Below are 72,089 nucleotides of genomic sequence, written 5' to 3' on the forward strand. Positions count from 1 at the left end.
GAAACGCAGTACTGAACATAAGTTGAGATCCCTACACTTCCTTAAGACTCTTCCAAAATCAGGAAGTAAACCACGGATCCCTATCTGAAACAATAGACACCGGCACCCCATCCAATCTGATAATCTCCTGAATATAAAGCTTTTCCAGCTTATCCATGGAATAATTGACTTTAACCGGGATGAAATGGGCCGTCTTTGTTAATTTGTCGACCACTACCCAAATCACATTATGTCTGTGAAGTGCTTATGGCAATCCCATGGCAAAATCCATGGAAATATGCTCCCACTTCCACTTAGGAATGAGAAGTGGTTGCAACAATCTCACTGGCCTCTAATGCTCGGTTTTCACCTGCTTACATGTCAGGCACTGCTCTACAAAATGGGCGATCTCTCTTTTTATGTTAGACCATCAAAAAGATTCCTGCAAATCCCTGTACATCTTCGTACTCCCTTGATGTACTGTGTAGAGCGAATGATGTGCCTCCTCTAGAATAACCCATTTGATCTTGGTGTCATTTGGTACGTAGATCTTGGTATGGAATCTCAACACCCCATCATCGGAGATATTGAAATCTAGCTTTAGACTATCCTGAACCCCTTTCATTACCTCTACCAGCTCTTGTCTTCCTTTTGAGCTGTTTTGATCCTTTTTTGTAAGGTCGGTTGCACAACCAGACTAGAAATGAACGCCTAGTGATTTCCTTCCACTAACTCTATGCCTAACCTCTCCAAGTCCATGCTACTCTAATGCTGAACACCCACTGCTGAGACTGACGCATCTACTGACTTCTGACTCAGAGCATCAGCTTCCACATTAGCTTTTCTTGAATGGTAACTAATGATACAGTTGTAGTCCTTTATTAGCTCCAACCATCTCCTCTGCCTCATGTTCAGCTCCTTCTGGGTGAAAAAGTACTTAAGACTTTTATGATCGATAAAAATCTCGCACATTTCATTATACAGGTAGTGCCTCTAGATCTTCAATGCATACACTGCCACAGCTAATTCCATATCGTGTGTAGGGTAGTTCTTCTCGTACTCCTTGAGTTGAGGAGAAGCATAAGCAATTACCTTTCCCTGTTGCATTAGAACACACCCAAGACCCTTCTTAGAGGCGTCACTGTAGATAAAAAATCCATCATCCCCTGACAGAATGGTCAGTTTTGGAGCAGTAACCAGCCATTGCTTTAGTTTCGGAAACTCTGCTCACACTCATCAGTCCATTCAAACTTTATGTTCTTCCTCGTGAGTCGCGTCAATGGACTTAATAGTCTGGAGAACCTTGCTACGAACTTTCGGTAGTATCCTGTAAGACCTAGAAAACTTCTGACCTCCTAAACATTCTTCGTTCTTGTCCAATCCACTACCGCTTCTATCTTACTTAGGTCCACTGATACCCCTTCCCTAGACACAACATGCCCTAGAAATGCCACCAGCTCTAACTAGAACTAACATTTCTTAAATTTTGCAAACAACTTCTTCTCCCTAAGCACACGTAGTACCAACCTCAAATGAACTGCATGCTCTTCGAGACTCCTCGAATAAACCAAGATGTTGTTAATGAAAACGACCACGAATTGATTTAGATACTCGTGGAACACCCTGTTCATCAAGTTCATAAATGTTGCAGGAGCATTGGTCAATCCAAAAGGCATAACCAGAAACTCATAGTGGTCATACCTAGTTTGGAATGCAGTCTTCGGTACGTCCTCTGATTTCACTTTTAGCTGATGATACCTAGATTACAGATCGATCTTAGAAAAGACCTGTGTGCCCTATAGCTGGTCAAATAGATCATCAATTCTAGGTAACAAGTATTTATTCTTCATTGTCACCTTGTTAATCTCTCTGTAGTCGATGCACATCCTCATCAACCCATCCTTCTTCTTCACAAACAGCACTGGTGCTCCCCAGGGTGAAATTCTCGGTCGGATATAACCTTTATCTAGTAGCTCTTATAGCTGCTCCTTCAATTCCCTTAGTTCTACAAGCCATACAATATGGAGCTTTCGAAATCGGTGTTGTACTTAGAGTCAACTCTATAGCAAACTCCACCTCACAATTAGGAGGCAATCCTGGCAAGTCCTCTAGAAACACATATGGGAACTCACTTACTATGGAAATCTCCTCTAGCTTAAGTTTTTCTCTCAGCATTTCTTTCACAAACTCCGAATACCCTTGGCATCCCTCTAGTAGTAACTTCTTAGCCTAAATAGATGAAAGGATATGTGGTGCAAAATGTACACATGACCCTACAAATTTGAATTCCTGCTCTCAGAAGGCCCAAATACTACCTATCTCCTGTGGCAATCGATGCTGGCATAACTGGCTGCTAACCAGTCCATCCCTAGAATGATATCGAAGTCGTGCATATCGAACACAATTAAACTAACTGGTAGTACTCTCCCCTAAATCTCTATTGGAAAATCCTAAATCACCCTACTACATATGACTACTGACCCTGACAGTGTAGCCACTGCTAACTCATCATCTAATAACTGTGCCTCTAACCCATATAGTTTAACGAATCCCTAGGAAATAAAGGAATGTGTCGCTCTCGAATCAAATAGTACCACAGTTTTATTTGAAAGCATATAAATATTACCTGTTGGCACATCTCTTCCGTTATCTGCGTCGCCTAAAGTTAGGGAATACACCCTCACCTGGGTTATACCCTTCTGATATCCACCACGTGGTCCCTAAGCACCTCCTCGATATGGCTACTGTGGGGGTGTATTGCTCCCTTGCGTGCCGTAATCATGTGACACATGCCCTGGTCTGCCACACCGGTAGTAAACACCTGATCCCCACATACACTTCCCTGAATGCTGCTTGCCACAAGTAGGACAAGTAGAGGAAGGTGAGGTTCCTTGAGATGTACCACCACCAATCTCTCGTCGCTGGCCTCCACCACCACCATATTTCTTCCAAGTGCCCTACTTCATACCTGAATAACAACTAGAAGGTTTTGACCTCTTCTTCGGAATCTAAACCTTTGAATGCCTCTGCAGGTTCTCCTCTGTCACGGTGGCCTTATCCACTAGTATAGCAAAATCCTGAATCTGCAGTATCGTCGTCTACTTTCAAATCTCCTTCTTCAGACCCCTCTCAAACTTTCAGGCTTTCCTTGCCTCATCCGGTACCATAAACGGAGCAAAATGCGATAACTCCATGAATCCAGCAGCGTACTGCTGAACTATCAGCTACCCTTGAGTCAGATTTATGAACTCCTCAATCTTTACATTCCCGACGGTGGCCGGAAAGTACCGCTCAAAGAACTCTTCTCTGAAACGGCTCCACATCGTCGCCACTAGTACTGGTCTCTGCTCCTCCAGCATCCTTACCGATTCCCACCACCTCTCGACTTCTCTAGTCAACTTAAAAGTCACGTAGAGCACTTTTTGCTCATCCGTACAACACAGAACAACCAAGATTTTCTCAATTTCCCAAATCCAGTTCTCCTCACGGATCAGGTTTGTACTCCTCGCGAAGGTTGGAGGTTTTAGTATGGTGAACTGATCAATAAAACCTCCTAGCTTAGCCGTGGGATGGCCCTGCCCCCTAGAATTCCATATGACCTCTGCCATAAACTATTGGGTGAAGTCACGAAGCACCACCGTAGTATCACTGCCAACCTTATGCCTAGCCCCCTCACTGCTACTACCACAAACGTTCCCAGTATTATCCTTGGACTCCATCCTGAAGAGACAATTGAGAAAATTTTTTAGAATCTTGGTACCTTACATATTTGCTACAACTACAATACTACGAGACTCATTTTGATAAACCAACATCCCTAATGACCTCATACTCTGCCAACCTAATACCCTTATTCTAACTCATGTTTTGCCCTCCACTCGGAAACAAAACCATCAATGGATTGTCATGATTTTCTGAACCCATCAACTGATCTAGAAAAACACAAAAGTCCACCGATGGAATTTTTGCCTCCAGGCTTACGAAGCAAAACCCAAAAGTCCTATCATACCCATTCCTATCCTTGTCATACTCTGACACCTATACTCTAGTAAGACCATCTGACTTAGTCTGCAGAACCAAACAACCTAGGCTTTGATACCACCTGTAGCGCCCCGTCCCTCTAGGGGGGCTTGGAGTGCCACTAAACATACATAACATATATCTCTCTGATACCATACATATACAACCCGCCCTAAACAACGGAAAAATAGGTGTTCCATATTGATTTGTATAAATATACACTGCAGAAAATATACATCCTCTAAAAAGTTACTAAAGTATCTAACTGTCTCACATATACATCCATACATAACTAAAACATAATCTACTATTACAATTTCCAATAGAGACAGACATTGTCTAACATCTCACCAGCTCTGGAAAGGACTGTCTATTGTATAAACTCAGCCTGATAAAATGCTAGGCCCGATCCCTCGGAGGACCTGAAACAACATATGTATGCTAGGGTGAGACACCTCTCAATAAGATGGATTATATTATCATCAGTGTGTGGTTAGTATGAGATTTTGTGTGTACATATACTGCTAACATTTAAATACATTTAATTGACATTTTAAAATATATATTACTCTATAAATCTGAAAATACATACTTTCATACTAACATACTACTGGCTCAATATAGCCCTCTCTATAGTAAATGTGTCCATATAAACCTAGAAGATACAACATGGTCTGTAGAACTAGCATCATCACGCACGTTCACATGCTCTGCTTTGACATGCTTTCCCCCATGACGGGTTGTGCGGCCCGAAGGTGAGACCTAGCATATAGTCAGCCGACTATAGCTAAGTCAATCTCTGTAGTAGTACGATGGTGCCTACCTTTACTTAGAGATGCTACCTGGGTAGAGTCATCCGAAATTACTGCATTCGATGGAGCCCCAGAATTACTACATTGGGGAGTACTTTACTCAGGTCACCAATCGCCTTTCCATATTTTAACACTCTAACTAAGACGTGTGATTGCACCTCTCTCCAGATATGGCCCTAGTACTGTGCTCATAACATATCTTTGATATACATAGGGCCTTAAAAGCATATATGACAATTTACATCATAATAAAACTGAAACATAATTCATTTTATAGAACTATATACCACACAATATGTATGTATTTCTGTAAAATATCTATCAGATACTGACTCGGTAAAAATCGGCGTATCATATCTGTCATAAATTGGCTCTGTAAAAATCGACATTTCATAAACTCGACATGTAGCCGTCATATCTCATCTCTCGGCATATAGCCATAAAATCTCATATCTCGACATATAGCCGTTACATTTCAGTATTACACAAAATTTGTTCATTTAATGTCAATTAAAAACTATACTCATGCCACACAATTTTCATCTAGTAATTCATAAATAAGTCATCTGCTTAAGAAAGTAAATACTACTGCTAAAACTGGAGTTTGAATATCTCTAGGTTGTTATTTTACTAAATATAGATATGTAACTAATTACGGGAGAAATGGAGACAATCGACCCTGCTGTCTTTGGTTGGTTTAAAACTAGCCTATAGTTTGAAATAACAACTTTCTAAACGGTGAAAACGTTCATAAAGTCCATTACTATACTTTAAAAATATCATACTTAAATTTAAACGGTTGGTTTCAAAAATAAAGTCGGTTAACCAAACCCTAAGTTCGGAAACCCTAGAAAAGTTGTAATTGTTTATCTAAAAACCATTTTAACATTTCATTCCATTAGAACTCATAAACATAGCTGAGATAATATGATCCCCTTACCTATTTCCTGAAAGCGACCTGAGACACTCAAAAACCGAACCCTACCTTTTTCCTGAGATCAAGAATCTACTTTACTAGACTTGTAGATATTCGCTCTCTGATCCTCGTGGTAACTTTTGATCGTCGAAATGGACAATGATCGGCTAAAGATTGAAGAGAGAGAGAGTGTGGGCGCTGGTTAGAGAGAGATATTTCCATTTCTTAATGAAGAAACAATTGAAAATCTATTTATAAACCCTTGACCCGGTTAGCTTCGTCAACAAAATGGCACCTTTGTTGATGAACTACAGAAGGTCGTTCATTGACAAAAGAAGGGCTTCGTTGACAAACCCTAAGCCTGATCTTTTCGATCGTTCTGGATCTCGTTGTTGATGATGCTTTGAATTTCGGCGACGAACCACATAAGGGCCTTTGTTGACGAGAAAATGGACTTCGTTGATGAAGCCTACTAAAATCCTTTTTTTTTTCATTTTCTTATTTAATTTCCTTATTTGCCTAGTTCGGGTCTCTACACTCTCCATCACTCGACCTGATATTACATATGCAGTTCATATTGTTAGTCAGTTTGTCTCCTCTCCCACTACGATCCATTGGGCTGTTGTTCTCTGTATCTTACGTTATGTTAGAGGGACATTATATCTGAGTATATTACTTCCTTCTACATCTACTTTGGAACTTCGTGCTTATTTTGATGTTGATTGGGTTGGAGATCTTATAGATTGCAAGTCCACAACTGGTTTTTGTGTTTTTCTTGGTGACTCTCATTTCCTGAAAAAACAAGAAGCAACCTGTAGTTTCTCGTTCTTCAACTAAGGCTGAGTATTGTGCCATGGCTTCAACTACTGCTGAAATAATTTGGTTGCGCTGGTTACTTGCTGACATGGGTGTCTTCCTTGCTGAACCCACTCCTATGTATTGTGACAACACCAGTGCTATTCAGATTGTTCATAACTCTATTTTTCATGAACACACTAAGCTTATTGAAATTGATTGTCATCTCACACGTCATCATTTTTGCCTTGGTACCATCTCTCTCCCATTTATTCCCTTTACCATGCCGTTGGTTGACTTCTTCATAAAGTCCCACACTACTAGTCGGTTCTAGTTTCTACGCGGAAAACTCTCGATGCTACTTGGTGCGTCATCGTGAGTTTGAGGGGGAATGTTAGATAATATGTATATTTGACCAGAGGTATTTTGGTCTATGCACATATATTAGGTTTAGGTTTATTTTTATTGTATATTTAATCTCTTTGTATTTGAGTTCTATAGGACGTATTGAATTCTGGCTTGCCTGTGAGCAACCCTCTCTCCCTCTTTGCAATCTCTATCTCTCTCTCTCTTCTCTTCTTTTTGCATTGTATTATACTCTAACAATGTCTATTTTTAAAATTATACATATATTTAAAATGAGTCTCCCCATTTACATGTTTGACATTGACAAATATAAGACTAATTTGTTACAAGTCTAACATGTAAAACACAACCATATGGACATTTGGAGGGGGGACCCCTGTATAATTTCTTGTTGACAACTATTGGCTAAACCCCATTCCAATAGTCAATTAAGTTGTCTCAAATTACCATATCTATCTTTTGAATCTTTCAATGAGACAAGGTTATTAATTGCTACAACATACAATAATTCATAAATCAAATTTTAATTTTTCTTGAATCAAAGGTGGACATATAATAATTTAAGAATAGGCTAGAAGAAGATTATAATTTAAAAAAATATTAAAAAACTCATTTTTATCCATTTTTTTAGTTTTTTTATTTTTGATTTTTAAAAGTAACCAATTTTAAGTATGGTTTGAAGTTGCCTTTTATAGCCCAAAATAAAGGTGGGTTAGATTGCTTCGAATAGTCATTAACAACTATTAGCTAAACCCTACCTTTTTCGAATCATCTATTAAGTTTTCTCAAATTATTATATATGTTGTTAATTGCTAATTCATCAATCAAATTTTAATTTTTCTTAAATCTAAGGTGGAGATATTTTAATTAAAGATTCGGTCCAAAGAAGATTACAATTTAAAATAATATTGAAAAACTCATTTCTACAATTTTTTTAATTTTGAAAAAAGTCTTAGTGACAAAACCAAATTCAAGTGTGGTTCGAAGCTGCCCTCCATAGCCCAAAGGCCAAAGCGGAGGTGGGTCAGACCGTAACACCTGGCTTTCCACAGTTACTACTTACCACGGCAGCATTTGACGGATTCATTCCATAAATAAAATCAAATAAAATAAATACCCCTCCCAAAACCACCCTCTTCCTCCTCCTCCTCATGGGTCGTTGCTGCACAATATCCACCAGACGCGAGCCATGGTACGTCGTCTCCCACCCTAAATCAAAAAAATCCTTACTCTGCAATTCCCTCGTTCTTCCATTCCATTGAATCTTTCATGGTATTGTAGCATTGGTGAATTTTCAACCTAAAGTTTATCGTGTGTTGGTGCATATTGACGAATTTGCTATCAAAATGAAGCTTTGCATCATATATAAATTTTTTGTGGTGGTGAGGAACAAGAAAACAAATGTATTTGTGGAAGTAATCCAGATCTCATGGTATTGTAGCATTGGTGAATAAAACGTAATAATGAATATCCTCTCCTTATCAAACCAGAGGTGGATTTATCTGGAATTTCTGCATTTGTCCCGTGCCTATTCATTCAACATGAAAAATGCAAGCTTGGTGATTCCTAAAGAGTTGCATATGAATGCTAGAGACTGGTCGTGAAAGTTATAGGGTGCTAGAGAAAATTCCCACTTAGATAAAATTTTTGATAGCTGTGTGTATGTTGATCCATTAACATTTTGATTCTTTTGAATCTACCGCACAATTTGCATTTTGACTTCATACATTTTGTTGGACATTGCACAAATTATTTGCTGGTTTCTGTCAAGCAGGTTAAAATTCAGCGTACACAAGTTCTTCTGTTAGCATATCAGAGTTTTGGCATAGTTTTTGGTGACTTAAGCATTTCCCCCATTTATGTTTATAAATGCACGTTTTCTGGACGATTACATCATTATCAAAGTGAGGATGTCATATTTGGGGCATTTTCGTTGATCTTTTGGACTTTCACACTTCTTCCATTGTTTAAGTATGTCTTTGTCATGCTGAGTGCTGATGATAATGGCGAAGGTAAGAGATGATTGTCTTTTTTGATGATTTACAAGTCATATCCTTTTCTCTAAGTGCCTCTTTGATGGGTTTCTGCTGATGCTATTGGGCTCAGGAGGAATTTTTGCTTTGTATTCTCTCCTCTGTAGACATGCAAGATTTGGTTTGCTTCCCAATCATCAAGCAGCTGATGAGGAGCTTTCCACATATCATAACTTGGGCTCAGGCAGACATAGAAACATACCACCCTCTCCATTCAAAAGATTTCTTCAGAAGCAGAAGAAGACGAGAATGAGTTTGCTCCTCTTTGTTTTGTTTGGTGCTTCCATGGTGATAGTTAATGGTGTCCTAACACCTGCAATTTCTGGTAACAATAGTTTCTTTCTTCTATTTTCATGCTTGGTTGTTTATGCAAGTCATCATTGACGTAATATCTTGTTGATATGTATTTGGTGTTTTTTCTTTTATTGCAGTTTTATCATCCATTGAGGGTCTGAGAGTTCAAGCCCAGAATTTGCATGAAAGTGAGTTTACTTTTCAAAATACAAAAAAAAAATAAAGATTTCATTGTTCTATAACATACAAGGGTCAGAGATCCATATATCTCTATGAAATTCAAAAATAAATGGTAACAAAGTTGAAGAAATAAATAAACGGTCATATTGTAGGCATCAACTTGTCAGATGCGTGTATGTTAGGAAATCTAATAAAATAAAAATAATAACACTTAAACACAAATAAAAATACAAATATAAACGCGATTCACAAATAGGCTGAGGCACGGTTATCTCACTCTCTTTAGGGAGATTTAAGCCCTCTACAGTTTTTGACTTAGCCCACGAACTGGTGCAGCAGAATTCCTAAAGACTTGTCTCCCGCAGGATACAACAGCCTAATTTGAATCATATGGCTCTCTCCAATTCTGCACAAATGGAGAAGTCCAAAGCTTCACAAAAAAAAACACTTTTCTTTGCTTGTTAAACTCTCTAAACATGAAATAAGGATGACATGATGAGAAGGATGTGAAGAGATTGGTGTGTAGTGTCAATGCCTTAAGGTTTTATTTATAGACACAAAATTACATTTCATTCTCCATGCACTTAATAAATAAGATATATATATATATATATATATATATATATATTAAATAGGTACACACCTAACTTTAAGATACATTCACATAATTAATCTTATGAATTTATGAGATACATGAATGAATGATCTAATTAAATATAGATACATAACCCATTCCAAGATACATGCTCTTTTCCAAGATAATAAATAAAATAATAATATTAAAATACTCTAATAATTCCCCCCTCATTTTAATATTATGTATGTACCATGCACGTAGAGAGTTTAATAATCAAAGATGAATGATTATGCATAATGAAGGTGTGCTCTGCATTGAACCTTCACTTAGTGAACAATAACCTTTACTCCAGAGTTAGTAATGGTCTCAGACTTGAACTATGACTGCTTAAGGGAAGTAAAATATTATTGCTCACACATAATCATTCAGGTGTTGACATGAGCTTTAATAGTCAGCACGCTTCGGCCTTGTGCCAATCCTGGTTTCATGAGCATATTTGAGAATAAGTCCAATTCTCATTGAGAGCGGCCCCACTCTCATGCTTACATAGATGAAATCTGACAAGGATGCGCTTGTAACTCTAACACTCCACTCATAAGAGATACAAATTATCAATAAAAGTTTTTAAAAAACTCAACCTCCTCCATTACAAGATAAATGCACATACACCACAGGGATGAGTTTAAAAATAACAGTGCATTTCTTATGACCACCATATGATTCGCTCTTCCCATTGAATCCAATTACAGGATCTCTGGTCCTTGGGTTGGGTATCCTCATACACGGTTCATGATTTTTCGGGCTTTAATCCCATCCCCCTCGATGTATTCTAGACATTTTCTCTTGCTAAGGCCTTAGTTAATGGATCCGTAAGATTTTCAGAAGATTTTATATAGCTCGTATTAATGATGTTACTACTCAAACATGATCTCATAATACTATGTTTTCTTCTTATGGGTTTAGATTTATTGTTATAATAACGGTTATTCACTCTACCAATTGAAGCAGTAATGTTGCAATTAATTAGGATAGGTGGTTCGTTTTTCCCAAAATGGAATTTCATACAACGTATCTCTCAACCAACTTGCTTCCTCGCTAGCTAATACTAAAGCAATGAGCTCAGCTTCTATAGTTGGGTTAATAATTATTTTTAGATTTCCAACCAATAGCACCACCACCTAAAGTAAAAATATAACCAATGGTAGAGAGAGAATCACCTAACAAAGTATTTCAATCAGCATCACAAAATCCTTCAAGTACAGTAGGATATTTAGTAAAAAACAAGTCATAATTTTTTGTACCAACTAAATTTTTCATTACATGCACAAGAGCATTCCAATGTTCTATACTTGGCTTGCTAAAAAAACTTCTAAGTATACCTACTACATATGCAATGTCTAATCTAGATCAGTTGCATATCTCAGGCTACCAATTATGCTATTATATTTCTTTTGATTAACCACCTTGTTTTCATTCTCAATAGGAAACAAGTGATTACTTGAATCAAAAGAAGTAGTAACATGCTTGCACTTATCATAGCCATATTTATTCAAAAAATTTTCAATGTAATGCGACTAATCAAGAAATATACCATCACATGATCATGCAATTTTCATGCCTAAAATAACATTAGCCTCACTTAAATCTTTCATCTCAAAATATATATTTTTTAGCATAGTTTTGGGTTCCTTAAAAGGAATATACACCTTGGACCAAGATTTATCATAACATACATGCCTATTAGCACCTGAGTCTGCCCACCACCCTTTAATACTGTAGACCATATTTATATTAGTAAACATTGCCACAAATGGTCCTCAACTATATTAATTTTAGGAATAGGTGTACGTTTTCAAAATTTGCAAATTCAAGCAATAAGCCCACTTTTGCCACAAACATTGTGATTTTTTTTTTTATTTTGATTGTAAGGGGCTTCTTGGTTCAAATTCTTTTGATTAGAGTTGCCCCTATTCATTTTGTGAGGTCTACCATTAATTTTCATATTTCTCCTCTTAGGCTTTAATTGAGGGTTTTTAGGAAAAAGACCATTTGGCAAAGTATTATGTTTGGAAGCAATTAAATTTACCTTTGTTGGTATTACCATTGTTGATATTAGCATTTTCTTGCATAATTGCATTTTGCCCTTTTGCCTCCTCGGTATCGTACTTATTGTGTAAAGCCTTTTAGTTTTTATTTGCAGAAGAGTAAGTAGTATCATAATAATCATAAAAGTGATCGGCTAGACAATTTAAAATGTAATACCGACATTTATACTCATCTTTTTCATATTGTTCCAATTTTTCATGGTGATCAACCAACTCATCTTTATTCATTTTTTTGGTATCGATTTTTTCCAGATCCTTTTCGGTGAGAACATATGAAACTTTGAGGAGACTAAGGTAGAAGAGTACCTTACCTTTCCATCTCTTGAAGTGGGCTCCTTTAAACCGAAAAAGCTTTTTGAGATCTCCAGCATTTTCATTCGGTTTCTCAACTATAAGCTCCATATAATGAATCTCCTTAAAATTGTTTGGAAATTTAATAAAATAAAAATAATAAAACTTTAACACAAATAGAACTACAAATATAAACATGATTAACAAATAGGCTTAGGCACGAATATCTCGCTCTCTTTAAGGATATTCAAGCTCTTTGCGGTTTTTGGCTTAGCCTACGAACCAGTGCAGTTGAACTCTTCAAGACTTGTCTCCCTTAGGATATAATAACCTTATTTGAATTGTATGACTCTCTTCAATTCTGCACAAATGGAGAAGTTCAAAGCTCCACAAAAAAAAAAAAACACCTTTCTTTGTGAAAGAAGGATGACAAGATGAGAATGATGTGAAGAGATTCGTATGTAGTGCCAATGCCTTAAGGTTTTATTTATAGGCACAAATGACCTTTCATTCTCCATGCGCTTAATAAATAAGATATATATATTAAATAGGTACACGCCTAATTTTAAGATACACTCACATGATTAATCTTATGAATTTATGAGATACATGAATGAATGATCTAATTAAGTATAGATATATAGCCCATTCCAAGATACATGCTCTTTTACAAGATAATAAATAAAATAATAATATTAAAATACAATAACAGTGTGTATATGTACAAAGAAAGAGGTAATTTTTTTACATTCTCTTCTGAATTTAAACCTTGTTAACTCAATTTCATACACAAAGTGACAAAGAAATCACAAAACTCTTCCACAGAACATGCGTAATAGGAGGAGGATACAAGAGCCCTTGTGTTTATGATGTGGACATTGATTTTCAATTTGAAACTGACAATGGAGTTAAAATAACAAGAGAAGCAGAAGTTGAAATCAGATTAATCCTTGTGAATCTCTCTCTCTCTCACACACATGGGGATTGTCTGTGTTTGTGAATAATGAACTTTTAACTAGATTTAAAAGAAATATTGCAAATGAGATATACCTCTTAAGGCTCAAACAAGGAGAAAGAATGAGTGGTTGCTGATCCTGTTACTTGCATATGTTCTGCTGTTACATTGAGGCTTCTAGCATCAATTTAAGCCAGTTAGCTTGTAGTTTATTCCAAAGTGTTGAATTCATATTTTGTTGTAATACAGTTTAATACACCAGTGTGCAATTTTGAGTCTTGAGAGTCAGCGTTTCATACAAAACAATGCTGAAGGTTAGCCCACAGCCCAAAGTAAACAAAGAATTATTTAATTGTCTGAAATACTTAAATAGGAAACAATTGTTAATGAGTAGACTGGAAAAACAATGAGAATGCAATTAAATACAAATGACAGAGGAAAAAGCTCTGGGAGATTTCTCCATCTCTTTTACAATTTCTTCCGAAGTCATTTGTTGTTTCAGATAAATACAAGTGTTCTTCCTTCCTAAAATTGTCATTTTACCAACCAAGTTACTGACAATTTGACAAAAAAAACAGGTATGGTGGTTGTTATTGCATGTGGTGTACTAGTAGGCCTCTTTGTTTTGCAGCACCGTGGCACCCACAGGGTAGCCTTCATATTTGCCCCAATTATAATAGTATGGTTGCTGTCTATTGCTTCCATTGGCATCTACAATATCATTGAGTGGAATCCAAGAGTTTACCAGGCTCTTTCTCCATACTACATTTACAAATTCTTCAGGAACACAGGAAGAGATGGTTGGATTTCTCTTGGAGGAATACTTCTGTGCATAACAGGTGAGTGTGGCAGTTGAAAAAAGCTGTTAGAATCTCATTCATTCAGCTTTGTAGTTTAATTGGGTCTACATGTTGCTGTTTGCAGGAAGTGAAGCTATGTTTGAAGAACGTGGTCACTTTTCAGCCGCATCTATAAGGGTGTGTTAACGAAGTTGTGATCCATTCTTATCCTATGGTGATACTTTGAAACATTTATCTGGGTGCACATTTTTTGACATAGATCTGATTAAGAATAATGGAATATTCCCATAGTTAAGTTACTGTTATCAGTTTTTCATCCCATGAGATATCTAAACGACATATTATTTGAATGCTCATTGTTTGGCCACTTACAGCTGTGATAATCAACGACTTCAGAATTCAGAAAGTCCCATTAAAACTTCAACATAATTGGGTGCTTCCAGACACTCAGCATGAATCCTATAGTAATGTAGCATCTCATCAGTTGTTCCAATATGCAGGTCCGTGAGCAGACCATATTTGCCACTTCCACTATAAGTGCATGAGTGTGCAAATGTACACTGACCCAAGAGGATCTGTGTAATCTTGTTTTATCTCTTGGTCATGGTTTTAAATAAAGGCCGCGACCATTACTTAATGCCGTTACATAACGGTTTTTTGGGTTATCGATACCATTACACACTGCGAAATCGGTGAGAAGAAAAATCACAGCTGTAGCGGCCGTTACGGACCGCAACTGTTACGTAAAGGCCACTACGGCTGTTACGTAACCGCTATAAGACTGTTACACCAAAAATTTTACTTTATTTTTTACTTTTTCTTCTCACTTTTTTCCTCTCTTTCATTAATCATTCTCAATATACCATGTGGCGAGAGGGGGAAAAGATTATAATGAGGATGACAATGATACAAAATTTACTATTTCTTTAAATACTCACAATAGATGCATTAATTAACAATTTGAAAATACTAGTTAAGAAAATATTTTATTTTGATATTGTAATGTGATATTTATGTTCTATATTTTTCAACTTCAACCATCTTTCTTTTCTAGCTATTTTATTTTTGTATTATTTGTATGTCTTATGTGTCTAATAGATTAATAGAGTGTATAATGTATTTTGTTCTATTATTTAATTTAGCGCACATAAGAATTTATCACAGATAAGAACGATGAGAAGTATAAATACACACACGCCCGTAATTTTTCTATCAATGGTGGTTTAAAACAAATGTAAACTTGTTGCCCTTACCAAATAACTTAGTTACTCGAACTAAAGGATCCAAAATACACTAAAACTCTTTCTAAGAAGGGCTAAAAGCTTAAAACATGCAAGTGCGCTAATATGCACAAGGTTGTGAGTGCGTCAAAAAAATTCACAGCCGTTACACCCGCTTCCCGTTATGTAACATCCGCTACTCCCACTTCCCATTACACCCGTTACCGTTACGTTATGCTACCCACAACTGCGATTTAAAACCATGCACTTGGTCATTTCATTTTTTTAGGAATAATCTGGATATCTGCCTGAGGATTATGATTGCAGTTGTTGCAGAGGGACAAGTGCAGTGAGACTCGCCATGTGTGATTGTGAATGTTTGCACTCTCAATATTTTTTCTGAAAAGGAAAGATTGGTAATTAGAATCAGGGAACATTAGTGTATAAAAGTACCAGCCCACAATCCTTGTCATACTTAACATAAATATAATGTGTATATTGCTTTTCTATTATTGTTTGTTTTTTTGTTTTCTATTTTGTTTGTTTGTTTGTTTTTTTTTTTTTTTTTGATGAAGTGAATTGGAATTTTTTTGGTTGTGAAATTTTCAAAATATTTTTTTTATATATTTTATCTTTTCAGCGGGGAAGTGTTCCAATTTTCTCAAGACCCAACATGTGTTAATTCAGTTCTATGTTAAAAATTACTACAAAGTGTATCTTGGGTGTTGTGATGCACCTCAACTATTTTTTAATTTAAAAAATTTCTTGTTCCTTTTGTAGCTTGCTCCAACAATTTTTGTTTAGTTCCAGTTGTGGTTTACCGAGCCTGATCCTACAAACTTGTTACTTTCTTCAGGTTGCATTTTCTTGTGTTACTTACCCTTGCCTTTTGCTTCAATACATGGGGCAAGCAGCATTCCTCTCAAAAAATTTCTCTTCTGTTCCTAGAAGCTTCTATGCATCCATTCCAGGTAAGCTTTCGCAAGAACTATGTGAAGCTGTGATTGTTCATTTCTTTAAGATGAAGGCACTAAATTTCGCTTGTGCACATTCAGAGGCCTGGAAACTTGCACCTGTTATCACTGCTCCTTAATCCACATTCCACCACAATATTATCCACTACAAGTTTTCCATCAGAAATGGCATTTCTACAACCATTTTAGATAAAAAGACAATTCACAACCATGCCATCACCACAACCACTCAGTTACAGCCCCAGTAGCACTTGCACAACATTTGCCATAACAAACACATTACCCTCTCCATGACGATATTGTAGTCAACCTGTACTGCCACTGATACAGTGCCACCTCTCACTGCCATTTCCTTTTGTTGCACAGCCAACACTATGTTGTGCATGATTGAAAAGAATTGCCACATTCTTAATTTCTAATTAAATATTTCCTGATGATTAAGGCTCCATTTGGTAATGCTGTAGCTGTCGGATGGAACAGCTGTGGCTTTCCCTTGAAAACCTGTTTGTAAATGTTTTGCAAAAGTTATTCTTAGTAGCGGTTGCACTTTATTGTTCATTTGGTGAATATTGCTGTGGAGAGTAATATTAGAAAGTAAATAGAAGTCATTAATTTATTAGGCCACTTTTGGAGAAGCAGAAGCAGAAACAGAAAGCAATCCCTAGCCTTCATCTTAAATTCTGACTTGAGGTAGAAGTTACTACCTGAGAAGTGAGAAGTACATTCATTTTTGTTACCAAAAATTCAAGACACTACTTTGGATGTTCCAAAGCAGCTGTTGAGCAGGAGAAGCATTACCAGATGGAGCCTAAATATCCTCACCTATGTGCCTGGCAACATTGCCCATGGGATGTTCATTAAGGGGATTTAAAGTTGTTCTACATCTATCCTTGTTTAGAAAATCGTGTTCTGCATCTATATAGATAGTGTTTGTTAACCACTTGTCATTCTTGTCCTACAACATGGTAAAAAATACATCCTATGGTGTTGCTCGGAGGCATGTACATTTTGTTTTACCTAGAAATCACGTGTTATCATTATTTTCAACAATCTTTTTGCCTTTTTGTAGATCCCTTATTCTGGCCAGTTTTTGTGATGTCAACTCTCGCTGCAATTGTAGCTAGTCAAGCTGTCATATCTGCAACATTCTCAATTGTTAAACAGTGCCATGCGTTAGGCTGTTTTCCTCGTGTCAAGGTGGCACCCACATCTAGATGGATCCAAGGGCGAATCTTCATCCCAGAAATAAACTGGATCCTTATGGTGTTAAGTCTAGCAGTTACTGTTGGTTTTCAGAACACAACTCTTATAGGAAATGCATACGGTAAGTCTTCTTTCACTAACTCATTTTTTAGGCATCAAAATCCAACTATATATTATCTTCAGTTATACTTATCTGTGCATGCATTCAATTGTTTTAAAGCCACGCAAAGACATCAATGCATCAATACATACGTGTACATTATTTTTGCAACTAAAGTATGACTGTAGGAGTATCATCCCTTAACTTCCACAGGAGTTTGTTAATCAGCTTATATTTATGGATTTGCAAGCACACTTTCAATGCACGCTTACAGTGGATGAAAAGTAAATGGAGTTCCTATCAATATATAAATAAATAGAAGATGAAAACAATAGTAGATGGAGTACATCTACATAGGTACAACAACTGATCATTGAAAAATATGTGCCTCACTTCATAGGCTGACCGTGTGTCTATTTGTTGGTACTGTAATTGTGCATCTGGTGCTTTGGTATTTGGAATTTCAGTATAATAATTCTGCTCTAATCATCCTTCTTATTATGTTAAAGGTGTTTTAACTTTCTTAGTGAGTACTTACATACGCCCAATTAACTCTCTTTGTATTCTTTGTGTTGTGCATGAATATTTTCTAATTATTGTATGTAAAGAAGAAGCCAGAATGATCTTATGAGAATGTAGTGCCTGGACTCCATATATAATAATACTCAGCTATATACCTGGTGTTCAGATGGTATCTACCATTGTACCTGTTCAAGCCTTGATGTTCCAACGTGTTTCTCCCAACATGAATTATCAATTTATCACGATCAGAGCAGGCAATCATGCTGCTAATTAGTGTTTAATGTATAAATCTGAAAAAAGTGAGATATAGATATAGTGTGGTGTGGGCCTTTTGGAATAATATTTGTATTCTGGTTTGACTGTTATGAATAAATCTACGGTATATATCAATATCAGAAGGAAAAAGTGTTGAAATCATGGATCACTAGTTTGTGATGAAAGCTGACATTTCTGTTTCATAATGTCAGGGATTGCTTGCATGACTGCAACATTTGCAACAACGTGGTTGATGTCATTAGTCATCTGCTTTGTATGGCATAAAAATCTTATACTTGCTCTTTTGTTCCTTCTAGTCTTTGGATCAGTTGAGGTATTCTATCTTTCATCTTCTTATATGAAAATTCCTTGGGGTGGATGGTTCCCATTGGGCCTTTCCATAGTCTTCACAGTTGTTATGTATGTCTGGCACTACGGTACCAGGCAGAAGTATTTGTATGACTTGCAGAATAAGGTGCCCATGAAATGGATCCTCACTCTAGGTCCCAGTCTTGGTATTGGTAGGGCCCCTGGGATTGGCATTATCTACACTGAGCTGGTAACTGGAGTCCCAGTCATGTTCTCCCATTTTGTGACCAACTTACCAGCTGTCCACCAGGTGATCATCTTCGTCTCTGCCAAGACTGTTTCAGTTCCTTATGTCCCACACAAAGAGAGATATCTTATTGGCCGGATTGGGCCTAAATCTTACAATCTGTATCGTTGCATCATTCGTTATGGTTACAAAGATGTCCATAAGGAAGGCGATGATTTTGAAAACACCCTTGTTATGAGCATAGCAGAGTTCATTCAATTGGAAGCAGAAGGTTCTGGAACTTCTGATGGGTTTGTAGATGGCAGGATGGCTGTAGTCAGAAAGTCTGAGGGATTTGGGACAAGACTAGTAACGTCGACTTCGAGATATGCTAACTCTGGTGAAAGCAGCAGTTCAAGTTCCACAACTGTGAGTAGCACCAAGTCAGCCACACTGCGGAACCTGCAATCCACATATGAACAGGAATCGCCTCAGCTGATCCAGCGGCAGCCAGTCCTGTTTAAATTGCCTGATTCAGGTTATAAGGATTCACGTGTCGAGAAAGAGCTTTTGGAACTTGTGGAGGCTAAGCATGCTGGAGTGGCATATATAATCGGTCACTCACGTGTAAAGGCTAAAAGGAATTCATCTTTCTTGAAGAAGTTTGTGGTTGATGTGCTCTACTCTTTCCTGCGAAAAAATTGTCGGGCTCCCGCTGTGACCTTGCACATCCCTCACATCAGTCTAATTGAGGTGGGTTTGAACTACCATGTGTAGTGCAGCAAGCTGAGGGGGATTTCCATTATCAAAAGTTGTGCTGCATTTTCAGGGTCACAAGCATTTTACAGTTATTCAATGCTATTTTAGTTCTTGAGGGATCCCTCTTTTTTCCAAAAAGAATGCATTAAATTTGGAAGAGCGGCGGAATGCATTAAATTTGGAAGAGTGGCACTTTATGGTCTGACTGAAACAAAGAGGGAAGATAGATAGTTGTTGAATACCAAGTTCAAATAGAGTGAGTTAAACATCTTCATTTTTTTTTTTGCTTGTACTGGGTCTATCAAATATGTTCATTCTTTTGCATTAGTAAAGGAGAGTTGTGTACTGATTGCCCAATTTCGATCTCACATCTTTTTTGTCTTTCCCAAGCAGCTTCATTGTTTTGCTTCGAAGTGTTAAAATGTATTTCCGGCATGATTTTGATTTTCTGTGGAAATTGAACTAGTTAATTTCTTATCGGAGACAACAGATCCTTACATTTAGGTTGTTAATTTATATTGGCGACTACACATCTATGCATTTATAGGGTTGTTTGGTTCATGGAACGTGAGCACCAGTAATGCAGTATTCCAGTAATGTAAAAACATACCCATGTTTGGTTCACAATGAAAATTAGCATCCCAGCCATCAAAGATTACGTTTTATATCTGTCGTTCACATTTTGTGGGAATGTCATTGCCACAATAAGAGGTGGTATTGTAACTTTTCAGGATTGAGATATTGCATCAAAAAACGAAAACACCAAAATACCTTCATTCTTTTTTGAAAATTTCAAGATTATGCCAAAATATCCCAAACCACCCCGACTATCTTTCCGCAGTGGCTCATTTCATCAAAATACAGGATATGGTCGCTGAGGTGAGAATTTCTCCCTTCCCCATTTCTAGTAATCTTCATCCAAATTTATAGAGTTTTGATTTCTAGATGTTCATTTAGCAGGGTATTTCAAAAATGGGAAGAAGATTAAGGTTCTCTTGCAAGATTCTGCTACTGAAGCTTCTATTTATAATTTGCTGGTGAGTTTTTGATTCAAGATTTTGGCCATCTTATCTCTACTTTTGATCCTTTTATCGGACCTTCTGTCAATGTTCATCACATGCAAGCTGGAATTGTTTTTTTTTTTTTTTTTGTCCCTTTTGTTTTTTATGCCTTTTGATCTTACTAGAGCTTTGGCTTCTATCAGAGCTATGATCTGCTGCTAAAGAGGCCAGAGAAAATGCCCTCATTTCCAATTGATCAAGTAACATTCACGATCTGCTGCCTTATTTATGCATTTGGATCATGACACTTTTTTTGCTGTTATATCTGCTGTGGATTTTTTAAATCATGCTTTTTTTATTCCATACCCAACTAATTATCATGATACATATTCTGGACCTGCTGCAAACACTTTTATTTTGGCCAAAAGCAATTTCCTCCATTTAGTAGTATTTGGCCATTCAAAATACATTCATTTATTCGAAATTTTTGATCACATAAGAGCAAAGACAATTGGTCATGAAACCAAAGAACAATTCTCACTGAATGAAACCTCTTATGGTTCACTTGGAATCCAACTCAAATTATGAAAGCCACTCATTCTCTGCTTCTCTTTCATTCAAAGATTTTTCATGGTTGAATGGCTAGCATAACAGAGAGGATAGTATAAGTTAAGATTTGTTGCAAGCTTATTTAGCTCATGATAATTTGCAGGTGAACGTTTCCTGTTTCCATTATAGCAACATTTAGATACATCTTCAAAAAAAAAAAATTATAACGACATTATATATGAAACATGAAGATGAGATGCCACCTGTTTCTTTGCATGATTCAGAACCACAGGACATTGTCACACAAAGTCTATATTTTCAAAATTATAATAGCATCAAATATTTCCCTGAAATGACAGTGCATTGTAACCACAGTTTTATATGCTCTTCAACTCTATGAAGCCTTAATAACTGTTAGAACAGAATGAAATTTCATCAAACTGTCCTGAAATGACAGTGCATTGTAACAACAGTTTTATATGCAATTCAATTCTACTGAGCCGAACTGTTAGAACGGAATAAAAAATCATCAAAACATATTTTAGGTGTTTTGGCCTCAATTCTTTAGAAGGAAACAAGTAAAGTTCATGACAAAAATACATTTATGTCATTAAGAAACTCGGAAGTCCCCAAAAACTACCCTCTCTCCTGTAAAGTTGCCTCGCTGACATCTTCCATGCTTGGTATCTTATATGCTCTTGGAAGAACCCTCAACAGGTAAGCCACTAGAAAATGGCTAGCCTCATGTTGCACAAAGATATTTTTGGAATTATTGAAGTGTTTCGTCATGAAAGAACTATTATTTTAAAAGGCAGCCAACATTTTTTACTGAAACAGCCAGCATTAGTTGGCAGCTATTCAAATGACTAGCATAAGAGCAAAGACAGATGAGGAGAGAATGTCAAAAAATTTACTGAAACAGCCAGCATTAGTTGGCAGCTATTCAGATGACTAGCTAAGAGCAAAGACAGATGAGGAGAGACTGTCAAAATATAACCATCCCTGATTCCAATTTTAAATCAGAGTCGGGTTGAGTCTTGTGTAGCCTTTAAAAACTTCTTCCAGTTTTCCTGTAAAACGAATTGGGAATTAACACGTATACATCTTAATCAAATATCCCAAGTTTATTTTTCCCCGATTTTGTTTTCTCTGATAGATATGAATGACTAGTATACACTTCCTTAACTGTTATTTGTGTCAGTCTGAATCTGCTTTGACATTCTAGGAACAAAAAGATATTACTTAGTCCATTTGTGTCAATTTTGATAAACAAAAAGGCGGGAGAGGTCCATATAATGGTCATTATTTTCCAAATATAAGCTTGCAACCTAACAAGAATCGACCTCCTGCAGGGTGTTAAAAGAGAAAGATATGCCCACGTGGGAATCCAGACATGCTGAAGCAATAAGGTCACTTAAAGGTATGGCTATGCAATTGCCACCTGACAAGGGAAAAAGATTCCTACAAACTAATGCAAGTGACAAATACTGGGGTGGAAAAAGAAGTTGGGACTTTGCGGATACAAGAGTGGAACATTTAAAGAATCTGAATTGCATTATCACTTCACGTTTAAAGAGATCTTGGCAGTAAAAAGGGGGGATTGAAAAATTGAGTTCTATCTAATCGGACATATTTTTATAGTATAAATGGATGACATCGTTTCCAAAGATAATACAATTCAAGTAAAAGATCCTTCCGCAAGGACAACTTCTTAGATGGGGTAACTGATTCTCACAATATAAATTTGAGGTAAAGCCCATTAAAGGAAAGCATAAAATCCTTATTGACTTCCTTTCGAGACCAACCAACCCCCAAGTTCTTTTCATCGTGACATCCTCATCTTCTTCAAGCTTATCCAGCTTCACAAAAAGAATCCAAAGTCTTCCCAGTGATAATCAGAACAATATTCTTTGTCATACCATTAATAAGGGAAACACCAAAATGATACAAGGGATCTAGTCTATTCTTCCTTCCAACTAAGGTCTGGTTGTTGCCCTACTTAAGTATCTTGACTTGCACCCACTTTGTCTCGACCTCAATGGTCTCTGGCTAGCCATCTTGTCCTATATTAATTTCATTAAAGATGCCTTATTTCACCTTTGGTATCTTGCTAGATCATACCGTATTGCTATGGTCCTGCATAAGCCATGGACATGTGTTTTCATCACAAACAGAACACAAAAGGCCCCAACAATACAACTATCTAAAAGATTAGTTCCTGTTTTTTAGAACTGAGGAAGAGTGGGTGAATTGACTTGATTTTATGACAGGATTTCCATATTTACTGGTCACTTTCCATCTCAAGGGCGAAGTCCAAACTCAAGGAGGGGAGAGATATGTCAACATCTACCCATATGTGAAAGGATAAGAAGTTTCAAGAAAATTTAGTTGCAAATCCTCACCTATCATCTTCCCACTAGGATAAAACAAGAAATAATATGTGTTATTTTAATAATGTTAATCCATAGAAGTTGCCACATGACCTGTTCAACTCAATGCATTACCAAGATGATGGAAGAGCCCAGACCACCCATTACTCAGTCATGTTCCCCCACTACTATAAAACCTATATAACAAACAGGTTGGCACTGTTATATGTGGACCAAACTAGAAATAATGGAACTATAGACAACCTTGAAGTCATAGCCCTCTATCTTGCAAGAAGAAAAGGAATACAAGGCAAGATATGATCTATAAGATACCACGACAGCACCACTTCAACTCATTATTCTTTTGTGTCTTGTTCATATGTTTTGAATGCTTCTGTCTTGTCGACCTCAACTTTATGTCGTTTGTCTTGTATTGTCAACTTCAGCTTTAAAAAGGTAGCTTTAGTCGCATGTATTGTAACAAAATATGCTACAACATTTTGTCCATTCTATATAAGGAGTCTTCTATCCCAAAAAGCGGCAGAGCAAGCGAGAACTAAAAGTCTCTTATAATAGTTCTCTTCCCTTCCCCTCTCATCTTGTATTCATTATGTTCAATTAATGAAATATCTCTAGTGTGTTTCTTGTTCTATTCTTCCTTGTTCTACTCTTTCTATACCACCACATGTCCCAAAGAATCACATCATCTTTTTCCATAGGCTTGACAAAAATGGTATCATACATTTTATGCTATGTTCTGATAATATTACACTACCCAATGCTATTATTACTGAAATCAAGTGTAAAGCACAAATCAACAATGCCATTCTAAACATTCCTAGTGAATTCACAATTATTAAGTATATGATTTATAGTTATCATATGATAACCAGTACCGCATAAAATACACTATGGAATTCTTCCAAAATCTACATATCTTGTCCTTGTAGCAAGTTCACCATTAATAAGTTTCCATAAAAAGTATGTAATCATAGGACTAATTTAAAGTGGCCAAATAGTATCAAAAGACTACTAATTAATACAGTATTAATGTGTATTTGGAGGTTTGTTCGTAATATCCATGTATTTTAAGAGTGTGTGTGTAATTAGTTTCATCTAGATTTTGGAGGTATTAGCATAAACTCATCGGTTGAAGGCTTTCTTATAAATAGTATGTGAAAGTCATGTAGGAGTTGATTGTTGAATTCAAATTTGAAAGTGAATTTGCGATTCCCTTTTGTATTTCCTCTCCTCTCTTCTTCTCTTCTTCCTAACTAGTTAGGATCTAGAAAGTCATCTAATTTGACAACATCCCACTATCTAACTCCTTTAATAAAGTCACCGACATCTATACCCTTGCTCAGCTAATCCTTAAAGAATAATGTATCTAATTCCCACAATACCCTTAAGCTTGACATTTGACTTGAACACTACAAAAAAATTGATTTTAGTAACTAATGAAAATCATCACTAAAAATCACAAACCATCACTACTACATAATAGTGATGACTTAGTGATAGTTCAAAATTAATTACCATATCAACCGTCTCAACTAGATATTAGTGACGCTTTTAGGAACTGTCACTTGAGCTGTTGATAGTTAAAAATTTGTGAAGTAGAAATTTGTCTCTACTACTGACTATTAGTGATGGATTTAGACTCATCACTACTACTGAACTTTTAATGACAATTTAGATTTACTTCTACTTTTGGACTTTTAGTGACAAATTTAGTTTCGTTACTATTACTGGACTTCTAATCACGAATGTATATTTATCACTATAAATGTACTTTTAGTGACTGATGTATATTCGTCACTACTATTGGACTTAGTGATGAATTTAAATGTATTATTACAAGTCAAGTAGCAGTGATAGATCTAAATTCGTCACTAAAAGTCTAGTAATAGTGATGAATTCTAAAAGGTCACTATTAGGTCATTATATAATTTAATAGTGTCGAATTTAGAACCATCACTACTAAGTTAGAAATTTTATTTAATTTTATTTTTTAAATTTAGGCGTTCCTATGAAAAGTTTGTTAATAAGTATTATTCATCAACATCCTTCAACTGTAATTCTTGATCCATTACTATGTTCATCTAGAAAATAAAAAATATGTACATAAAACACAAAAACTATTTAATGTCATTCTACAAGTATTTATACATATAATATATGTTTAATAGAAATATTAAAAGGTACATGATCACACCAACATACATGGCCTAATTAATCCACATAACAGAAAAAAAAAAAAACAAACAAACAAACAAAACAAAACAATTTGCATCATCATCATCATGTCACACAAGTGGCAAAACCTATAAATTTAATGATTATAAAATAAATTAGTATATAGTTTAACAAATAATGTATAAAGAATTTCAAAATAATATATATAAAAATGTTGGAAGTATAAAAAACTATTACTAGTGAATGGGTATTACAATTTAAATATCTAACTTTGGTTCTAAGTAACGAATTTAGATCCGTCACTATTACTGACCAGTGTAGAAATGACAAATTGTTTTTTTTGTCAAGTTAATCCGACTTCTTCATATTTTAATTATAAAAATTGGATCTTGAGTTTTCTAGTCAATCTAGACCAAGTTCATACTTAGGGATGTCGTAAATGATGAACTTGGAATTTTAAGGATTTAATTATTGCAATTAAATTTGCATAAAATACGAAATCTTTAATTTTTTTTTTAAATCTAAAACCATCATCTAGTTAAATTTTTTAGTTAATATGGTTGTTGAGGTACAACCACTATGTTGAATGGAAGTTAAATTTCTTTTCTTTAATAAAAGAAAATTTTATAAACGACAAAATGACACTTCAACTTGCTTAGTTTTTATAAAATTTATTCATGAAAAATATATATTTTAGGATTAGGTACGGGGTATGAAATAGAAATGAAAAGAGTTATTTCGCTTTGTGTGACCAAAATCAAGTGTAGGCTTTCAATTGTACAAGAAAAATGAATTAAGAAAGTAGTCTCGGGAGTGTATGACATTGAGTGGAAGGTTCCATCCCGTGTATTTGATAGTCCCACTTTATGCGACTTTCTAAAATGAGTCCTACTATTCGTCGTAGGCGCACAACAATCACATACTCACATGCCAAAAAATAGTGAACATGATGCATAGCTCATAGGTTAGGAGTGAGCATAATTCGAGTTTAAATGAATTAACCGACCGAATTCGGTCGGTTCGGTTTGATTAATATAGAGGTTTGGTTCAATTTGGTTATAAATTTGGATAATTTTGGGTATTCTGTTTTGACTCGGATATGAGAAATTTTAATTCGGTTAACCAAATTACCCAAATTACTAATTAATTAAAAATTAAATATAAATTAGTAATATTAAATATAACTGATATATTATATATTATATAACTGTTTGATTTTCTTAATTTATTTATTAAATCAATATCATTCTCCTAATTCAACTCTTACCATTAAAAGAAAGGGTAAACATTAATTTTATAATTAATTTTAAAATTTGCAATCATATTTTATTTTTATAATTAATTTTAATTTATTTCGGTCAAATTTCGTTAACCGAATTATCCGAAAAGTTTGTTCGGTCGGGGATGGTTCGATTACAATACCTAATTCAGTCGGTTTAGTTAGAGATTATTGTTAATTAAAAATTTCGGTTAATTAACCGAATTTGATCAAACTAACCGTTTGCACACCCCTACCACAGGCACCTCTCCTGCTCTCCCCTCTTGTCATATGAGTCATGGCATCAAGGGCTTCACAAGCCCATCATTTTTCTTTTAAAATATTTTAGAACAAGATCCTATCAATTTTTTTCTTTCTAAATACGGATCTATTTGGTACGCAAGAAAATGATAGAATAGGATGAAGTTGGTATTTATGTTTATATATTTGTCATATAATTTTTCATTTCATTCTATTTTATCCTTCCAAATATTTGGTTCACCTAACACGAGCCTACAATATAAAATTATTTTTTAGATACTTTCTAACATTTTGGTTAACAATTGACAATCTTAGGATCGGGTAGTTAAAGTGATTCTAAACTCAAATCACCTCTGACTTTACGACACATGGGCTGTAATTCTATCAAATTTAGTAGATTATGATTTTACAAACGGCGTGCTTAAAAGAACTTTTCAAGTAAAAAGAGTTTATAATATAAAATTATTTTTAGCTACTTTTTATTTAGAACTTTGACTAGTGTTAGTCTAAATTGGGTTGTTAAAAGTAATTGTCTGCATAAATATCTTTTGAAAGAAAGTTAAAATGACTCTAAAAATGCCCACCTTTAATTGAGAAAAAAAAATCGTGATAAAAAGTGATGTCTTTATAGCTGACGTCTTTTAAGTTGCATTTTAAAAGTTCGTATTTGAAATCTATATGCTAGAGTTTTCAAATTTAAATTTTTAAAAGAAGTGAAAAATAATAAAAGAACGGTCCTGAAATAAGTTATATAAACTTTTAATGAATAATAGATGAAATATATTTTAATACTACTTACGATTACTTTAAACGCATTTTCTAACAATTTAGTTAATTAATTACAGTATTTAAATTAAATGGTTAAAAAAGTAATTTAAAACTTAGGATGATTAAAAAAAATTCAAATTTACTCTATGTAAGATTTAAAATTCATCAATTACAAAATGTTAAGTTAGTATTTGAACTCGTAAAAATGAAAAGTGTGGTTCGACATGAACCCCAAAGGTATAGGCCCGATACCACTTTAGTCGTCTAAATATTAATATAACATTTTATAATGAACCCAAGAAAATCTCAATTCTAACATCAAACTAAATAAATCCTTTAGTAACAAATTAAATAAATAAAACGGAGGACAAAAACGAAAACGAAAAAAAAACAAAGATAAGGGTTCCAAAATCATATGACGTCCCGACGGAGAGTGCCAGCCAAGACGCGCCCCCCATTTCTCTAGAGCTCCTCTCAACTGTCAATAAGCTCAAAGCCAGAGTCTTGACAATTACAAAGCAGCCAAATGTACAGATTCATAAATTAGGGTTTTCAGGGGAGGAAGATGGTGCCCTCGTTTGTCTGATACCTGTATTTTTGGGTATCTGGTATCTTCTGAATCTCCCCTCATGTCGGCGGTCTCTTGCTCTTACTGTCTTCCCCAACGCCCTCTCCTCCGACCCGTCACTTCTCGAATTCGGTTCGCAAGCCTATCTCCCGTATCCCGCCGCTTCCGGATCCTCGAATCTTCTCCCAAGTTTCTAAAGAGCGTGAGCAATCCTAAGGTTTCCATCTTTTTCCATTTTGTGGGCTTTATTTTTTATTTTATAATTCGTTTCTGTTTGGCTTGCGAGAATCTGAAGATTTTGGATTACCCGCTTTTGTTGTTAATTATGGTTGTTAATCTCTCTTAGCTGGTATTATTTTGTGTTTCGTCTTGTTTACGCCGCGTTAGTGCCAATGAAGGGTGTTAATGTTATGCACTTATGTTCTCTCTCTCTACATGGGTAAGCTATCCCAAAGTTTTAATTCTTCTTTTTTTATTTTCTCAAAAATTCGTCTCTGTTTGGCTTCCTGGACTCAGAATGAGTTGGATGAGCGCTGGTTTTGTTAATTGTGGTTGTTAGTCATTTTGGCTTGAATGATTTTGTTGTTTCTTTTGTTTAAGCTGTGTTAATGTTTAAGAAATGGTATTATGTTCTCTGTATATGTGGTTTGAGCATTTCTTTTTGCTACTTAGCTTTATTTTGCTCTTTATTGCAGAAATCAAAATTTTGGTGTTTTAGGCATGAAGAATACTCTTCTGAAACTCCCAATTCTGAGTTCATCGAGCATATTCTGCCTGAGGAGTTGGTGAATCCTGAAGAATTGGCCAATCCTGACATTGATAAGTCCAGTGCTGTGAAAAAACTCTGGAATACAAGTTTGTTAGAGGTGAATCCCAGAAAAATAAAGGAGAATTCTGTACTCTCTTTTTGTATTGCAGCTTAGTCCTTTGCCTTTTAGCTTTGGTTTTCTTAAATATGTTATACTCATTGATCCTTTGGTTGCTTTCCCCTCACAAATTGTGCATACTGCTTTGTCTTGTTGATTATCATGTAGCATTATATTGCATTTGATATTGCGACTGTGCTGTGTAAAAATAGACAATGAAGGGGAGCTTAGGCACAACGGTAAGGTTGTCGCCGTGTGACCTAAAGGTCATGGGTTTGAGGCATGGAAACGGTCTCTTGTAAAAATACGAGGTAAGACTACATACTATAGACCCATTGTGGTCCGCCCTTCCCCGGACCCCACATATATGGAAACTTTGTGCACCGGACTGCCCTGTTTTGTTGTGCTGAGTAAAAGTAAACAATGATGAATAGACTTGTTTATTATGCATAGGTTTCTGCCCTATGACTCATCTCTTGGCCCCAGCAGTGGAGGCCAGGGTTCAGCACCGTTTTGGAAGTTTTTTTGCATGCATGTTCATGGTATGTGGGGTGCTTGGGGAGAGGAGAGAGAGAAGGGGATGTACTTAGCTGCAAAAAAAAGGCTTGTTTATTGGCAAACAGTTTCCATGGATAAGAGTGGGAATCAGAGATATAATATGATGCTCAAGAATAAAAGGTGTTGAGATAAGATGCAGTGAGGTAGAATATAAGAGACATATTTCAGTGAATCTGAGAGCAAAACAAGGAACTGATATCTAATTCATGGCCATGAGGGATGCAGTAGAGTGATGTTCAATACGCAATTAGTTGGTGTGGTATGCGACTTGTTGGTTTAAATGAAATTGGGCAACCAAGACAATTACTTGGCCTATCATTTTGTGAATTTAGAAAATTTTAGTTTGCCCATGATCACGAGTATGTTATCTTCTTCCGTATCCAAGTGCATGCACTTTTTGGATATAGATGGAATTTTGTTGCCAGTATATAATCCCAACTATAATGGGTGTCTGGGCATAATTTTCTGCATTGAGAGATCTAGAAAGTCAATTGTTGGGAAATCTTGGCAGATTGTTAACAATACAACTGTATGTTTGAAATTCTTTTGTTTTTTCCCTTTGAATCACAGGGTCCTTATTTGCTTCATATAGCTGTCATTCACTCATTCTAGAAGTAACAGTGTAATTGCTTTTAGGTATGATTGTTTAATGTCAAACTTTGTGTTGGATGATATGAACACTTTGTTGTGTTCTTTAGTCAATTGAGAAGGGAATTGTGTATGCGATAATCCATACTTCGACTTTTTATTTTAACATTGGGAAAATAAATGGAGAATTGCGGCCTTAAATAGACGACATGATAATTTACCATGAGGTTATTTTGGTGCTAATAATTAGTTTGTATATGCTCATATTGTGAACATGCTTTGTTTGGTTCTCAAAGGTGAATCTAAAGAGAATTTGAAATTTTGCAGCATCCATTCAGGGCGGCATTTCGCTCACATTATCTGAATGCCCTCTTAGAATCACTTTCTTGAGTATGGCTCACTATCTCATAGGAATATTTTTTGTCTATTTAAGAGTAAGTAGCTCACTCGTCTTCATTGGTATACTATTGGCCTATGTTATAGATGCCCAAATCATTTGAGCTGCCCCGTCCTTATCTTATCTTCTACAGGTTCTATGCCTAACTTGCCGCAAATATATTCATTCCTTAATTTGTCTTTTAATGTTATATCACCCATCCACCTTGGCATTCTCATTTCAAAAACTTTTACTTTGGTATGTCGTTTTTTAGTTGTCCAACATTTTAATCTATATGACATATATTCTTGTCATGTGCATATAATAATTATAATAACAGTAGTAATAGTAGTAGTAGTATGAGTGTTTTAGTGAAAGATGAATGAGGAAAGGACTAAATTTGAGATTTATATACAAAATAATTTAATGAAGTTAAGTATGGATAAAGAAGGTGAAAAACAGAAAAGCTGTAGGATTGAATGACAACTTGATCTAAGTTTGTAACTGTTTAGGTGATAAGTGAATAATATGATGGAAATAATGGATTTAACGAAATTATATGAATGAAGGAAAAGCACTTTACCACCTATATACAAAAAATAAAAAAGACATTCAACATTGTAATAGGGACCATGAAATTAAACTTATGAGTCATATAATGAAACTTCAGAGTAGGGTAATTGAACGGACACTGCATTAGAAATAAGGGTCTCAGAAAATCAGTTTTGTGGCTGGAGACCAACTACTGAAGTTATATATTTATTGAGAAGATTAATGAAAAATTTTAGGGCAAAGAAGAGGATCTCTTACATGATTTTTAACTTTTTTAAAATCAGAGCCTAAAATAGGGTACTTAGGGAAGCTCTTTGGTAGGTTCTAAAAGTTTTTTTTTGGGGGGGGGGGGGGGTCAATGTCATTGAGGATAAGCATAATAGAGTAATGATTAGTGTTAGTATTACAGTTGGAGAATTTAGGAAATTTTCAATTAGAAGAGATTTTATCTTGTGATTAATAACGACAAAATAGAATTATAATGTGATAATTCTCCACCTTAACTAATATAAAATATGTTATGTGGAAAATATTGAATTAAAATTTTGGTTGGAATAAAAATGTACTGCATTTTTTAGAGCGTTTGTTCCAATTCATGGTTCACTAGGGTGTTGCTTTTTGGTTAATATAGTCTTGATCTTTTTGCTTTACTGATAGATGAACTGTATTAGGAATATCCAAGATGAGGTTCTGTGGTATATTGTTTGCAGGCAACTGGATAAGAATCTGACTTGGAGTTATTTTTTAAAAACAATTTTATAAACAAAGAAATTTATGAGAGAGACGGCAACAAGAAAAAAAAAAAAAAAAACTAGAAAACCAGACAACAAGTATTACGAAACAGCTCTGCTCCAGCAAGGAACCCAGTCACACTGATCTGCCAGGGGTAAATGCTGAAAGAAACCATTCCCAAACCCACAGTGATGCGAGAAAGACTACTCCATTCTAAAGAAAGTTAAGAGGAGTATCCAAGTACACCAGAAGATGGCCACTGACAAAGCCTCCCTATCATTCTCCTTTCCAAACCCCTTATCAGTGAAGTGCAAAACGTCTCCAAGGAGGAAGGATATACCAAACTCTGTCCAGAAAATACCAAACAATTTACTCCAAAGGGTCCAAGAGTACTGACTGTGAAAGAATAAATGTGAACATTCCACCCTTAAACCATAAAACAAACACATCAGGCAATAAAACTTAATAACTTGTTATGGGTTTCTGAAGCAAGTCATTGGTATTAATTTTTTCCAAGTTCACTGTCCACAAAAAGACAGAAGCCCTAGAAAGAGTTTTGGCTTTCCAAATGAAAGAGAGACGGGCCAAAGGAGTAGAAAAAGCTTTGGAGTAGAAACAATGTTTTAGAAGACTCAATCAAGGCTCACCTCATGATGAGACATACCTAAAACACACTCAATCTAAAATACTAAATTCCCAAAAAGACTAACACATTACACGCCAAGGCTTAAGCATTTGTACCAAAGGCTCACCTTTTTCTCTTCAGTTGTCATTTTTGCATTTTGGTTGGATGGTTCTTGAGTTAGATTGGCCAGAAAATTTTAGCTACATATTTATATAAAAAGGAATGCCATAGATGGGTTGATTCCTAAAACTTTGTAACCTCAAGCTTGCCAAAATATTTCAGAATTGTATCTTAAATATTGAAAATATTTTGAACTTTGTATTGTTATGGCTATCTCTTGTCATCATTTACTTAATCAATTCAAGTTAATATTTCATGAGTGACCAACAAGTAGTTTATAAAGTATATTTCATGTTTCAAAATTTTTATTTGTGAATTTCTTAATTTTTCTTTATTTTTTGTAGTGCATGTAATTTATTTACATTTCTATCTGAAAAAAAATTCTCAAAAGGCTATGCTTCAACGCCATAAGTCTTACACCTCACCTCTCGAGGATTAAAACGCCTTGCCATATGTATTTGCATTTTAAAATGAGTAGAAATAAGACAAAATACAAGAAATATAAGTTTAGTTATTTTAGGAGGAATATTGACGAAAAGATTAAAACTTGATGAATTCTTGGCACTGGTATATTTTTCGATATCTTGGATTTTTTATGCAAGTTGAAGGAGAAATCTAGGATGTCACTCATAGAGTTAAATTGGGTTGGGTAAAATGGAGAAGTGCTTTTATGATCATATAATACCATTAAAATTAAAAGAGAAGTTCTATGGAATGGCCAAAATACTAGCTATACTATATGGATAAGAATGCTGGGCAACTGCAAACGACATATCTAAAGAGTAAAAGTTGTTGAAATGAGAATGGTAAGGTAGATGAGTAGTATAACTCCAAAAAATAAATTTAAGAATAAAAACATATCTGTTAGGGGCAAAGGCATATCCGTGAGGAGTGAACATATTGGTAAACTTTAGTAATGCTCATGAAACCCTCTATTCTAAGTTTATTGAATGTATTCAGCCCAAGGAATTTCTGAGTCCTGAAGAATTGGCAAATCCGAATATCAATAAGTGCTGTGAAAAAATGTTGGAAGACAAGTTTGCAAAAGGTGAACCCCGAAGTCAGTAAGTCAAGGAGAATTCTGCACTCTCCTTTTGTTTATTTATCTTAGCAATTTGTCTTATACTTTGGATTGTTTAATTATTTTCTATTCATCAATCCTTTGGTGCTCTTCCCTTACAAACTATGCATGTTCCTTTGTTTTGTCAGTGGTTGCATGGAATGTTGTTGGCAAATGTTGTTGGAGCTGCAGTTTAAGCAGTCCAAGGATGAAAAGGCTTGGCTGTTGAGCACTGTGTGTGTGTGTTGTCTTTTTTTTTGGGGGGTGGGGGGTGGGGGGGTTTGTATTTAACCACAAAAAAAAGGTTTCCATGAAGTAGAGGAATATATATCTGCACAGCCAAGGGAAAAACAAGGAAGTGATGTTAGATTTATGGTGATGAGATGCATAAGAGTGATCATTTTTATTATGTTTGATTGTTTTCTTACAAGGAAGTGATGTTAGATTTATGGTGATGAAATGCATAAGAGTGATCATTTTTATTATGTTTGATTGTTTTCTTTTGGGTTAATTGGAAGCCCATACTGAGCCTGGGCTACACGACGGGAGTTAGCTTATTTACCATCTCATATCCCTTTCCACTCCTCCAAAGATTCAAACCCGAGATCATCAATAAGGATGTCTCAAGCTTTGACCACTGGGATGTTTCCTAGGAGACATTATGTTTGATTGTCCATGAGAGGGAGATTAAGAGATCGATGCTATTAGGATTTAGGATTGAAGTTGGGTGGATGGGGTGGATTGGCTTGTTTTGTATCTGTGTTTTGAAACTTATTTTGAAGTCCAAGGAGGTCTTGTGGTTTCTAGTTATTTTACAGAACTTGTGTGTGACCCCAAGGGCAATTACTGGTGCTATGAAAATTTATGGGTTTAACACAAGGTCAAGCGCATGTGCTTTTTAGATATCAGAGATAGAATATTGATGCAAATATTTGGCATCTGTAATGGGTCTTGCATTGAGAATCTTGGAAAATTCCTTGTCATTTTGCTTAAGGAGAAGTCATTGATTTGTTAAAAATAGAATTGTATGATTGAGATTTGAAATCTGGGAATTAATTGTCATTTTGCTATCCTTATTTGCTTTATAATTGGCAGTCTAGATTAGCATAATTGCTTTTGCTGTATGATTGTTTGATAAGTTAATGTTGGATGATATGAACACTTATTTGTGTAGTGAAGTTTCTTTTGAGCTTCTGGCATAAACAACACTGATTTCAAATGATGGTAAAATTCTGAAGTTATCCTTGAACTTGTGTTAAAGTTAGTTGATATGAGGATTAAGTTTGTGATAATACACACTTTTGTGTAGAGCATTTAATTTTGATAAAATAGATAAAGAATTGGGATCTTTCATGGCCAACCTGATATGTTCAGTTTGAGATGGGGAACCTGATATGTTCAGTTTGAGATGAGATTATGATGGTACTCAAAATTAATTTATAAACTCTTCATGGATATGCTTTGTTGGTTGCCCAAAGGTAAACCTAAAGAAAAGTGGAGTTCAAATTTTGTAGCATCCTTTCGAATGCTAAATGGTTGTTGGATTTTAGGTCTTCTTTCTTTATTGCCTCCACCTTTAATCTGATTCTCATTCTGTTTGGTGGAAAACTGGAAATACAATTCCAATTGTTAGATTTTAGAATAACAAGCTCAAACCACACTCTGCAACCTTTATGTAAGATTTAATAATATTGGAATTTGTCTTTATGCTTTGGCGTGTTGACACTGGGATTGATTCTGTTTCAGGCTGCAGATGCGTTGTTGAGAGTGGTTGGGAAGCCATGGACTGTACCATGGACAGCAGAGACCATACTGCAGGTAACAATATTCTTCCATCGCCTTCAACCACGCCTAATGATGATCTTTCGAAGAAGGAAAAGCCACCTGATGTCTAATAAATGACAGTGGGGAGTTTTTCCTTCGTAGCTGTTTTCAAACCTTTTTTTTCTGGCTGGCTTATTATTTTGTCCCTTTTCCAAATATAAATTTTGGTGCAGTGTCCTAAGTGGGTAGCTTTCTGGTTTGTTTGTGTAATGTTTGATTATCATCCCCACATGCTCCATGTTGCGACAGAGCACTCATTTTTTACTCCAGTTGCTTCGAGACTTTCTTTCAAGGACTTTTTGGAGGATTTAAAAGTCATAAAATTTTGTATTTTAACTCCTGAAATTCTCTTTTCCTAAATGTTTACTGCATGATATTTTAATGGAATTAAGCATTGATGATGAACCACAGAAAACTGTTTTGTGGTGATTCAGGTTATGCTCCTCTGGATTGCTTCATTCTGGTTCATAGGATCTTGGATGGTTCCATTTTCAGCTCACATGATGGGTTTCAACCGTGAATCTCTAACATATAGAGGCCAAGCATTATTCAGCCTCTTGACTGACGTAACCGAAGGCCTTGCTGGAATTGCGATCCTCTATCGCTGCCTGTCCCGATTTTTCCCACTTCCATCTGATTGGTTTAGATTTAGCCTGAGAGGGAGCTGGAAATTGGATGTTGCTCTGGGATGCCTCATGTTCCCCCTTGTCAACCACCTCTCACAGTTTAACCTTAATCTATTGGCGCCCCTGCCTTCTCCAAGTGTCACTCTCACTGGTGTCGAGCAGTCAATTGTAGCACGGGATCCCGTGGCCATGGCTCTGTATGCAACAGTAGTTTCTGTGTGCGCTCCCGTGTGGGAGGAGATCGTTTTCCGGGGGTTCCTTCTCCCTTCACTGACAAAATACATGCCCGTGTGGTGCTCCATTTTGGTGAGCTCCTTAGCATTTGCGCTTGCCCATTTCAATGTACAGAGAATTCTACCTCTCGTTCTTCTTGGGGTGGTGATGGGTGTTGTTTTTGCCCGGTCAAGGAATCTTCTGCCCTCCATCCTCTTGCACAGTCTCTGGAACGGATTCGTCTTCTTGGATTTGATGAAGTAGTGTTCTGGTGGCTTCTCAGCTAACATTGTAGATCAGTGGGCATCTGATGATAGCAATTTCTTCAAAAAGCTTAGAACCTCACCAGTTATATGGGATTCGTCACCGTGGGAGGGTATTATATATATTGCATCTGGCTCTGCATCAGCTAAGCTGATTGATTGTGTACAGAATGTGCAATGGTCAACCCACTCCATGTATATGCAGTTAACACGGATAGACCAACCTTCTCTGAAAAATCCTATGTTGTTAAGTGAATCAATCAGCTTCTTAAGTTTTTTTCTTTTCTTTTTCGTTGTAATGTTGGGAAAAGAATGGGGAAAGAAATGAAATAACCAACACTGCATCTTCTGATGATCTTGCATGGCTGGCTTTGTGAATCTGTGATCCCATCTTTTGGTTCCCTTTTGCCATTCTATTTCCTTCCTGGATATCCTTCTTGTGTGAAAATGGCCTTGTGATGCCATTCTATTCTTAAAATGGAATTTATAATTTTGTAACCCTTCCAATAAACATATGCATGGGAGAACCCACTTTTGTTTTCCATTTGAAAAAAGAAAGAAGTATGTGTATGACAGTACTAAAAATAGACAAATTATAATTCGAATAATGAAATCGGATTATGAGATTATGCGTATATAATCCATTGAAGAAACAAATTAAGAATTTGCATTGGTGAATGTCTAGCTTAAATTTATTTAGTATGTAAAAATAAAATTTAATAAAATTGAATTGATCTTCGTAATTTTAAATATTTTTAATACACCTTTTACTTCCACTCTTCTATTTGACTCGATCAAAGTTGACTCAAATCTTATGTTGGGAATTGAAGCAACTCAACTTGTTAAAAAATCCAAGTAATTAAGTGTGTAACATTATATTTCTAAGCATGAGTTCAAGTTTTACATTTAAATTCATACATAAACGAACTTTAGGTAACCTTCGGTTCATAGTTGGAATCGAAAACGGAATATCGGATTTCTCTCTCGTTTGGTTCAATCATAAAATCAAAATCGAAATTGTATTGTAGTGTTGGGTATATATAAACATAAAAATCAGAAACGAGTCTAATTTTAATTTTTTTTTTGTATATCATATTATTAATAAAATTTTATATTATATATTTTTATTGACGATATTATTATCTTATTTTAAGGTTATACATAATAATATAGTAAATAAATAATCATACCACAATTATCACAGTATCTATAATTTAATACTTTTCTATTACTTTGTATTAGTTATAATATAATATAAATATTAATAATAATGGTTAAAATATTTTATATTAAAAAGATTATTATATATCCGTATTTAATGATGTCATAATATTAATATTGTTTTATAGATTTATGTAGTATATATTTTATTATATATATAATATTGTATTATAATATATGTGTTTGCGTATATTTAATATACAATAGTATTCCTTTTTTTTTTTTTCTATATTATAGCATTATCAAATTTCATTATAACATATTTATAATTGATGATAACAATAAATATTTTATTTTATTTTTAAGATTACAAATACTAATATAATAAATAATCATACGATTCATACCACAAGTAGTTCTATTAATTTTTACATGCTATAATATTATTATATATAATAAAAAGTATTAATAATAATAGTTTAATAATTATATTAAAATATATAATAATATTTTAAATATTAATAATGATATCATAATATTAATATTATTTTTAAAATTTATCTAATATATATTGTATTATATTAATATAAATTATCATATTATAATAAATACTATGTTTTCAGTAATTAGGATTTGATTCCAAAGTAAACGCAGGTAAAAAGGAAAATCTCATTCTTATATGAAATGAAAATTAGAATAAGATTATCATAAAACAAACGTTAAAAATAGGAATCAACCATTCCAATTTCGATTTCTAGAATTAATTCCCAATTGCTAAACACCGTTTTAATATAATTTTATATTATAATTTATTCTAAAACCCTAAATGCATATCCCAAGCAAAATGTTTTAGAGTTTGGAGATAGGGCATTGAATTTTAATTTATGTAAATCGGATAAAAGTAATAAAATTTTATTAAATTTTACTCAAATTTATTGGAAGTCCCCACCTATTGCCTCAAACACATCCTAATGTATTTCTTTGATCTCATGTTAAATTTCATGTTGTTATCGGATCAAGAATTTGATGCGAGAAAAGAAAAATAAAAAAAAAATATCATTATTTGTTTCTACACCAAATAATATCATAGATAAAAAAAATATCTCAAGATGATTAAATATTTAAAAATAAAAGTTTATTTATTAATTCATCATTTTTTTTCTTCCTCATCTTTTTATGAAAAAAAAAAATAAGTCCACAATTTTTTTCCTTCTTAATATTTCTCAAATTGTAAACGAAATTATAATTTATTAAACTGGAAATACATACATATATATATATATAAGATCATGGAGGTCGCATCTCCATAGACACCAAGCTGTGCTCAGAAAATGAATTGGAATGAATTATAGCAGAGCGGCAGACTGAGCCAGAGTCTCTGCTCTGCGTTGCTGCAAATTGCAATGCGCGAGGGTGAGGGCGATTTCCCAAGTTGGGCAAATCACGCGAGGGAGACAGAGAGTATACGTAATGCTCTGTTGTGATATAGGAAGAAAACAGAGTCCCCTGTTCTGCCATTGGGTTTCCCATTCGGTGGTTGTGCCACCAACCCCGCACTCTCCATCTTCATCCCAAACACAGCTGTCCAAACCTTTAATCAATTTCCCCATAAAAAACGAACATAGAGGATGGGATCATTTGCGTCATGATTTCAGAGCTCCCCCATTTATCATAATTAAATGGAATTTTTAATTTTTAAACTTGTAAACTTCAAAATCCATTTATTATTTTTTTTTAAAAAAAAATTCCTAATTTTATAAAAATATTAATGTTGTGAAAAATATGTATGTTACCCTTATCTTCCACTCATTCATCTTCCACAACTTCCATTTTTTCATCCCAATAATTTTTTTGTTATCAATATTATCTTATCTTCCACTCATTCATCTTTATTTAATTTTCTACATCTTTTATAATATAATATCAGCACGATTATCTAACCAGCTGAGATATTTCTTTAAATCATATTTAATTTATTTCTTATTACTTTTACCCCACAAAAGTATAATGTTCTCCAAAAGAGAATATCTCCTTCAAAATTTTAAAAAATATCAATTTTCAGAAAAGATGGTCAAATAGTCATCCTAAAGAGTATATATTCAAATCTTTTGTCTATATATTTAATTTCCCGAAAAGATAGGTCTCCTAAAGAGGATATGTATCTAATCAACATAAGATATGGTAAATATTTACCTCCTGAAGATGATATATTTTTAATCTCTCAAAGAGATGTTAAATTCGATCTCCTGAAGAGATGAAACGCTTATCCTCCATATGAGTTAGTATATTTAACTTTCAGAAGATGTAGTAAATTATTACCTAATTTAATATTGTAAATTAGAATCATATTTAAGTTCCTAAAAGGTGGAAATAATATTATATTATTATCTCGATTTTATTTTAGTTTTTATATTTTATGTAACACCCCGATCCAACTTACAGCCCGGGTGTTACGGTAGTGATGTCTGTGTGCCTAATATATTTCTCAACAGATATATATACGCAGCGGAAAACATAAACATTCATCAACCTATTATCAGAGTTGTAATTGTCTGATAGATACATACAACTATTCCAACATCCATATACAATACTGTATGATACTCGACACATCCTCGAGTCTTACAACATTTTACAAGTTCTGAAAACCTATAACATAACCTACAAAATCGAGCTCGTGGAGACGCTCACTCAAAAATAGATCGCTACCTTACCCCAGTCCTTGCTAATCTCAACCTCGATAAGGACCTGAAGAGACAGTTTGTATGATAAGGTGAGACACCTCTCAGTAAAGGACGATTAAGCTAATAACAGTGTGTGACCAGCATGCTTTAAGTGTTTAACAAAAACATAAACATATATAATCATCGTTTCCGTAATTGTAAAATACGTAGCCCATTTTCATCATATGAACAGCCTATAACAACAATTACATAAATGTACAAATATGCAGGGTAGGACACACCCTCAAACTCTATACCATGTATAAATCCCCACAATCAAGGTTGACTGCCCTACTGTTTCAATACAGCCTAGGTACCCGATCAAGAGGCAAACTCACACTAAGACCGCCCCTACTGTCTCAATACAGTTTGGGTTCATATAGATCAAAAGTATGGTGCCCTCACTGGCAACTGATCCGTACCTACACTATTAGTCCCCAGGGTTCCTAAAGCATATCGTGCAATTTAAGCAATTTAAACGTTCTTTTGAAATCATTTCACAAAAAACATCATTACGTGAAATTCGGCCCGTAGCCGTCAAATAAACTTCCTGCATTTTCACAATAATTCTAGTATTTCACAACATCAACACCTGCCACACAGTTTTCCACATTCGAAAACAACCCGAAAGTAAATATAAACAATTAATATCACAATACGAGTTTTAAACAATGAAAACAAAATTTCCAACCGGTGAAAAGGTCCAGAATGACAAGTACAATATTCTAAAAATATAACATTTGAATTTAATCAGTTGGTTTTGAAAATAAAGCCAATTTATCGAACCAAGGCCTGGAAACCCTAAAATCGTCGTAACTCGATATCTAAAACTTATTTCAACATTTCAATTGATACATATTGTATAAATCACTGTATTAACATAACCCCCTTACTTGCATGTGAATCGGAGTACGAAACGACCTGGAACTCAAGCCCTAATTTTCCAAACCCCGAACCTAAACTATTCAAAATAATGGCATGAAAACCTCGAAACCTAATACTCGAAGAACAACACTTCTGTATAATCTCGTATACTACAGATGTACAGGACCAAAAGCAAAAACTAACCCTTACCTCGATTTTCGAGAAGAACTCAGAATTCTCCGAAATGAAATTCTCATCCGTAGAACCTGTAGAGATTCCTTCTGTAATCCACGTAGCGATGTCGGATTGTTGATTCTGGAAAAACACGGCTCGAAAATCTTAGAGAGAGAGGGAGAGTGGAGTCCGTGTCTAAAGAGAGAGAGAGAGAAAAAAAAAAGAGTGTTTATAAAGAAAAACCTAACTTAGCCTTTAAGTAAGATTACGTGCTTAAATTGCGTAATTAGGTGCTTTAATTCATGCATTACGAATTATATTTTTTATTTAAATGCCTAATTACTCTCAATATTCTAACATTGTGTTCTATTTATAAAATTTGGGTTTTATTGAGTAATTTATGAAACTTTGGTATTTTTTATTGTAGGGCAACTATTGGAAGCTAAAAACTTATGGTACTTTATAATCTGTACGTAACTTTCTTATAAGACCTCCGATTCAGGTGATTCAGGATGTCATAGAAACATAAGAAAATTCTCTACAATTTTCATGTTTTGTGTTTTGTGAAATATTGGTTGCATCAAGATCGAAATCAGACGTGAAGTTACCATATGCTGTTTTATGGAATATTTCAATAATTCTCCGTAATCTGGGTGTAACTTTCTCGTCCGAGCTCCGATCGAGACGATTTAAAATTATGGGGAAAGCTGAGAAATATTTATACAACTTTCATGTTTCAAACTTTGATAGTTACATGCTGTAGGAGGGTCGAAATTGGGTTTGAAAGTGGAGGGCAGATCGTGTACCTTTGAAAAAAGAAAAGAAAAGAAAAATAATAATAATAAAAATATTAAGGATGATGTCTGGGTGAGGAACAAAAGAAAAGGAAAGAAAGAAAAGGAAATAAATAAAGAAAAAAAAAAGGAAAGAAAAGGGGAAAAAAGGTGAAAAGTAAGGAGACATATTTTTTTAGGTTTTCTTATTGGGGAGCTGGGCAGAAGGTTGGAAGAAGGGGGCATGTGCTAGGAGGATATTTTTTGAAGGAATAGTGGAGTTTCTTTGGGAGGCCGCATACGCACAGGAAATATTTGGGGGAGCACGCGGATTGGAAGAGAAAAAAAAAGCCATCTTTTTGGTATTTTTCTTGGAGTCTCTGAGAGTTGGTGCTGCAAAGACACACACTAGGCCAGCAAAGGAGAGTTGGTGACACGCAGAAATTTAAAATTTTTTCGAAATCGGAAGGCAGCGAATAATGACAGTGCTTGAGGTGTTCGCGGTGCACGACGGCAGTGTTGCGAGTGTTTATTTTTCCCATACGCTCCAAATAGAAGAAAATATGGTCAAATCTGTTATGTTGAATTTAATTTTCGGAATGAACTAAATTTTTGCATTCTAGGAAAACAAGGTAACCAGTTTCGAACTATGCTTGCTTTTTGATGTTAATCTGAAGTAGTTTTCATTAATGTTTGTTTGAGTTATTCTGCGCTTAATGCTTTTAATTAACTAGCCATTAATTAAATGATATTAGTCTTGTGATTTGCTACCGAAAGGGGGCATTATAGGATAGATCTTGAATAATTCAACGTAGGTAAATATAGAGATCGAAAGACTTGTATGAACCTACTTAACTTTAAAAATCGAGGGTCTTATTACGTTCTTGTGTTATTAATTTGTATAATCTTATGTTAAATAATAAACAAGAATAGGTTGTGATTGACTATCAAAAAAGGCTTTTGGAAAAATTAGAGATTTGCTAACAAACAAAGAATACGAATTCGAATTGACTAGATGAGTAAAGCATAGTGAGAAATTAGGTGAAATCGGTTTCTTAGAAGTTTTCACCTTGAGTAATTTGATACGCAGCATCCAGTTTTAAATTCTCTTGAATAGTTTATTTAAAGTAACTTTGTTTAAATTTCGCAGTCTAAAATTATTAATTTTTCTAAATAAAATCAAGGTTATTATAAATTCGGTACTTGGTAAAATTAAGACTCCATTCCCTGAGGACGATACTCTACACATTACTATATTATAAAATTACGATACTATGCACTTGCAGTTTTGCACCGGTCAAGTTTTTGGCGCCGTTGCTGGGGCCAATATCGATACAAAGTAATCTTGGTTTTAATTTAGAATTTTATTTTTATATTTTTATTTATTTCTTTTTATTTTATTTTATTTTATTATTTTTTTCTGTATTTTGGTGTGTTTTTTATGTTGGATGCGCAGTGCTAGAACACGTGTCATTATTCCTTTTGATCCGAAAATTGAAAGAACGCTCAGAGTACTAAGAAAAAAGAGGGTACTAGCCATGGAGAATGGACAAAATAATGTGCAACCACGCTCCTTGAAGGATTATGTACGGCTAGTTGTGAATGACAACTATTCGGGTATCAGATGCTAGCCTATTAATGTCAATAATTTTGAGCTCAAACCCGCATTAATCAGCATGGTGTAGCAGGCCCAATTTAGTGGATCACCACTTGATGATCCCAATATCCATCTAGCGATGTTTCTGGAGATTTGTGATACTGTGAAGATCAATGGAGTTACTGAAGACTCCATTAGACTGAGATTATTCCCTTTCTCCTTGAGGGAAAAAGCTAGAGGTTGGCTACAGTTTCTACAACCGGGGAGTATCACTAGTTGGCAGGACATGGTAGGAAAATTTCTAACTAAATTCTTTCCACCTGCAAAAATAGCTCAACTCAGGAGTGAGATTAGTCAATTCAAGCAACATGATTTTGAATCACTCTATGAGGCATGGGAAAGGTATAAGGATTTGATTCGATGCTGCCCACAACATGGATTGCCAGATTGGTTGTAAATTCAAATGTTTTATAATGGGTTAAATGGGCAAACACAGACTTTAGTTGATGCTGCATCTGGGGGGGAACTTTGATGTCAAAGACACCTAAGGGTGCTACTACTCTTTTGGAAGAAATGGCCTCAAATAACTATCAATGGCCAACTGAAAGAATTATGGCTAAGAAAGTTACTGGAATTCATGAATTGGAGCCGTTTGCTACACTTTCAACTCAAGTCGCTTCTCCATCCCATCAGATTTCAACTTTGACAACTCAGAGGATACCACAAAGTGTAGAATATGTGGCAGCTACAAGTAGGATAGATCCGAGCAATGGAGCGAGTCAAGAACAGGTTCAATACATCAACAATCGGAGCTACAATTATCGTGGTGATCCTTTGCCACAATATTACCATCCAGGGCTTCGAAATCATGAGAATTTGTCTTATGGAAATACAAGGAATGTGTTGCAACCTCCTCCAGGATTTGATAGTCATCAAGGTGAGAAGAAGATGTCACTTGAGGATGCCATGATATCATTTGTTGAGGAGACAAAAACAAGGTTTAAAAATACAGATGCACGGCTGGATAACATTGAGACTCATTGTAACAACATGGAGCCGCCATAAAGAATCTTGAAACGCAAATTGGGCAACTAGCCACGACCATCAATACCCAACAGAGAGGAACTTTTTCTAACACAAAAGTGAATCCTAAGGAACAATGCAAGGCCATCACACTTAGGAGTGGAAGAGAAATTAAGAAGTCGCCAACAAAGGAAACCATGTCCACACCTACAAATGAAAATAATGGCCGAAGCAAGAATAAAGGGGAAGAAGAGGAGATTGTGGATGATACACCAGGAGAGACTGACACGCAACCAGCAATTTCATTTCCTGAAAATCCTCATATTCTCTCTACTCCACTTCCTTATCCTCAATGTTTTCAAAAGAAAAAAATTAGATAAGCAATTTTCTAACTTTTTGGATATTTTTAAGGAAATTCACATAAATATTCCTTTTGCAGATGCCTTGGAACAAATGCCAAATTATGTCAAATTCTTGAAGGACATCATTTCCAAGAAAAGAAGGTTGGAGGAGTTCGAAACAGTGAAGCTTACTGAGGAGTGTAGTGCTATTCTCGAAAAGAAATTGCCTCAAAAATTAAAAGATCCAGGGAGTTTTACTTTGCCTTACACTATTGGAAATTCATTTTTTGATAAAATTTTATATGATCTTGGTGCTAGCATTAATCTTATGCCACTTTCTGTTTGCAGGAAAATGGGACTTGGAGAGATGAAACAAATAATCATTTCTTTGCAACTAGCAAACCGATCCATCAAGTATCCACATGGAATCACAGAAGACGTATTGGTAAAGGTGTACAGATTCATTTTTCCTGCTTATTTTGTGGTGTTAGATATCGAGGAAAACTAATAAGTTCCACTAATTCTTGGCCACTAGAAGGGCTTTATTTGATGTTCAAAAGGGTGAGTTAACATTAAGAGTGGACACGGAAGAGGTTAGGTTCAACATCTACCAAGACATAAGATTCCCAGAAGATCCAAGTACTTGCTTTCGAGTAGATGTCATTCGGCAAGGTGTAGAAAAAGTCTTTCACAAAGATGTACCAACTGATCACCTAGAACGATCCTTGCAGCAAATTACAACACAGCAGCGTGTGGGGAGGCTAGAACCTTTGGTAGCAAAGATGGATTCTATAATCTCTAAAGAAAAGATGCAGCAACCTATATCTCCAGAGTTGAAACAATTCCCTGAGCATCTTCGCTATGCGTTCTTAGGTGATGCGTATGAAAATGCAAAAATCTACAAAGAGACGAAGAAGTGGCATGAAAAACAAATTCTTAGGCGTGAGTTTGCTCCAAGACAACAGGTTATACTCTTCAACTCACGATTAAAACTCTTTCCAAGTAAGTTAAGGTCAATATGGATAGGTCCTTATACAATTAACAAAGTTTTCCCTTTTGGAGCAATAGACTTGAAGGACAAGATAGGGAAAATATTCAAAGTTAATGGTCAGAAACTGAAGCACTACTGTGGAGAACAAATGGAGAGGAACTGTGCATTTATTCCTCTTGGAGATCCTGGTTGATGAAGATTGAAACATCTAGCTGGAGACGTTAAAACAAGCGCTTATGGGAGGCAACCCAAAGAGTTTTTATTTTTTTTATTTCTCTTATCTCTATTACTTTGCTTATTTATCTATTCACTTTTGAATAATTTAGATTTTTTATGCAGGTTTATTTGACACGAGTACAGAGCTGAAAATTTAATTCCTCAACGGATTCACCAAGAAGTTAGGGAAGTTTCTTTCTTTTCTTCAATCTTCCTTATCTTTGAATAACATTGAAAAAAAAAATGTGAATATGGAAGATTAGGCCAAGAGTGACACTACTTATGCTCTTCACATACTTGCATATAACCTAGGAGTACACACTTGGGTCATTTATGTGTAGTTTGTCTTTATATGGCTAAACTAGGAACTATAACTAATTGAAGGTTGATTGGTAGTTTAATTGTGTTAATCTGACTATGTAAACTCTTGTACATGGTATCTCTTGAGGCTAAAAAATACACGTTCACGTGACTTGTAGCACTTAGGGTTCCTTATGAACACTAAGAGAGTGCCCGTGGCGACTTTGACACCTTGTGAGGTAGTGTTAAGCCATTTATCATTTTTTTGAGTTTTTTATGTCAACTCAGAGTTCATGAAACTCAACTTTCCCTATTTTTTTCTGGATATTCTTTACACACTAGTCTTGGGTTTTGACTTGCTAGCCTAGAGGTGACATCTAGTGGGGAGATAGAAAACCTAGGTCTTGTAGCCTACTTAAGATGTGAAGGCTGAGTCACCCCTAGAAATAAACTTATTTCATGGACTCTTGTTCGATCTTAATGCACATGGGTGGTATGAAAACAACAAAAGAAGTGTTATGATTGTCCTAATTGACCATGAAAAGAAAGAAATTGAAAAATGAGCAGAAGAAAGAAAAAGAGAAATAGGAATACCCCAGAAGAGGTGAAAGATTAATACCTGCTCTACATAACTACAACAAAAGTCAGGGACATGACACATGTTCTCCACATATGAAAACTCTTCACTCGCCTAATGCCTCAGATGTATTCACGCCTGGTTTGTCAATAAGTTGATCTAGGGTGGTCTTGGTTGGATATGGCGAGTAGGTGAGAATATGCTAGGGTGAAGGACCTAACACCTCGTAAATAGGTTGGATCATTTTCAGACTAGTCCACTTTGTACATTTAGCATTTGTTCCTTGTAATATGTGCGATGTTTGATCATGACACTCCCCCTCACATACGACGAGTGAAACCATCATTTTTGAGTGTTTTTTGAGGGTATATCAGTTAGACCGAGTCAAAGCGACAGTTCTATAGGTGACCACGAATCTCCTGGGTGTAACGAGTGATACACATTAGACATGCTTCAAGATTTCACCTATTTATACTCGAGTTTATATGACTACATTAACTCTTAATTGTGATTGCTGGTTAATCTTATATGAGTATAATGTGCTTAATGACTATATAATGATGAAACTTACATGAATGACTTATTTCGGAGTTGCGTGAATTGGGTATGAATAAGTTTGTGTATAATTTGGTGATAATCCTGTATGTGAAAGGGTATGGTTGTGTTGCATGTACATTCATTCAATGAAATTGGTATGACACCACCCTGAATTGCATTCACGTTATTTGTTAGGGGCTAGCAAAACTTTAGTTGGGGGGTGTGATTACGCGCTTAAATTGTGTAATTAGGTGCTTTAATTCATGCATTACGAATTATATTTTTTATTTAAATGCCTAATTACTCTCAATATTCTAACATTGTATTCTATTTATAAAATTTGGGTTTTATTGAGTAATTTATGAAATTTTGGTATTTTTTATTGCAGGACAACTATTGGAAGCTAAAAACCAACGGTACTTTGTAATATGTGCGCAACTCTCTCATCCAACCTCCGATTCAAATGATTCATAATGCCATAGAAAGATAATAAAACTCTCTACAATTTTCATGTTTTACATTTTGTGAAATATTGGCTGCATCAAGGTCGAAATTAGATGTGAGTTTATCATATGCTGTTTTATGGACTATTTTGACAATTCTCCGTAATTTGGGTGTAACTTTCTCATTTGAGATCCAAGAGATGATTCAAAATTCTGGGGAAATCTAAGAAAGAGTTATACAACTTTCATGTTTCGAGTTTTGATAGTTACATGCTATAGGAGGGTCGAAATTGGACTTGAAAGTGGAGGGCAGACCGTGTACCTTTGAAAAAAGAAAAGAAAAAAAAATATTAAGGATGATGTCTGGGTGAGGAACAAAAGAAAGGAAAGAAAGAAAAGGAAAGAAAGAAATGAAAAGAAAGGAAAGAAAAGGGAAAAAAAAAAGTGAAAAGTAAAGAGACATATTTTTTTAGGTTTTCTTATTGGGGAGCCGAGCAAAAGGTTGGAAGAGGGGGGCATGCGCTAGGAGGATATTTTTTGAAGGAACAAAGGGGTTTTTTTGGGAGGCCGCATATGCACAGGAAATCTTTGCCGGAGCACACAGATTGGAAGAGAAAAAAAAAAGCCATTTTTTGGTATTTTTCTTGGAGTCTCTAAGAGTTGGTGCTGCGAAGACACACACTAGGCCAGCAAAGGAGAGATGGCGACATGCAAAAATTTAAAATCTTTTCGAAATTGGAAAGCGGCAAATAACGGCAGTGCTCGGGGTGTTCGCGGTGCGCGACGGCGGTGCTGCGAGTATTGATTTTTGCCATACGCTCCAAATAGAAGAAAATATGGTCAAATCTGTTATGTTGAATTTAATTTTCGGAATGAACTAAATTTTTGTATTCTAAGAAAATGATGTAACCAGTTTTGAACTATGCTTGCTCTTTGATGCTAATTTGAAGTAGTTTTCATTAATGTTTGTTTGAGTTATTTTGCGCTTAATACTTTTAATTAACTAGCCATTAATTAAATGATATTAGTCTTGTGATTTGCTACCGAAAGGGGGGATTATAGGATAGATCTTGGATAATTCAGCATAGGTAAATATAAAGATCGAAAGACTTGTACGAACCTACGTAGCATTAAAAATCGAGGGTCTTATTACGTTCATGCGTTATTAATTTGTATAATCGTATGTTAAATAATAAACAAGAATAGGTTCTAATTAACTATCGAAAGAGGCTTTTGGAAAAATTAGAGATTTGCTAACAAACAGAGAATATGAATTCGAATTGGCTAGATGAGTAAAGCATAGTGAGAAATTAGGTGAAATCGGTTTCCTAGAAGTTTTCACCATCAGTAATTTGTTACGCGGCATCCAGTTTTAAACTCTCTTGAATAGTTTATTTAAAGTAGCTTTGTTTAAGACTCCATTTTGCTGAGGACGATACTCTACACATCATTATATTATAAAATTACGATACTGTGCACTTACAGTTTCGCATCGATCAAAGTAATCAAAATAAATATCTCCTCCAAGATATTTATATATAAATATCCCAAAATATCTCCTTTCAATATATCTTCTCCAAAATATCTCTTTATTTATTTTATATATATATATATATATATATATATTTGATCGGGTTACTACAGTCTCTCCTCCTTATAAAATTTCGTTCTCGAAATTTGCTAACTGTTCCTATCACATCGTCTGAACTCTAACTGCTCTGTCTCTAGGAAGAGCCGGCGGCCACCCATATTGCAGCCATGTCCCAAATTTATTACCTACCCTCACTTATGGCATAGGAATACCGTGGTTACATACAATAGTCTCGGAAGCTCACATTACATATACAAACTCTCCTAGAGACAATCCACATACCCTTACCATAAGCAAAATGGGATACACTCACATATCTACATTACCTGTCTAACTCTGAACATCTCTGAATAGTTAAGGATACTTCTGACGTATCTTGGCCTCTAATTCCCAAGAAACCTCCTCAACCGCGTGGTTACGCCATAGCACATTCACCAATGGTATCTACTTGGTACACAGCTTTTGTATCTTCTGATCCAAAATCTGAACTGGTACCTTACCATAAGCTAGCACTTCACTGATCTCTAAGGACTCATAACTGATCACGTGCAACAGATTTGGCACGTACTTCCTCAACACCGAAACGTGAAACTCATCATGCACCCTAGATAAGGTCGGGGGTAAGGCTACCCGATAAGTAACTGGACCTATCCTCTCCAGGATCTCGAACAGCCCAATGTACTGAGGACTCAACTTGCCTTTCCTCCTAAACCTCATCACTCCTTTCGTAGGAGCAATTTTCAGAAATACCATATCTCCGATATCAAATTTCAATTCTCGTCGGTGAGTATCGGCATAACTTTTATGCCGACTCTGAGCTGATCTAATCCTTTTTTTTGTAAGCTCGACCTTCACATAGGTCTGCTGAACCTCCCAAAATCTTCCGCTCACCTACCTCATCCCAGTACAATGGAAATCGACACCTACGATCATACAAAACCTCATTTAGTGCCATCTCAATACTAGACTGGTAGTTGTTGTTATAAGTCAATTCTACAAGCGGTAGATATCAGATCCAACTGTTACCAAAATCCAACACGCATTCTCGCAGCATATCCTCCAAAATCTAAATCGTCCTTTCAGACTGCCCATCCGTTTGCGAGTGAAATACTGTGTTGAACGTGAGTTGTGACCCCAAGGCATCTTGCAACCCCTTCTAGAACCGATGTAAGAACTCGAACTGAGAATTTTGAATTAAATAAATAAGAAAAGGGAAGGAATTTAAAAGGGGAAAATCAGCAGGGCTTGTCGACGAGGCTCCTTTTCTCGTCAATGAAGTCCCTTGTCTAGCTCGGTGACGAAATTCATAGGTTCGTCAACGAGTGGATGCCAAGAGATTTTGGGAATTCTGAAATCTCAGGCTCGTCAACGAGGCCAACTCCATCATCAATGAACTCCCTTCTTATGCTCGTCGACAAGGACGCCATCTCATCAACGAGTCTGACCAGGTCAAAGGGGTTATAAATATCTATTCATTTCTTTATTGCTAGGTAAACTAAAATCCTCTCTCTCTCTCTCTCTCTCTCTCTCTCTAGAACTCGAACCACTCTCTCTCTCCCTCTCTAGGGTTTCGAGTCTTCTGTTACCCGAATCAATGATCTGACGTTACCATGTGGATTAGGAGGGGAATCTCTACATTTATAGCGAATCGAAATTTTGTTTCGAGGATTTTCGAGTTTTATCGCAAAATCGAGGTAAGAGTCCGATTTCGTTTTTTATTTGGTAGATCTATAGTAGTTGTGAATATATTGAAGTATTGTTCTTTAATTTTTAAGTTTTGGGGATCCCGTGTCGTTGTTTGGACCAATTAGTTTCGTGTTTCGTTTTTTGGGGAAAGGTAAGGGGTTTCTGTTTATATCAGTTGTTTTCGTAATCTGAATCGGTAAAATTGTAGTTTACGATTCTATGGATATTTTGGTTACTTATTTGGAAATATCTATTGAGTGAAATTACGAAATTTTTGGTTTACAATTTTTAGGAAAATTGAGGGTTCGGGTATCATCTCTGTTTCGGTTGGAAAACTTTATATTGGTATAGAATGTGATATGGAGATGATCGTACCTTTGATTGTTTTAAATTGTATTTCTGGAATACCTGATATGTGATTATGTGTTTACCCAAATAAGTGTGGAATGAGATAATGAATTTGAGTGATGTATTTTATGGAAAAGTGTGTCAGTTAACTACCATAGGTTGTATGTATTTGAAATGATATATAGGAATGTGAGTTCCAAAATGTTCCAGGTTTTGTGAAAATGCCGAGTCGGGATAATACCGATGGAGATATATCGAAGTGGGTTGGATTAAAATGCCATAGGCTGAGATATTGAACCGAGTCAGAACAAGACCGTAGGCTCTGATGTTCAGCTTTTTCCGAAGAGTGTGCAATACCACTAGATCGGCCAAATTTTACCGAAGGGTGTGAAAACACCAAATCTGCACTGGTTCAACAATGTGGGGGATTATGCTATGCCAAGTTACCGGGGGCACCGACTTTTGCCGAAGGGTGTGAAATACCACCAGAAATTCTGGCTTTTGTTAAAGGGTGTGAAATACCACTAGACAGTCTGGCTTAAGTCGAAGGGTGTGACGACACTAGATCATATTGCTTTGTATCGTATGTATACTAGAACTATATTTGTGAAAATACTGGTATTGTGAAACGTATGTTTACTGTTGAAATAACACTTATGTATCCACAAACTGATATAACTTGTTTCTCCCTTACTGAGAGGTGTCTCACCCCTATAATGCAAATATTTTTTAGGTCCTTTGAGTAGCTGACACTAGCGTCCAAGCGGTTCAGGAGCGTGGTGGTTGGTTAGCTATGTTAAGGTACTTGTGTAAGTACTGGTCCTTTGCCGGGTAGTCATTTTGGGTTATGTAGACACCTGGGGTATGTTATGTATTTTGGGGAACTAGATCCTGTTTTGTATAGACTCTAGTATGGTTTTATAAATGTATTAGGTTGAATTTTTCACTGCGTATATACCGTGTATGTGATGATGGATAGGATATACGTGAACCCTATGGGATCGGACCCTTATATTGCATAATATCATGGATGATGTATGATACAAGGACAGGTTAGGTTACTAAATCACACCCTGGAACCCATTTTCGGGTTCGAGGCATGACAACTTGGTATCAGAGTTAACCAGATTATTAGGTCTTGTAGACTTGGTTATGCATGATTTTGTGAACATGGCAGAGTATAAGATGTAGGGAATGGGTAGAGTAGGTCGAGGGTTGTCTTGTATCAAAGCAGGCTGGATTAAAACGCCATAGGCTGAGATATTGAACCAAGTCAGAATAAGACCATAGGCTTTGATGTCTAGCTTTTGCAGAAGAGTGCGCAATACCACTAGATCGATCATTTTTTACTGAAGGGTGTGAAAACACTAGATCAGCACTGGTTCAACGTTGTGGGGGCTTATGCTATGCTAGGTTACCGGAGGCACCGGCTTTTGCCGAAGGGTGTGAAATACCACGAGAAAGTCCGGCTTTTGTTGAAGGGTGTGAAATACCACTAGACAGTCCAGCTTAAGCCAAAGGGTGTGATGACACCAGATCGTATTGCTTTGTATCGTATGTATACTAGAACTATATTTGTGAAAATAATGGTATTGTGAAATGTATGTTTACTGTTGAAATAACACTCATGTATCCACACACTAATATAAATTTTTTCTCCCTTATTAAGAGATGTCTCACCCCCTATCATACAAATATTTTCCAAGTCCTTTGAGTAGCCGACACTAGCGTCCTAGTAGTTCAAGAACGTGGTGGTTGGTTAGCTGTGTTGAAGTACTTGTGTAAGTACTGGTCCTTTGTCGGGTAGTCATTTTAGGTTATGTAAACACCCGAGTATGTTATGTATTTTGGGGAACTAGATCCTGTTTTGTATAGACTCTGGTATGGTTTTATAAATGTATTAGGATGAATTTTTCGCTGCGTATATACTGTATATGTGATGATGGATAGGGTATACGTGAACCCTATGGGGTCGGACCCTTATATTGCATAGTATCATGGATTTTGTATGATAGAGGGACAAGTTAGGTTACTAAATCACACCTTGGAGTTCATTTCCGAGTTCGGGGCATGACAACTTGGTGTCAGAGCTAACCAAATTGTTAAGTTTTGTAGACTTGGTTAGGCATGATTTTGTGAACATGTCAGAGTATAAGATGTAGGGAATGGGTAGAGTAGGTCGAGGGTTGTCTTGCATCAAAGCGGGCCATATAAAAACACCGTAGGCTGAGATATTTAACCAAGTCAGAATAAAATTGTAGGCTTTGATGTTCGGCTTTTGCCAAAGAGTGGCAATACCACTAGATCGCCTAGTTTTTTACCGAAGGGTGTGAAAACACCATATCTGCACCGGTTCAACGATGTGGGGGATTATGCTATGCCAGGTTACCGAGGGCACCGACTTTTACCAAAGGGTGTGAAATACCACCAGAAAGTCCAGCTTTTGCCAAAGGGTGTGAAATACCACTAAACAATCCAGCTTAAGTCGAAGGGTGTAATGACACCAGATCGTATTGCTTTGTATCGTATGTATACTGGAAATAACACTCATGTATCAACACACTGATATAACCTGTTTCTCCCTTACTAAGAGGTGTCTCGCCCCTATTATACAAATATTTTTCAGGTCCTTTGAGTAGCCGACACTAGCGTCCTAACGGTTCAAGAGCATGGTGGTTGGTTAGCTGTGTTGAGGTACTTATGTAAGTACTGGTCCTTTTCCAGGTAGTCATTTTGGGTTGTGTAGACACTCAAGGTATGTTATGTATTTTGGGGAACTAGATCCTGTTTTGTATAGACTCTGGTATGGTTTTATAAATGTATTAGGTTGAATTTTTTGCTGCGTATATACCGTGTATGTGATGATGGATAGGGTATACATGAACCCTACGGGGTCAGACCCTTATATTGCATAGTATCATGGATGTTGTATGATACAGGGATAGGTTAGGTTATTAAATCACACCTTGGAGCCCATTCGGGTTCGGGGCATGACAACTTGGTATCAGAACTAACCAAATTGTTAGGTCTTGTAGACTTGGTTAGGCATGATTTTGTGAACATGGTAGAGTATATGTTAGCTTTAGCGTGATCCCAAGAGGGGGGGTGAATTGGTATTTTTAAATTTTATCTTCTAGGTATTCCTCCTAACAGCAGTATGTTCACAAGCCTAGGGTCAATCTAGTGCAAATAATGTAAATATACCAGAAATTAAATAAAGCAGTTTAAACAATCATACACGCACCAGAAAGCAGTAAAGAGAAGATGACACGCAGATATGTTATCGAGGTTCGGCCAACTGCCTGCGTCCCTGCCTTGGCTAACCAGCACAAGGATTATCACAATACCTTGCTCACTTAAACGGGTGGAGCGGCACCTATACAAACCAAGTCAAATTACCACAGGACTGACCTCAACCTTTACACCAATCCTTACCGGGCTGGATTACCACCCCCTCAGGCCACGCCTGAAATCTCTCAGATATACAATCAAAGGTACAATACAAGAGTGCTTTCACGTAAAGCAGATTTGTACCAAAAATGCGCACAAACACAAAGCACCACAGATGATTTAATAATGTAAGCTCTATGTGGTCTAAATATGTCAACTCTCAACAATGTTTTCTATTAGTGTAGTACGCACGTAAGAGTGTCAATAATAATCTGTGTATTCTAGAATGTCCAAACAAACGTGTTCACACAAAGTATTAAACAAGCCTCAATAATATCACTCAATAGAATGTGTCAATCCCGTGAATATATATATATATATATATATATATATATATATATATATATGCTTGGTCTACAAGATATAAGTAATCTTTGTATTTCAGCAAATGATATAAATTTGAATGGATATTGCTACAAAGATTAATATAACACACACAAATACCTTTTCACAAATATATCAATATGAACACCACAAGATATTCGAATAAGTTTGAAAGTATTTTTGCAAGCCCCAAACAAATACGAACTTCCTAAGTTATTGCAATGAGAATGCAATACTTGGGAAGTCACCACAAGTCTTTCTTAGGGTAGGCTTATTGGCAAAGCCTCCTAAGAAAACTTAGGTTATGCTCTCAAAAAGGATCGATTCAAATATGCAACAAATAAGAGAGCAAACCTCTAAGCAATAATACTCAATACACTTACAAATGATTTAGATAGATGAAGAAGGTAAGCTTGAGTAGGTTTCAAAAGGAGTATGAGTAATGAGAAGCAAAAATAAGTATTTTGGCTTGAGAGAGATTTTCTTAATCTTTTTGCTAATCAGTGCTTAATCCACCAAATGAAGGAGTATATATAGACATACTGAAAATTTTGACCGTTGGGGACTTATTAGGGATTATTGGAAAAGTTTAATGACACTCAAGAAAATTTAACCCTGTTTAAAAAATTATTAACCGCGATAAAAATATGAGCAACCCGAGAGGTCCGGTCAACCAAAAATGGTTCAGTCGACCAGGACTCAAATGGCTCGGTCGACCAGGGGCATTTTGAACTGAGTGGTCGGTCGACCGAGGAAGGGCGATTTTCCAAAATTTAGAGGTTCGGTTGACCGGGGCATTTTGAACTACATGGTTCGGTCAACCAGACTGCTGGAAATCTTCCCGAGACCCTTCAGTCGACCAGGTAGTTGGAGTACAAATTTGGTCGATTGATCGGGAGGCCAAAATGTTGACTCCCAGGTGGTTCGGTCGACCGGGGTCAAATGAACTATAAGGGCTCGGTCGATCGGGCCTTGGTCAAACTGTTGACCCAGGGCCAGTTTGGTCGACCAGGACCTTTTGAACTACAGGTTTCGGTCAACCGAAAGTGCACCAAGTGTGCATTTTGGTCCCGTATTGAGCCAAACAATTCCTATTCAAGTGCCTAACAAAGGTACACCCTAAGGTCTTTCTAAGATCCTGTCTCATTCATGGTTTGGTGTGAGCTTACAAAATAAATCATGCATGTGATGTGTGTGCTTATTACAAACCGAAAACCTTAATTACTATTACAGACAAATTTCACTGAAAATTATTACAATTAAGAGTATGAAATTGTCTTCAAGCTTTGAGCTTTCACGTGCCACTGAAGATATGCTAATATGAATCTGCACATGAACTAGATATTTATTAAATACAATTGTATTTGTCATTATCAAAACCAGGGTGTGACCTATAAGGTCAACAGTATAAGATGTAGGAAATGGGTAAAGTAGGTCGAGGGTTGTCTTGTAGCTAGACAGGGACTCATTGGCGGTGTTTTGTGTTTTTCCTAAAATGACAATTTCAGTAAAATCACGGCAAACCATTAATGGTTTCGTGTTTGTACGGTAGGTCAGACCTAGGCCTAAGAGTCTAGAGTTTAACATGATTATTCTGCAATGTTTGTGTTAATTGTGCTTTGATATAGGAATGCTAATCTATTCCTATACTATTTTCAATATAGAGCCTAAAGATAGCAACTGAGATAGTAGTTTGGAGGGGACAGCGAGTGAAGGGTCACCTTTCGTGCCTCAGGATTTGATTAGGCATATTATGTGAGAGATTGGGTGAAGTGTTAGGGGACGGGAGCGTCCACCTATAGCTATGAATTGCACCATTGAGAAGTTCACCCGCAGGTATCCTCCGACGTTTACTAAAGGGTCTAACCCGATTGTAGTAGAGAACTGGGTGCAAAAGATAGAAAAGATACTAAAAGTTCTACATTGCACCAATGAGCAGAAAGTTCTCTATACTACATTTCAGCTAGCAGGAGAATCTAAGAGGTGGTGGGTGGCTATGAATCTGCTTGAGGAGTAGAGAGTCGATTCACTTAGGATAACGTGGGACCATTTTAAGGAGGTGTTCTTCGAGAGATACTTCCCGGCTTTCGTCTATGACACAAAGGCAGATGAGTTCTCAAGTCTGACTTAGGGGATCCTGACAATGCAGAGTTACGCAGCTAAATACATCGAGCTATCTCGCTTTGCGCCATGTATGATTTTGATTGAGTACGAAAAGGCTCAAAGTTTCGAGAAAGGTCTGAGGAAAGACATTCGTAGATTGATAGGAATGTTGCAAATTCGGGAGTTTTCTGTTCTAGTGGAGAAATCTGCTGTAGTTGAGGCTGGTCTCTGGGAGAATGAGGTGGCACAGGATCAGAAGAAAAGGTCGATATCTTCTGGTTCTCAGACTGGTTCCAGACAGGGACAGTGGAAGAAGAAGAACTATGGTTCAGGAAATCGCTAGAATACGAAATGTCAAGGTCCGCAGGGGGATCCATCTCGTGTGGGTTGTGCCAAGTTTCGCAAGCAGCATGATGGGGAGTGCCAGCCATTCATGGGTAACTGTTACCGCTATGGCAAACCGAGCCATGCATCCAGAAACTGTCCTACACTGATGACTAGTACTGCAGCACCAAGTCAGAACCAGGGACAGAACCAGGTGCCACGCACAGCTCAGGTGAGAGTGTACTCACTTACTTCAGCGAATGCTGAACATGCTGGTAATGTGGTGACAGGTACCATGTTAATACTTTCAAATAAAGTTGTTGCTTTATTCGATTCAGGAGCAACCCACTCCTTTATATCTGCGAATTTTTGTGAAAATATATGGGGCAAGAACCCAAGTAATGGATAAGGGGTTGCCTGTGGCTACACCTTTTAGAAGTGTATTTATCTATAGGAAGATGTTAGAGAACTGCCTAGTGGTAATTCAGGGAAAGTTGCTGCCGGGAATCTGGTAGTATACAACATATACGGGTTTGATGTTATACAAGGGACGGATTGATTGTCTTCCAGTTTTGCAGTGATTGACTGTCGTAGGAAAGTGGTGGTGTTCAGACCTCCTGAGGCGCAAGAATATGAGTTTGTAGGATCGTGTGTGCATTTGACGCTACAGATTTCGTCGGCTATGTAGGCGAGAAGGTTACTCTTAGACGACTGTTAGGGGTACCTAGCTTGTGTAAAGGAACCACCTTGAGATGATCTGAAACTCGAAGATATCTGAGTGGTTAACGAATTTTTGGATGTATTCTTAGACGACTTACCCAGTTTACCTCTTGATCGTGAGGTGGAGTTCTCTATTGAATTGCTGCCAGGAAAGGCACCGATTTTTAAAGCTCCATACTGGATGGCTTCAACTGAACTTAGAGATTTGAAGGAGCAGTTGCAGGAATTACTGGATAAGGGCTTTATTCGACCTAGTGTTTCATCCTGGGGAGCTCTAGTATTGTTCGTGAAGAAGAAGGACGGGTCAATGAAATGTGCATTAATTACCGTGAGATCAACAGGGTAACAGTGAAGAACCGATACCCATTACCTCGTATAGATGATCTGTTTGACTAGTTGTAGGGAACGCAAGTCTTCTCGAAGAACGATCTACGGTCAGGGTATCATCAAGTGAGAGTTAGGACTAAGGATGTTGCAAATATTGCTTTTCGAACCAGATATGGTCACTACGAGTTTCTAGTCGTGTATTTTGGGTTGACTAACGCTCCAGCAGTATTTATGGACCTAATGAACAGGTTTTTCCATGAGTACCTAGATCAGTTCATAGTGGTATTCATCGACAATATTTTGGTATATTCTAAGAGTTTGGAAAAGCACGAAAATCATTTAAGGTTGATACTTTAGGTACTATGGGAAAAGAAGTTGTATGCCAAGTTAAAGAAATGTGAGTTCTGGTTGAAGCAGGTCGCATTTCTTGGCCATGTCATGTCGGGAGGTGGTATCTCAGTTAATCCAGGTAAGATAGAAGTAGTGGTTGACTGGGTGAAACTGAAGAGCGTGCAGGAAGTTCAGAGTTTCCTAGGACTAGCTGGGTACTACCGGCGGTTCGTGGAGGGATTCTTTAAGTTATCTGGCCCTTTGACACGGTTGACGAGGAAGGGTGTGAGATTTGATTGGAACGATGAGTGCGAGCAGAGTTTCCAGGAATTGAAAATCTGATTGGTCACTGCTCCGATTTTAACCATCCCATCTAGGGATGGTAGTTTTGTGATTTATAGCATCGCATCGCTGAAGGGTTTAGGACGTGTGCTGATGCAACAGGGGAAAGTAATTTCTTATGCTTCTTGACAACTCAAGGAGTACGAGAAGAATTACCCCACGCATGATCTGGAGTTGGTGGCAGTAGTATATGCATTGAAAATCTAGAGACATAACTTATACGGTGAACAGTGTGAGATCTTCATAGACCACAAGAGCCTTAATACTTTTTCGTGCAGAAGGAGTTGAACATGAGGTAGATAAGGCGGTTGGAACTAATTAAGGACTATGATTGCACCATTAGCTTTCATCCAGGGAAAGCTAACATGGTAGCTGATGCATTGAGTCAGAAGTCAGAGCATGCAACAGTATCGACAATGATAGCTCAACATCATATCAGACGGGATTTTGAAAATCTTGACGTGGAGTTGGTGGATGGTAATCATCAGACTTTCATTGCTAGCTTGGTGATCCAATTGACATTATTAAAGAGGATTAAAGCCGCACTGGCTAATGATGAGGAGTTAGTCGGGGTTGTAGAGAAAGTGCAGCAGGGGCTGGCTGTAGATTTTAACATCTTCGAGGGAGGTGTATTGAGGTTTGGAAACAGACTATGTGTTCCAAACGATGAGGGGATAAGGAGGACGATTCTAAGGGAGGCGTATTGTTCCTTGTATACGGTACATCTGGGCAACATGAAGATGTATCGAGATTTGCGAGAATCATTCTGGTGGAGTGGCATGAAAAGGGAGATTGCTCGATTTTTGGAGCAATGCCTGACGTGTCAGCAAGTAAAGGTTGAACATCAGAGGCCAACAGGGCCATTTCACTCATTAATCATTTTAAAGTGGAAATGGGAGCACATCTCCATGGACTTCATCACCGAGTTACCACTAGCAGTTCATGGGCAGAACGCAATCTAGTTGATCGTGGACAGGTTGACTAATTCTGCTCACTTTGTACTAATGAAGGTTAGTTACTCATTGAGTAGGCTAGCAAGTCTATACGTGCAGGAGATAGTCAAAATGCATGGAGTACCAGTGTCCATTGTTTTAGATCAAGACCCGAGATTCACTTCTTGTTTCTAGAAGAGCTTATAGGGAGCGCTGGGGACGAAAATTACTTTTAGTACAGCGTTCGACCCCCAGATTGATGGATAGTCAGAGATGACAATATAGATCTTGGAGGATATGTTACGGGCTTGTGTATTAGATTTCGCCAGTAGTTGGATTCAGTTTCTACCATTGGTGGAATTTACCTATAACAATAGCTTCCAAGCTAGTATCGGTATGGCACCGTTCGAGGCATTGTATAGTCAGAGGTGTCGGTCTCCTCTGTACTGGAATGAGGTCGGTGAACAGCAAATATTGGGTCCCAAACTTGTACACCAGGCTTCTAAGAAGGTCCGGTTGATCAGGGATAGAATTAAATCAGCTCAGAGTTGGCAGAAGAGTTACGTGGATGTTCACCGTCGTGATTTGGATTTCGAGGTTGGGGGTAAGATATTCCTGAGAATCGCTCCGATAAAAAAGGTGATAAGATTAGGGAAGAAAGACAAGCTGAGCTTGAGATATATCGGATCATTTAAGGTACTTGAACGAGTAGGTCCAGTAGCCTACAGGATTGCACTACCCCCAGCTCTCTCTCAGATCCACGAGTATTCCACGTATCCATGTTGAGAAGGTACGTGTTGGATCCATCACATGTGATTAGTTACAAATCCTTAGAGATTGGGGATGCTTTGGCGTATAAGGAGATACCCATTCAGATTCTGGACCAGAAAGTTCAGAAGCTGCGTACCAAGGAGATACCGTTAGTGAGAGTACTGTGGCGAAATCACGTGGCTGAGGAGGCTTCTTGGGAATTGGAGATGGAAATATGCAAGAAATATCCACATTTTCTCTGAGGGTAATGTGTACGAGTATGATTTAGGTAAGTATTTGATGTATCTATTTAGAGTATTAATGTGTGGTTAGTCTCTGGGAGGGTTTTGTAATATTGTGAAAATCTATTTAGAGTATTAATGTGTGGTTAGTCTCTGGGAGGGTTTTGTAATATTGTGAACTCTCGAGATACTATGTATGTAACCACGGTATTCCTCCGCCATAAGTGATGGTATATTATATATTTGGGATGGGGCTGCTATGTGGGTGGCCGCTGGCCTTTCTAGAGTTGAGTATACATTTTGGTATGTGCAAGAGTTATCTAGTGAGAGATTACAAATTTCGAGGAAGAAATTTTTGTAAGGAGGGGAAGTTGTAAGAACTCGACCTAAGAATTTTGAATTAAATAAATAAGAAAAGGGAAGGAACTTAAAAAGGGAAAATCAGCAGGGCTCGTCGACGAGGCTCCTTTTCTCGTCGACGAAGTCCCTTCTCTAACTCGAAAACTTTAGAGGTTTGTTGACGAGTGGATGCTGAGAGATTTTAAGAATTCTGAAATCTCAGGCTCGTCGACGGGGCCAACTCCGTCATCGAAGAACTCCCTTCTTATGCTCGTTGATGAGAACATCGTCTCATCGACGAGTCTGGCTGGGTCAAAGGGGTTATAAATATCTATTCATTTCTTCATTGCTAAGTAAACTAAAATCCTCTCTCTCTCTCTCTCTCTCTCTCTAGAACTCGAACCACACTCTCTCTCTTTCTAGGGTTTTGGGCTGTATGTTGCCCGAATCAACGATCCAACTTTACCACGTGGATCAAGAGAGGAATCTCAATGTTTATAGAGGATCAAAATTTCATTTCGAGGATTTTTGAGTTTTATCCCAAAATCGAGGTAAGAGCCCAGTTTCATTTCTGATTCGGTAGATCTGTAGTAGTTTTGAATATATTGAAGTATTGTTCTTCAATTTTTAGGTTTTGGGGATCCCATGTCGTCATTTTAGATCAATTAGTTTCGTGTTTCAATTTTCAGGGAAAGGTAAGGGGTTTCTATTTATATCAGTTATTTTTGTAATCTGAATCGGTAAAACTGTAGTTTACGATTCTATGGATGTTTTGGTTACTTATTTGGAAAAATCAATCTAGTGAAATTACGAGATTTTTGGTTTATAGTTTTTGGGAAAATTAGGGGTTTCGGGTACCATCTCCGTTTCTGTTGGAAAACTTTATATTGGTATAAACTATGATATAAAGATGACCTTGCCTTTGATTATTTTAAATTGTATTTCTACAATACCTGATATGTGATTGTGTGTTTACCCAAATAAGTGTGGAATGAGATAATGAATTTGAGTGATGTCTTTTGTGGAAAAGTGTTCCGATTAACTACCGTAGGCTGTATGTATGTGAAATGATATATAAGAACGTGAATTTCAAAATGTTCCAGGTTTTGTGAAAATGCCGAGTCAGGATAATACCGATGGGGATATATTAAAGCGGGATGGATTAAAACACCGTAGGCTGAGATATTGAACCGAGTCGGAATAAGATCATAGGCTTTGATGTCTAAATTTTGCATAAGAGTGCGCAATATCACTAGATCGGCCGTTTTTTACCGAAGGGTGTGAAAACACTAGATCTGCACTGGTTCAACATTGTGGGGGCTTATGCTATGCCAGGTTACCAGGGGCACCGGCTTTTGCCGAAAGGTGTGAAATACCATTAAATAGTCCGGCTTTTGCCGAAGGTTGTGAAATACCACTAGACAATCCAGCTTAGGCCGAAGGGTATGATGATACCAGATCATATTGCTTTGTATCGTATGTATACTAGAACTATATTTGTAAAAAATACTGGTATTGTGAAACGTATGTTTGCTGTTGAAATAACACTCATGTATCCAAACATTAATATAACATGTTTCTCCCTTACTGAGAGGTGTCTCACCCCTATCATACGAATATTTTTCAGGTCCTTCAAGTAGCTGACACTAGCGTCCTAGCGGTTCAAAAGCATGGTGGTTGGTTAGCTATGTTGAGGTACTTGTGTAAGTACTGGTCCTTTGTTGAGTAGTCATTTTGGGTTATGTAGACACCAGGGGTATGTTATGTATGTTGGGGAACTAGATCCTATTTTGTATAAACTCTGGTATGGTTTTATAAATGTATTAGGTTGAATTTTTTGCTACGTATATATTGTGTATGTGATTATGGATAAGGTATATGTGAACCCTCCAGTGTCGGACCCTTATGTTGCGTAGTATCATGGATGTTGTATGATATAGGGATAGGTTAGGTTACTAAATCACACCCTGGGGTTCATTTTCGAGTTCAGGGCATGACAACCGAGACGTGAAATGTGGGTCTCGATCTAAAACGATAGACATCAGGACACCATGGAGCCGTACTACCTCTTGTACGTACAACTCTGCCAGCCTATTCATAGAATAGCTGACTCTGATTGGAATGAAGTGTGCTGTCTTAGTCAGCCGATCCACCACCACCCAGATAGCATTATGTTTGTGCACCACTGAAGGCAACCCCGAAACAAAATCCATCGAGATGTGTTCCCACTTCCACTTGGGAATGTCAAGTAGCTGTAGTGGTCCTACTGGTCTCTGATGCTCAGCTTTCACCTACTGACATGTCTGGCATTACCCAACATTACTCCACCAGAATGATTCTCGCAGATCTCTATACATTTTCGTGCTCCCTAGATGAACAGTATAGAGAGAGCGATGAGCCTCCCTCAGAATTATCCTCTTTATCTCTGTGTTGTCTGGTACACATAGCCTGGTGTGGAATCTGAGAACTCCATCCTCAGAGACATTAAATTTTGAATATGGTTCACTCTGCAGTTTCTTCACAATATTTACCAACTCCACGTTGTTCAATTGAGCAGCTTTGATTCGTTCTCATAAGGTCAGCTGAACCACCAACCTAGCAACGAAGGCCTGGGGATCCCCGTCCACCAGCTCTACCCTTAATCTCTCTAGATCCATCATGATCTGATGCTGCCCCACAACTGCTGAAACCGACACCTCCACTGACTTTTGACTCAACGCATCAGCTACCACATTAACTCTTTTAGGGTGATAGCTAATGGTACAGTCATAGTCTTTGATCAATTTGAGCCACCTGCGCTGCTTTGTATTCAACTCCTTCTGGGTGAAGAAGTATTTGATACTTTTATGATCGGTAGATCTCGCACTTCTCACCATACAGATAGTGTCGCCAGATCTTTAGACTAAACACAACTACTGCCAACTCCAAATCATGCGTAGGGTAATTCTTCTCGTACTCCTTGAGCTGACGAGAAGCGTAGGCAACCACTTTACCCTGTTGCATCAAAACACAACCTAGTCCCTTCAGGGACGCATCACTGTAGATCACGAAGCCACCATCCCCTGATGAAATGGTCAACACTGGAGTCGTGACCAAGCGTCGCTTCAACTCTTGGAAACTCTGCTCGCAGTCTCCAGTCCACGCAAACCTGCTACCCTTCTTGGTAAGCTGCGTCAAAGGGCCCAATAGCTTAGAAAAACCCTCAACGAACCGGCGATAATACCCGGCCAAACCTAAGAAACTACGAACCTTATGCACGTTCCTTGGTCTCGCCTAGTCAACTACCGCCTCAACTTTACCTGGGTCAACTGAAATCCTGTAAAGCCTCAAACCCTTAAACCCGGTCCGATGCGTTATACTTGATAAAATCCTGATAATCCATAAATCATTACGCAGCGAAAAACATAAATATAATCCTCAATAATATAATACCAAAATTTACTATTCATATCCATAATCCAAATTAACTATTCACCACCTGTAATCACATATATACATGTCTCCAAAACATAATCCTCAAATACCAGTATTCTCAACCATCCATATCTCAGAAAACCTAAAACATAGAACATAAAACATAAATGTATACATCTCAAAATTAACATAAAAATATACCCTTTTATCTTTCTATTTCCCAAAAATGCTACAAAACTTCGAGCTCTTTAAGCTCGATCTCGAGGAAATTCTGAAAAAGATAAATTCATATTCGGGTGAGATACATCTCAGTAAGGGAAGAAACAATATATTAAAATAGTGTGTGACTAACATTAGTTTATATAACAACATAATATTTAACATTTGAAAATCGTTAACATAATTTCTGAAATCATTCTCTAAACCTAATCAATCACATGCAAAAGATTTAACTCATGAGATTAACCAAGGATAGGGGTGATTACCCGCCCATACAAGTAGCACCTGTAACGACCTGCTTCTCTTAACATATAATAAAACACAATAAGTAAAATAGTCAACCCAAATCAGTGGGTAACGGGGACACCTGTCATACACATTGGAACCTAGGCAGTAGTAAATATAAAACATCATTCTGATAACCACAATATATATAATACCAGGGTTATCTATAAACCAAAACATTGTATTTATATACATCTCCCAAAAATAATACGAAATATATCTCTAGGATCCCACATCAAAACTTCTGATCCTAGTCCAAACTTACCCTCCTAGCGGGGTAACTTAATAGACTCAACGGCGGCCACACTCAACAGACTCAACGGCGGCCACAACCCGCCGGTCCTTCTGGGTTTCCTGAAAATTATTTAACGTTCGAGGGTGAGACACTTCTCAGTAAGGGAAAATAAACAAAATAAGGTTGTGTGGCAACATGAACATTTAATGCAATTATACATATACAGTACATTTCATATATTTGTAAACATTCATCATAACATACTGAATAATGATATACTTTCGTATTTTCTAATAAATCATACTATTCATAAAATGTCTGTTATAGCTGATAATACTGAAAACATACCCAGAATGAATAGTTAGCTAGTGTCATGTATTACCCCCCATGACAGGTTGTGTAGCCCGAAGGCGGGACCCAATAATGGCTGGCCGACCACTGTCGAGTCAAAAATGTCTGTAAGTACGATGGGCCCGCCACACCCTGGTCCGAACTTCTAGGTGGACGTCTACAACTCTACACTGAAAACCACATCAACTATCCATCTCCCGCCTCCTTGTGGGATGGTTAGCACAAGTCTGAACATAGATATCTGATCAGTATAGCTACGGTACCGTGCTATTGAAACTGAACTAAACTAACATTCGGGTTCTGATAACATATAGTACATGATAATATAGCATTTAACATAAATGGATTGATAGCATTTCTATACTTTCATAAATACGGCCTTGCACCGAACATTACGAAAATACGGCCTTCCGCCGAACGTTTCATAAACACAGCATTGCGCCGGAAACATATAACATACACGGCCTTGCGCCGACTATCAATCACTACCTTGCACCGAACATTTCATACATGTCATTCTGAATAAATAATTCATTTATCATGTACTTTAAAATCATAATGTACTACATTCTTTCATAATCTCTGAAAAACATGTTTTATTCATAAAATTTCCTTATCATAATATTTCACGCGTAAAGTAATATTCATGCCACACATTACTGTATAAAATCATACATTATATTCTAAAATCATAATTTCTGGCATCTTTTACATATATATGCATTTCAACATAATAGCAGTGTTTTCCTAAACATGCATTATTACCAATCTCTTCTTATATATTACACATGCTTCCTGAAAATAAATTTGTTGATAAATAATAATAATATAATTTGCACGAAAAAAAACTGCTTTAGTTTATTCCCTTACCTGACACTGGAAAGAAACCCCCTAAAAATTCCGGTCTTGCACTTGCAGGATTCCCCCTTCAACTCCATGAAAACAATAACTCTCGGAACTAAGCTTCAGTATTTTTCCGTGAATATCATTTCCTATTACTATGAAAAAACCAAATTTATCATAAAAAGTCTAACCTGAAACCAAGGATGAATTTCAACTCTGGCCCACAAACGATCCGCTCCGGTAGATTTGGAGAAAACTTCCCCAGAAGCGTCATGGTGGCCTCAGATCGTCAATCCAGCAAATGTTGGAGCTGAAATCGAAGAGAGAGGAGAGAGAAACCGTAGGGAGGAGAGAAAGAGTGAGAATTTCTTTTCTTTTCTTTTTTTATGTAAAACCGAGTTTTTACACTATTTATAGAGCCGGATTCGTCGACGAGACACGTCACCTCGTCGACGAGTCCCTAAAGAGTTTCGTTGACGAACCTTCACCCCTCGTCGATGAAATTCAGAATTGTTAAAACCCTCCTTGGTATTTTCTCGTCGATGAGACATACCCTTGTTGACAAGCCCATTTGTCGCATCGTGTTAAAGTCTACTGCACTCTCTTTCTATTCCCATTTTCTCCCTCTTAATTAATATTTAAGTGTCATTATACTTCGGGTCATTACATTCTCCCCTCCTTATAAAATTTCGCAAAACGGTCTACTTATTTTATTACTTACCCTCACTTATGACGGAGGAATACCGTGGTTACATCCGAGTTCTGGGAGATTACGTATACAAAGGAAAATTCCCCCAAAACTAAAATACCACTTACTAACTAAAGTATTACATGTACTTGCAAAAGAAATACTACACAATCACTTACATTTCTAGTTACATTTGATCTTCTTGGAACAATTGCAGGTACTTCTGTCTAATCTGTTCCTTGAGTTCCTAAGAAACCTCTTCTATTGCATGATTCCTCCATAGAACCTTTACCAAAGGAATCTTTTTATTACGTAGTTCCTGTTCTCTTTTATCTAGAATTTGCACTGGTACCTCTTCATAAGCTCGCGAATCACTGAGCTCTAACTCACCACAACTGATAATATGAGAAAGATCTGGGACATATTTCCTCAACATAGATACATGGAATACGTCATGCATCCTGGATAGTGTAGGTGGCAAAGCTAGCGTATAGGCCACCAGCCCCACTTTCTCTAAAATCTCAAACGAACCAGTAAACCTAGGGCTAAGTTTACCCTTCCTTCCAAATCTCAAAACTCCTTTTAACGGAGCTATCTTCAAAAATACATGATCACCAACATCGAACTCCAAATTCCTACGGCGATTATCAGCATAACTCTTCTGTCGGCTCTGAGCTGCACTGATTCTATCCCTGATGAGCTAAACCTTATCATACACCTGTTGTACAAGCTCTAGTCCCACAACTCGCCGCTCACCCATCTCATCCCAATATAACAAAGAAGGGCATTTTCTACCATAGAGAGCCTAAAATGGTGCCATGCTGATGCTGGACTGGTAACTGTTATTATACGCAAACTTTACCAGTGGCATGAACTGAGTCTAACTACCCCCAAATTCTAATACACATTCTCGGAGCATATCTTCTAGTATCTATATCGTCCTCTCATTCTTCCCATCTGACTGGGGATGGAATGTCATGCTAAATGATACCTGAGACCCTAGAGCTTCATGTAAGCTTCTCTAAAAATGTGACGTGAAACGTGGGTCTCGATCTGACACTATAGATACTGGCACCCCATGAGAACGAACTATCTCCTAGATATAGATCTCTGCCAAACGGTTAAGGAAATAGCTTATCTTGATAGGGAGAAAATGGGTGGTCTTAGTCAACTGGTCTACTATCACCCAAATAGCATTCTAGCCATGCGATGTTGACAGCAGCCCTGAGACAAAATCCATGGAAATATGATCCCACTTCTACTCTGGGATAAATAGCGACTACAACTGACCCACTGGCCTCTGGTGCTCAGCTTTTACCTGGTAGCACGTCAAACACTAGGCTACATACTCAGAAATTTCCTTCTTTATACCACTCCACCAGTAAAGCTCTCGTAGATCCCTGTACATTTTTGTACTTCCAAGATGAACTGTGTACAAAGATCTGTGAGCCTCTTCCAAAATAGTCTTCCTGATGTCAGTATCGGCAGGAACACATAACCTGAAACGGAACCGCAAAGCTCTGTCATCTGAGATGCAGAATTCCTCACCCTGACCAGTCTGCACTCTATCTATCACCTCTACTAATTTTGGGTCTTCCTTCTAAGCGGCTTTAATTCTTTCCTAAAGAGTAGGCTATACCACTAAACTGGCGATACATACTGGAGGATCACTCTCTACCAACTCTATGTCGAGTCTCTCCAGATCCATCATAATCGAATGCTATTTTTCATAGCCGTCAACACTAATTCCTCAAACTTCCTGCTCAGTGCATCAGCTACCACGTTTTCTTTCCCTGGGCGGTAACTGGTAGTACAATCAAAATATTTAATTAACTCTAACCACCTTCTCTGCCTCATATTCAGTTCCTTCTGGATGAAGAAATACTTTAAGCTCTTGTGGTCGGAAAAAATCTCACACAGCTCGTCGTACAGGTAATGCTTCCAAATCTTCAATGTGTGTACCACTGCAGCTAATTCAAGATCATTGGTAGGGTAGTTCTTCTCATATCCTTTCAACTGTCTAGACGCATATGCCACCACCCTGCCATGTTGCATCAATACATAGTCAAGTCCCTTCAAGGATGCATCACTGTAGATAGTATAACCCTCACCCCCTGACGGGATAATCAGTACAGGCACTATGACTAACCTCTGCTTCAATTCCTGCTCACAATTGTCATCCCATTCAAATATCGCATTCTTCCTAGTCAATCATTTCAGAGGCCTTGATAAAGTTGAAAACCCCTCGACAAAACGATGGTAATATCCAGCTAATCCCAAGAAACTCCTGATCTCCTTGACGTTCCTCGGTCTAGCCCAATTCATTATCGCCTCAATCTTACTGGGATCCATAGAAATTTTGTCGCCTGAGATAACATGCCCCAAAAACCCAACTTTCTCGGGCCAGAAGTCACATTTACTGAATTTGGCATACAACTTCTTCTCCCTGAGTATCTGCAAGACCTACCTCAAATGTATCTCGTGCCCCTCATAGCTCCTCGAATAGACCAGCACATCATCAATAAAAACAATAAAAAAATGGTCTAAATATGGATGGAAGATCCTATTCATCAAATCCATAAATATCGTAGGAGCATTCGTTAGACCAAATGGCATAACAAGGAACTCGTAATGCCCATACTTGGTCCTGAAAGCCGTCTTCGATACATCTTCTACTCTCACCTTTACTTGATGGTAGCCTGACCTGAGGTCGATCTTAGAATACACTTGTGTACCCTGGAGTTGGTTAAACAAATTATCTATACAGGGTAGAGGATACTTATTCTTGATGGTCACTTTATTAATCTCCCTGTAATCTATGCACATCCTCATAGACACATCCTTCTTATATACAAATAATAAGGAGCTCTCCACGGGGATACACTAGGGCGTATGAAACCCTTATCAAGTAAATCTTGTAACTGATTTTTTAATTCTGCCAACTCTACTAGCACCATTCGATATGGTGCTTTAGAGATCAGCGCTATACCTGAAAGTAGATCAATGGGGAAATATACCTCATGATCAAGTGGCAAACTCGGTAATTCATCTGGAAACACATCTATAAATTCTTTAACTACTGGCATGTTAATAAGCTTCAATTTATTCTCCGATATTTCTTTCATGAAGACTACAAATCCCTGACAACCACTCAGGAGCAGTCTCCTTGCCTAGATAGCTGAGATCATCTAAGGTAGAGATTGCAATCGTGACCCTGTAAATCTGAATTCTAGTCTTCCTAGCGGTCTAAAAATTACTTCTCTCGCATGGCAGTCTATACTGGCAAAATTAGCTACTAGCCAATCCATGCTGAAAATAATATCAAACCCATGCATGTCTTGCACTACCAAATTAGCAGATAGAATCCTCCTCTAAACATCAACTGGACAACCACGAAGCACCCTACTACATCTCATTGCTGACCCGGTCGGTGTAGCTACTAAGAATTCAACATCTAGTGAT

At 36.8% G+C, this 72,089-nt stretch overlaps 3 protein-coding genes and 1 non-coding gene across 5 annotated transcripts; 3 read left to right on the top strand and 1 right to left on the bottom strand.

Moving 5' to 3' along the window:
• Positions 1 to 7,978: 7,978 nt before the first annotated feature.
• LOC131157409 (probable potassium transporter 2) lies at positions 7,979 to 20,048 on the top strand. The gene is made up of 9 exons (XM_058111544.1): positions 7,979 to 8,080; positions 8,663 to 8,900; positions 8,995 to 9,246; positions 9,353 to 9,403; positions 13,902 to 14,162; positions 14,248 to 14,300; positions 16,200 to 16,314; positions 17,387 to 17,641; positions 18,610 to 20,048. Exons 1-9 carry the CDS (start codon positions 8,078 to 8,080, stop codon positions 19,707 to 19,709), a joined length of 2,328 nt encoding a protein of 775 aa, XP_057967527.1. The 5' UTR covers positions 7,979 to 8,077; the 3' UTR covers positions 19,710 to 20,048.
• Positions 20,049 to 28,458: 8,410 nt separating this feature from the next.
• On the top strand, positions 28,459 to 37,442 carry LOC131157410 (uncharacterized). Of its 2 annotated transcripts, none has more exons than XM_058111545.1 (4): positions 28,459 to 28,878; positions 29,357 to 29,527; positions 35,885 to 35,956; positions 36,397 to 37,442. In XM_058111545.1, the coding sequence occupies exons 1-4, from the start codon at positions 28,723 to 28,725 to the stop codon at positions 37,063 to 37,065; spliced, it is 1,068 nt and encodes a 355-aa protein (XP_057967528.1). In that variant the 5' UTR covers positions 28,459 to 28,722; the 3' UTR covers positions 37,066 to 37,442. The 2 variants fall into 2 exon arrangements, with proteins under 2 accessions (XP_057967528.1, XP_057967529.1); XM_058111546.1 differs by having other exon boundaries at positions 28,479 to 28,863.
• Positions 37,443 to 44,690: 7,248 nt separating this feature from the next.
• LOC131158965 (small nucleolar RNA R71) lies at positions 44,691 to 44,797 on the bottom strand. Its single transcript, XR_009137582.1, has one exon. It is a non-coding gene; the product is annotated as a small nucleolar RNA R71 (small nucleolar RNA).
• Positions 44,798 to 58,326: 13,529 nt separating this feature from the next.
• LOC131158462 (uncharacterized) lies at positions 58,327 to 59,231 on the top strand. The gene is made up of 4 exons (XM_058113331.1): positions 58,327 to 58,576; positions 58,646 to 58,842; positions 59,065 to 59,121; positions 59,205 to 59,231. The coding sequence occupies exons 1-4, from the start codon at positions 58,327 to 58,329 to the stop codon at positions 59,229 to 59,231; spliced, it is 531 nt and encodes a 176-aa protein (XP_057969314.1).
• Positions 59,232 to 72,089: the final 12,858 nt, after the last annotated feature.

Source organism: Malania oleifera, chromosome 6, assembly GCF_029873635.1.
Source record: "Malania oleifera isolate guangnan ecotype guangnan chromosome 6, ASM2987363v1, whole genome shotgun sequence".
NCBI classification, from domain to species: Eukaryota; Viridiplantae; Streptophyta; class Magnoliopsida; order Santalales; family Ximeniaceae; genus Malania; species Malania oleifera.

Coding starts and splice junctions, on each gene's coding strand:
- LOC131157409 (XM_058111544.1), top strand. Junction 14,163..14,247: donor AATACTTCTGTGCATAACAG/GTGAGTGTGGCA, acceptor TGCTGTTTGCAG/GAAGTGAAGCTATGTTTGAA. Junction 16,315..17,386: donor CTTCTATGCATCCATTCCAG/GTAAGCTTTCGC, acceptor GCCTTTTTGTAG/ATCCCTTATTCTGGCCAGTT.
- LOC131157410 (XM_058111545.1), top strand. CDS start 28,723: ATGTCGGCGGTCTCTTGCTCTTACTGTCTTCCCCAACGCCCTCTCCTC. Junction 28,879..29,356: donor AGAGCGTGAGCAATCCTAAG/GTTTCCATCTTT, acceptor TCTTTATTGCAG/AAATCAAAATTTTGGTGTTT. Junction 29,528..35,884: donor GGAATACAAGTTTGTTAGAG/GTGAATCCCAGA, acceptor ATTCTGTTTCAG/GCTGCAGATGCGTTGTTGAG.
- LOC131158462 (XM_058113331.1), top strand. CDS start 58,327: ATGCAGAGTTACGCAGCTAAATACATCGAGCTATCTCGCTTTGCGCCA. Junction 58,577..58,645: donor ATCTTCTGGTTCTCAGACTG/GTTCCAGACAGG, acceptor CGAAATGTCAAG/GTCCGCAGGGGGATCCATCT. Junction 59,122..59,204: donor AAGTTGCTGCCGGGAATCTG/GTAGTATACAAC, acceptor TGACTGTCGTAG/GAAAGTGGTGGTGTTCAGAC.